General features: G+C 41.8%; 1 protein-coding gene across 3 annotated transcripts; it reads right to left on the bottom strand.

The window, feature by feature from the left end:
- Positions 1-16,791: 16,791 nt before the first annotated feature.
- On the bottom strand, positions 16,792-41,095 carry Med30 (mediator complex subunit 30). 3 transcript variants are annotated; one of them, XM_063257656.1, is made up of 4 exons: positions 40,812-41,095; positions 32,896-33,054; positions 30,581-30,685; positions 16,792-17,430 (listed from the first exon to the last, which is right to left on the bottom strand). In XM_063257656.1, exons 1-4 carry the CDS (start codon positions 40,986-40,988, stop codon positions 17,422-17,424), a joined length of 450 nt encoding a protein of 149 aa, XP_063113726.1. In that variant the 5' UTR covers positions 40,989-41,095; the 3' UTR covers positions 16,792-17,421. The 3 variants fall into 3 exon arrangements, with proteins under 3 accessions (XP_063113726.1, XP_003479877.1, XP_063113727.1); XM_003479829.5 differs by lacking the exon at positions 16,792-17,430 and adding an exon at positions 21,891-22,683 and having other exon boundaries at positions 40,812-41,093; XM_063257657.1 differs by lacking the exon at positions 16,792-17,430 and adding an exon at positions 22,650-30,498.
- Between the last annotated feature and the right edge of the window lie 30,994 nt (positions 41,096-72,089).

Genomic DNA, 72,089 nt, shown 5'->3' with positions numbered 1-72,089 from the left:
TCCAGAGACCAATGTCCTTCTTTGAAGAAAATTGGAGAATATCTTTAGATGTTATTTTGTTTTTAATCTATTAATTTAAATTTTTGCATAGTTTTAGATTTATGTGAGTTTGCAAAGGTAGTGTACATAACCTAAACCTAATTTTCCTTATTTTAAATTAGTATGATACACTTGTAAAATTTTATAGCCCAGTATCTCTACAACTTTAGTCACTGTATTTCCTTAATTTATTGATTTAGTTATTTTTTTCCTATCTCTGTCCCAAGATTGCATGTGTCACTGCAATATCATGTGTCACTGAGACATGGTATCTCCCTGGGTCTCTCTAGCCAGTGAGCTTCTCAGCCCTTTTTCAGTTTTGGTGTCCTTGACAGTGTTGAGGGCTGTTCATAGGTTTAATGAAATGTCTGTCGGTAGGAGCCTGTCTGATAGTTTTCTCTGGGACCTAATTTGACAATTAAACCTAATTAAACAAATGCATGCTGGCTTCTGGAGGAGAAGTTTTGGAATAACCTTTGCATTGCCAGCATCTAAGCATGGAATGGGGACCCCGATCTAACTCCTGGGTCAGTATTAAATGAGCCACATGGGAAACGTGTACCTATAGGGTGCCTATGTTCTTTTGAGTGAACAAATAGGAAGATGCATCTCATAAACTCTTCACTCTCTGTGCAGATATTTATAAGAAAGTTAAACATTTTCAGGATAATGTGGTAGGTAAAGCCATGGCTTCAGTTAATGATAAAATTGTCATTGTACATAGCATGTTTATGGCCAACAAAAACAGATGTCCGTATAACAATTTGGAACTACCCAGTGCATAAAGCAATTTGTAGATAATCTCCTAAGCAGATACAGTATCAAAATGCAGTCATTGTCAATTAGACAGACATCCAGGCTGTATGTCTAATTGACCAGTTAATTTCCAGGCTGTCTCAGGAGCTGCTAAACACGTTCAAAATGGAGCCCTTGGTACCACACCTCTGAACGACCTACTGTCAAACAAAAGAACAGAGCTCTCTGCCTGCACCAGGAACACCGGGTTCACTGTGGTGCTCTCTATGCAAAATCAGGTGCCTCATCAAGCTGTCGCTGACTTGGTCTGCATACTTAATGTGACGGTGTAATAATGCGTTATCTCTATTCAGGGGCCCGGTGATTGGAACTATTATAAAGAAAGGTTTCTTTTGCCAAAATGCAATATTAGCAACATGAGCATGAGGCTTACAACTCAGTCATGTCAGAGAAAAAAAATAATCTTTATTGGTGGAAGCTCTTTATGATGGATGTTGTATAAAATACACCTGCATTTTTGGTGGGTGACTTTAGTTTCTTTCTCATGGGATTCTGTCTCATGGTGCTGTCTACAACAAAACTGCACTCGTCTTCACTACTGGCCCATGCCCATCTTCTACATTTTTGGCAATTATAACTAAAAATAAAAATTTCAGTTTTATTTTACAAGAAGAGAGAATATTAACTAGAACAAATAGACGAGATTCATTATACGAGGAGGGTGGTACTTGCAAGCAGTGGTCAGGATTTTCCAAACATCCTACTGGTAGTCGTGGACTCTTGGGTGCTATCCTCAGTCACTGTAGGCCAGGTATGAAGTAATCCTGGCACACAGCCAGAGAACGGCTGGGAGCAGGGAAATCTGATGGTTGGGTACCATGAGGGCTTTATCCCTAACAAGAGCTCTAAATTTTCCCTTGGGACTTGGATTGTGCAGTCCCCCCTCGTCTGGAAGCCTGCCTTACATCTGAAGTTGGAAGCACTCTGTTGTTGATTGCAGCTGTGTCCTTTTTTGGCAGAGGAAGATGAGTACAGAAAGCAAATGTAGTCCCTTTTGCCGAGGATGCATTCCAGGTGAACAGCAATTAGGAAAAATGCCTGGAGGTGAGGTTACAAGCCAAGAAGACAAAACTGATAGTTCAGGCACAGCTAGTAAATGGAGCCTTCCTTCGCCACAGTTACTGAGAGCTAAAACAGCTTCCTTGTTTAATTTGGTACCTTTCGATTATTAGGACCTAGAGCAGACATGCGTTTGTGCATATGCGTGCATGCATGTGTGTGTGTATGTGTGTGTGCATGTGTGTAGCATATCAAGAGTCCTCAACAAGCATTGCTGGGGCCTCCTATGGACATTGGGGGGATGGTAACTGGAGCATGAGTTTGAATTCTTTTTCTGAAAAGATTTTATCTACAGAGTAAATTCAAATGCCACCTCAGCAAGCCCACCACAGTGAGTTTATGTTTTGAGTTAGAAACCAGTCATGAAAGAGATGCCATTTGCAGGGTTGGGAATGGTGGCATAAAAAGCCAAGAGGACTCGAGTTGCGTGCGAATGATTATGCAGTGACTTGTGCTGTCTGTCGCCTTTAAAGTGTCACAAAAACTGAGTTAGGGGATTTTTAAAGTACATACTTGTAAGAATCAAGAAAGCTAAGGAGGAGACACGAGGAGGCGAAGAATATCAACAGCACTGAAGAACGGGAACATTCTGGGAAGTCGGACAGTGGATTGAGGGGTGACAGATTCGTGTGAAGGGGGAGACTCAGTCTTGGTGCCACAGATGCAGTTAGACACCTCGTGTTTGGGGAAGCAGGAGAGAGGCGGGACTAAAGGCAGGCGGGTGGATGGAAAGTGCTATATTACGCATCTGCGTTCCAAGTCTTCATTTTCATTTCCTGCATTTATTTTAACTGTTTTCTTTATTTAGCTTACATATTAAAATACAGAAATTATACATATTCATGGGAGTACCTTGTGATATTTCACTACTGTTCACCTTGTATAAGGCTTAGATTAGTTAAACATATCTATTTCTCCAACACTTACTATTTGCAAATCTTTTATCTTTTACAAGTACATCATACTGAGCTGTTACTCGTAGTCAGCCTGTTGTACGATAATAGCCCACCAGACCTTCTTGTTCCTGTCTAGCTGTGACTCAGTGCTGTTCATTAACCTCCTTTTATCCTCCTTTGCCCCTACTCTTTCTTGCCTTTGGTAACCACCACTCTTTTCCTCTTGACTTCTGGGGAGCAGATTTTAGATTCTAGGTCCGAGTGACATCACGTGGTATTCTTCTTTCCACACCTGACTGATTCACTCAGTGTCAGGATCTCCAGCCCTGACTGTTCTATTGTAAATGACAGGATTTCCTTCCCTCCCCTCCATGAGTGAACAATGTTCCACTATGTATATGTACAAAGTTTTCTTTATCCATTCGTCAGTTGATGGGCATTTATGCATTTTCTTCCCTACCTCCCTTAAAACACACACACACACACACACACACACACACACACACACACACGTATTGCTTAAACAAGTTTAATCATGGCGGAGAAACAAGCAGACCCGCACCATAGAACTGAATCACAGTGGATAAAACAGAGGCTGAAAAGGCAGAGATAAGCAAAAACCTAAAGAATGGGGATCTCGAGCCTTTCCCTCCATACTCTTTGCACTTCCACAGACAAATATTTGACCTAAGAACCCGAGGATCCATCAGCACAGAAATTAAACACCTTGCGGGGAAAGGCTTGCGGATCTGGATTCACAGAAGCCTGCCATGCAAAGCTAACTTGTTCTATCCCTCTGCTGCCAGGTCTATGTACTCAGACAACTGGATTTCCAGGTTCTCATCCAAGTATCTCCTGACATTTGAAGAAAATATCTCACATGAACCACTGAGCCAAACTAGTACACTGAAAAAGGAACTGGGATGAGAGCAGAAAGAGAAATGCAAAGAGCTGAAGAGCTAAAGATTCTCTCTCTCTCTCTCTCTCTCTCTCTCTCTCTCTCTCTCTCTCTCTCTCTCTCTCTCTCCTTCTCAGGAAGATATACACCTTGCACTGGCAATAGGAAATATCAAAAATAAAAAGTATACTTTGAAATAAAAATGAAAAGTTGCTAAACTTAAAAAAATTATTTGAAAGTAACATTGAGGATTGAGGAAATGCTCTAGAAGACAGAACAAAAAGACAGTAAGATAGTAAGAAAGTTCCAGAAAAAAATTAGAAATCCAATATAAGCTTCCCTCTTCCCCTATTTGAAATGTTCTCAGAAAAAGAGGAAATAGAAGTCGAAGTGTTGAAGAACTATTATGAGAAAGCTGCCAAAGAGTGAATCAGTGAATTTCCAGACTGAAATGGTTCCTGGATTGGGCGTGGCAGTGCACACCTGTAATGCCAGCACTTGGCGGGCTGAGGCAGGAGGTTTGCCATGAGTTCAAGGCTAGCAAGACCCTGTCTACAAATAGGAAGAAAGAAAAGAAAAGAAATACCTCTTGGAATTCCCAACACACCATCATGAATAAAAGAAAAATCACCAAGATACATTTTGATTGTGGTAGTTAATTAATTGTCAGCTTGAGTGGGGACCCCAGCTTAGCTGAGCCTGCATCATTCTGGGCCTTGAACACCCGCTTTAAGAAGGATTGTTGCCAGAATACATGAGGAGAACAGGGAGAAAGATTTCACCTGGTTTTCCTTAGAAAAGCTTCTTGTGGCTGATCTTTGGAGGAGCTTCATGGTGACTGCTTTTCTTCAGGGAAGTTTTACAAGTTTGTCTTCAAAAAGAGCTGCAGTGGACTGGTAACTGGTGGTCAGCTTAAACACCAGCTGAGTGTGCTGAGTGTGAATGGCCCACCTGAGGACAGTTGCCAGCATAAAAGGAGACATGGAGAGGAAGAGTAGCATTGAGGGTTCTCCTAAGTGGTGTTATTTAGGGATGTTGGTTCTCCCGGAGGAGCTTGTCATGCTGGCTCCCCTGTCATGAACTCAGCTGTTATCCCTGGAGGAGCTCGGGACCTTGTTGTCCCTGAGAGTGGCTGTGGTTCACTTTGGGAGAGCTCTGGTCCTTACATTGAGCATTGCTTCCTAGTTCCAGAGGGAAAGATGTGTGCTGTTTAATCTCCAGGAGAAGCTTGTCACGCTGTTTTCCTGATATGAACTTGGCTGTTCTCATCATTGGATCATTGGAGGAGTTCTGGACCTTGTTGTCACTGAGGGTGGCTGTGGTGCTTATCTGGGGATCCCTGCTCCTTATTTTGAGCATCATTTCCTCGCTCCATTGCAGAACCCTCAGCCTGCTCGCATAGATCCTTCACCCTGCTAGCACAGATTTTCTACCACTGACTTTGGGCATCCCAATGCAGATTCATGAAATAGACTTGCATGAGTCATTGTTGTGGGCTCTAGGTTTTCAGCTAGACTCATGCAGGTTATTGCCATGGGATCCTGGCCCTCCGTTGGATTTTCTAGGTCTTTAGTGTTGTGGACAGATTTCCTGCACTTCTTTATATTTAACTCTGGGTGACTGTGATAAAATAATACTATAAAGTCTGTGTCCTGTATGTAATTGTTCTCCTTGCCTCCCCTGACTACAAGAACTTTGGCTGTTTTCTTTCTTCAGAGGAAGCTTCAATCCTCGCCTTCATCTTGTGTGTGGTCTCCTGGCTTCACTTGCAGATCCCTCTGCCTCCCAGGATGGATCCTCCAGCCTCTGGGCACAGATGCTTCAGCTGCCAGCTCTGACCCTTGAGCCTTTCCGGTGCAGACCTTTTGGTCTCCCATCTGGGAACTTTAGGCCTCCTGTCACCAACTTGCAGGAGACACTGCCTTGGACTTCCAGATCTCAGCTGGACCTGTCAGATCTCCAGTGTGCAGATGTTTTGCACTCTTCTCCATCTGACTCTAGTAAGCACTGACTAACACAGTGATAAAATTTTAAAAACAGAAAATACAGATCATTCGTAAAATAAGAATAAAGTTTAGTTTTAGCCACACTAGACAATAAAAGGAGATCATAAGTACTTGGAGAAAACATATTTTCAATTACAATTCCCAGCCCAACCTTGAGCAATACATTTTCAGATATTCAAGGACTCAAAAACTTTACTGTCATGAGTTTATTTCTTAGAAAAGTAGTGAAGGACATCGTTTTGCCAAATAAAATAGTAAAGGAAGAAGAGCAAAACATAAATCCAAGCATAGGACAAAAAGGACAATGAAGAGATAAAAGCAGCCCCTGAACAGTGAAAGGGTTGACCTGGTCGGCAACTGCCCAGATTTAGAACAGAAAGACAAAGGCTCTAGGCAAAGTTTGGAGCTGATAAATTATTGGGTGCGTTTGACCAAGCGTCAGAAAGTATAGGTGGAATTCAACAATGTAGGACGTGTGTTCAAAGCGTATGTTGCATGTTTAAATTTTTAAAAAACTTAGGACAATAAAAGACACATCACTAATTCCCTCAAATTCTCCCCCTTGCTTCCACACACTTATCCCATTGTGCCTCCCATGTTCTGAAGCAGCTCTGTAAATCCTCGTTCGTGAGCATCGTTAGTTGCTCTGTTGTGGCTGCTTCCACGTCCTGGTGTCAGTTCAGGCCATTGACCTCTGGTGGTCACTTTGACCTTGGGGAAGATCCATAATGCCAGATCTAGTAAGATGGAAGAGGACACACCATCATTTTTGTTTGACAAAAATTGTTGTAAACACTTTGAGAACAACATTCATTTAGTCATAAAATATAAACATCCAGGATACTTTAACCTAATGTATACACAGAAATAGTTTTTTGGGTTTTTTTTTGTTTTGTTTTGGAACCAGGGATTGAACTCAGGACCTTGGCTTGCCAAGCAGCCGCTTGTGTCACTGAGCTAAACCCCTGGCCCAAGATGGAAATAGTTTTGAAGCACAGGAACATGAATATGCACGTGGGCTAGTATACATGAGGAAGAAAACTGACATCATTTAACAAAATGTAGATGATCAATGTCTCAAGTTGACATGTGAAGAATAGGAGACCATGTACATTCTAAAATCATGGACCTATTACAGAACAATTAAGAGGCAAAAGTTGTTGATCCTGCAACCCTCAACTGCTGTTTTCCATTACAAACCTTTTACTGCTGTTTGACTTCTCAACAATGTTTATGGACTGCTTTGTTAAAAATCAAAGTTCATTAAAAAATAAAGAGCATTGATAAATTGCTTTTAAAAGGTATTGAGTAGGTCTATACAATTGATGAGTAGTTCTTGTCCAGAAAGTGAAAGTCTGGGTAAGTTTTAAAAAGTAGAATGTATTTTATTTACAAAAAAATCTAAAGCTGTTACTTGAATATTCCATTACCCTCATTGAGCCTTTTCAGGGAAAAGCTATTTTATAATAAACATTTTGGATTTGGAAATTCTTAAAGGTCTGTTTACAAACATCAAAGATTCATTGAATAAACACAAACGAACAGAGCAAGTAAATTTTGAAAAGGTTTATAGCATCAAGATAATTTCTTACTTTGCTGAGACTCTTCTCCAGGATTTACTGAGAGAGAGACTTCCTCTGGTCCATGGAAATCTATATGGGGACCAAGCTTGTGATGAACTCGGGGGACATCAAGGGATCTCTAAAGCTACAGAGCAGGAGCTATTGCAAACGCTGGGTGGGTTCTGAGAAACCGGGAAGGAGTTGGGCAGTGCGTGTGAGTCACCAGGAAGGATTTCCTTCCTCAGTGCTTGACACCTCTGCTGCTTTTGAGGCACCTACACACTGCTTTGTTAAGCAGGGTGCACATTTACAACCCTTAAACGGAAGGGTCAAATCCAGGAATTCTCCCAGCGTGCCTTGGAAACTGCTGAGATTAAAAAAAACTTTCCAACTGCCAAAACCCATTTTTTTTAAAGAAAAAATCAAGCCCCTTCAATTAAATTGAAGGTGAGTGAATGGACATCACTTTTGAGAAATTTTTGAACCCTCTGGTTGCAAAAATAACAACACTGTGAAGGTTTCTCACCACTGGGAAAACAGCAGCAACCTATTTAGTCTTGAGGGACTAAACATAAAGGGCCAGTCCTCCTGCAGCCTTGTTAGGCAATGCTCAGCAAGGCTGCTGTCTAAGGCATTGGAATGGGTGGTCACACCAGCCTGAAAATTTGCCCCAAAGATATAAAATGACAACCAGGGCTGGCCAGAATCAAGGCTGAGAGCAGCTCCTGTTTTGTGCATTTTCTTGTCTTTGCTGACTTCCACAGAACTATCTTCTCCATCTCCCCGCAAAAGACCACTCAAGGTGGCCTTGTCAGATGTGGTCAGGTGCAACCAGCTCCCTGAAGTGTTTGGAGAAAAGGACACCAAAGAAACCGCCTCCTTTGCTGAAACCCCAGAGCAGGACATTTCAGTCTCTAAGGGATCTCACCAGAGGGAGGAGATGACATAGACGTTTGTGACGTTCTCCAGTTCGCTGACTTCTGCAGGACTGGTGAGGAACAGCTGTTCTGCTGGCAGTGCTGAAGTGACAGGACAGCTCTGAGCAGCAGCTGGGTGGTCTCCAATTCCAGGGGACCTGGAAGAGGCCTCTCTGTCTGTCTCTCTCTCATTGTGACTTGGGCGACCCACACCTCCCAGATGCCCGGCCCACCAAAGGCTGCTGTGAAACTTCAACAGTAGTGCTCCAACAATTTAGATAGTGACTGCTTCTCCTTTGACAGCTGGGTATCAGTAACAGTGCCTGCTTCGTTTGGATTGTTAGGAAGGTTAAATCGCCGTTAAGTCAATGCCAGATGATGGGAAGAGTCCGCATGGCTATGACTGTTAGCTGCTGCTGTTAGCAGCAGTCATGGTAGGATCTGAAGGTGCAACCAGTGTAAGGAGTGAATTTAAGCTGGCCCCAGGAGGCAGCCGGGTGACTGGACTGCTCTGTGTTATTGGGAGTGAGGCTTTCTCCTGTAGGCAGGGGCCAGTGTGCACACAGCCCTGCCCACAGATCCAGAAGGTGACCCAACAGAACTAGTCTTAACTACGGAATCATGGACGTAGGAAAAGAAAGTCATTCACTCATTTAACCCATGTACTTCTGAGCCCCCAGTTCACGGCTGTCCTTTATGTTGGAGAAGAGGAGGGGCTTGGAGTTTACACTGGGGTTTCAAAGGCCATGCCATGAGTGGCAATGGTCTGGAGCTGCACAGAATGCACGCACGGTGACAACAGAACTTCTCTTTTTTTTCCTTCAGAAGTTCAGAATATACATTTTCATGGGGAATTTCCTGATTTTTATTTCATGAGGGCCAGTAGACTCAATCTAATTCAATCAGCTAATAACAGCTGAGCTAACTTAGTCACCAACTCCTCCAAAAGGCCCATCATAAGTGACTTGTCCCTGGTTTTCTATTTGTGTCCTCCTTTCATGGGTTATTATTAGGGAACATGTAATTTCTCAAATCCATTAGAATAATAATGATGTACTTAGGAGCCCTGAGCTATGGGCTCTGCAGATGCAGTGCTGGCTTTCACTGGAGATGATAGCCCGGAGAGGCTGGTGATCTGCAGCCTTCCCAAGGGGTCCCAGTCTCCATTGGAGAACCCAGTGGCTTTGGAAATCATGATAACTTATCACCAGTCGCTGCTCTCTGAGCAGGCAGCTTTTCTAGGTTGTGACTGGGAGATGCACAGCTGAGCTCAGAGGTGGTTTTTGATTCCTAAAGTTTTATTTCTCTGGGAGATGGGGTGTTGGGGTAGGTGAGTCTTGGTGGAGGGTAAAGGGTCATTCAGAGCTCTCTGGTAAAGCCTGAGAGCTGCTTTCTGAATGGTGTGCCCCAGACCTGAGTGATTTCCAAGGTTTTCTGAAGACCACCTGCATTGCTTGTCCTTGGAAGTATATCTTAAAAATGCAGAAGCCCAGTTCTGATTACAAATCTACCAAAGAAAAATACTGGACATGAAGCTGTAAAAGTGCATTTTAAATGGATACCTTACAGGATTCTTATAGTATTATCAAAACTGTAGAGCTATGGTATGTCACTGAGAGAATGCTAGGTTGTAGCTGATTATTTTCCATTCCTACCAGTGGGAGAATGAAAAGAAATACTCTTTATCTGTTGCAAGAAGAATCAGCACGTGTTGGAAGAGACAATCAGGTTGGGATGCTTGCATGGTAATAGTAAGCCAGAAAGCCGATGTCCTTGGTTTAGACCAGGGAAATTACTCTGGTTTGTATTGTTCAGTGATGTAGATACTCCCACCATGCCCAGTTTGTTGCTATCACTAGAATATCTCTGAATGGGAAGTTGGGAAGACAATCTGAATGGGCTCTTCAGAGCTTGGCCACTGGTGCCAGTTAATCACAGAGAAATCCCTCACAAACCTAGTCTCAGAGGGAGAAACAATGGTAATGCTATTTAAAGGAATATTTTTTTAAGAAGCCCAGCAGAAATTTATACCAAATCTTAGTGTAGTGATCCAGATAGTTAGGTTGGACTAGGTAGAAAAGCATTTGATCTAAATGAAGTGAGTTTACAGACCTCTGATGGGCCTTTCCAAGTTTAATGTCTGTGTGAAATCCCTGTGGATCTTGTTAAAATTCAGCTTCTGGTTCCGTGTGCCCTGGGGCATGGCTTGACATTTGCTGTTCCTAATAAGCTTCCTGTTAAGTCTGATGACGCTGGCACATGGACCATACTCTGAGAACCTCGGTCTAGCCTCAGTGCAAGTTGATTTACTTTGCCTCTTTCCCTTAGACTCTAATGAAAGCCACAAAACTTACTACTGCAAGGATTTAAAAGGTAGTAGCCTAACTAGTACCAGAAGAAGTGGAAACAGAATTCCCAACACTGGAAAAACTGGCCTGTCACTTGGCCTAGCAAGTCAACACAGTTCTGCAGGGATGGAGGGGCTGCAACAAAGGGAAGGCTTTTTGTGATTAGGGATCAACGTCAAAGGTAAGTTCCCTGCTTTGATGGGTGACTGATACTGGAGAGTATTACCAAAAACTGGCCCTGAGTCTGCTTTATTAGAGATGAGTATAGACGCAAAGGGTTAGGACCCTGACTCCTGGGAGAGAAGAAAGCCAACCTCATTAACAAAACTAAGTCTCCCCTCTCCTTATCCCAGCCACAGTGGACTGTTTTGAAGTATCTGTTAGTCTGGCTGCACACTGTTAGGTGTCTCATCTACTTTTTATCCACATCCTCCAGCCATGGGGCCAAATCTGTGCTCAAGTCAGAAGTGAAGGCATCGTGGTACCACACAGTGTGTCCCATTTACAGGAGCAGGAGGCAGGACGGGCAAGGTGTTTACCCTTGATGCTTCTTCACAAGGTAGCTGTTAGAGTAAGGATCAGACTTTTCTTCTTTCACAACTGTGTATCCAGGAGAAAGAGAGGGAGAGATAGCGAACAATTGAGAGAGAGAGAGAGAGAGATTGAGAGATACAGAGACGGAGACTGTGATTCCGTATACTAAATATCTATTTGCAATGTTTTCTTTCTTTACGCTCCTGTGACCTGATTACAGTGCCAATGGAAGTAACTTTTAAATGTGCCTTATGTATATATTCATATGTTAATATATTAACGTGTTGATATGTTGTAATAATTCCAATACTGCTTTATAATTACCAGGGATAAATTTTTGCATGGCAATTGATCAAATCTATTCCTATTACACAAGAAAATGGAATGATAACCCTTCTGGATCACTCAGGGAGAAACCAACAGACATGACACAAGAGCAGAGTGCAAGAAGTGTTGCACATGGCAATAGTTTCAGAGCTGAAGAGCCAAAAGCTTGGCGAGCTCCTTAACCCCCCAGCATGGCTTCTGAAGCCAGGCACAGGGTCCTTCCCATTACTGATCATTAACTGACCTCAGCAGGCCCCATCTAGCAGATTAGAAAAGCTGTGGGCATGTCTGTGGGTGACGGACAGATAGGAAGGTAAACTTTCATGGATTTTGGGGGGCATCAACCAAGCTTATAGCTTGGACAGAATAAAGTGGGCAGAAAGGAAGTCTTCCCTTTTTCTTCTTCTTTGGCGCTTCCTTCTGCACCATGCCTTTGGACACTCCTACCTGGCTCCTTCAGAATATATATGTTATATAACACTCCTTTCCCTTCCTCTCTTTTGTACTTCCTGGTTTCCATGATGTGAGCAGCTTTCCTCCGCCAGACCCTTGCGCAATGTCCCTCCTGCCCTGAAGCCCATTGACTGCACTCTGAAAAAGTAAGCCAAAATTAGCTTCTCCTTCTGCACGTGGGGTGTGTGTTGGGTATTTTGTTCTAGCAATGAAAAAGTGACTGAAACAGTAGCTGTGTAATTTATTTCTGCCAAATTAGATTAAAGGAGAAGTCTATTAGGGTTCCCAGGGTAACATTTTCTTTCCCGATGAAAAGGATGCTGCAGTGAAGGAAGCCTCTTCTTTTCCCTATTTTTCCAATGATTTCAGTGGTATAAGTTAATGATGTCTGGAGCCGTGCAGCCTTTGTACAACCATGAGACCAGAAGTGAGTAGACTCACAGCCAATGTGGGGAGGAGGGAGGTATGGAAGGAAGGATAAAGCCAGGTGCTTGGGGCCATCAGTCAGGTGCTGCTCCAAGTTAGGAACTAGATTTCAGGACTCTTGTTTCAGGGGAAAACATGCAAAGATTCTACTTTAAATCACTGTTACATGGTATTACCTACCATTCAAGGCACTGTAACTCTCACATCTTGTGTAAACTCTCAGGGTCTAAACTTTCTCATCTATAAAGGGAGACTAATACACCTGGGAGAGCTGCAGGCAGTCACCTGATTCTGTCCTCACTGTCACCTGGTGTGATGCTGTCTGCTCACTGTTGACATTCAGTGTATTTCAGTTAAATATGAAGAAAAACAGAGTATCACATGCTGCTGCTTGGTTCTTCCATATTGTCACAGCTGTTTTTTTTCTTATTTTGACACAGTCTTGCTGTACAGTTCTGGCTAACCTTGAAGTCAAGGAGATCCTCCTGCTTCAGCCCCTCAAGTGCTGGCAGTACAGGCATGCACCACAGTACCCAGCTTGTCACAGCTATTTGATGATCCTTGTCATACAGAGAATGAACAAACAGTACGAGGATTCTTGATGCTTCCCACTAAGGTGTCCATTTAAGATCCTGTCTGCATCTACCTAGGCTGGCCTGAACCTCTGTCTTCCGGTTTTCTGGTTGCATTTTCCAAGCCCGTGGGAGCTTTGGCAGGCCACAGGCTTCACTAGCCCTGGGAAGGATGCTCTCTGACCTCACGGGCAAACCCTGTGCAGCTCCCGTTCGTCCCTGATGGAGGAGAGGAGCCGGCTTGGGAAGCTGCCTCAACTTTCCTTCCCTCCCCTTTGTCCCCTCCGAGGCGGCTGCTCTCACAGACTCTCGGGGAGTTGTTGAAATTGGCTTTATTTTCCTGCAGCTTTGAAAGCAATCAACTTGTCTATGAAAATCATCTCCCATTGTCAGGACAACAATGGTCCTTGCAGCCTCCTCACTGTCTTCAAGTGGAATTCAGAAGGCCTTGGTTCTTCCAATTCCAGAGGGGAGGACGGGTGCTGAGGCTGTGCTGCTGCTTGAGTGCTTGGTAAAGGACCCCGCGTCCCCCCTTCGTGCTCCATGATGGGTGAGCAGTGGTCCTTCCTCCCAGGAAACCGTCAAGGAGACAGGCATGACGGCTGCAGTGTCCTCTTATTGGGGCTTGTACAGTGCACTTCACTTGAAGATGCGGAGTTTCGGCTGTTTGGTGAAAGTTATGCAGCCCGCTGCTTTCTCATAAGCTGGTGCTGAAGCCAACGAGGAGGTGCTGGGGGGCTGGGGGGAGCAGTGTGCCAGACAGGACAGGACAGACAGAACGAGGTCAGGGGCCTGTGGCCTCTCGGGGAAACTCAGAGCAATTGTGTGTCACCAGGAGCCAGCATCAACACTTTCTGCCCAGGACATTCTTCAAAATAGCCTGGAAAAGAGAAGCTGCTGGAAACAGAGCATTCCTGAGCAAAGACTTCAGGATGAGAGTCCTGGATTCAAGTTTATCTTCTGCCACTTCCTGGTTGTAAAGCTGAAAGGCAAGCTGTTTAATCTCGGTCTCTTCACCTGTCAGATGAGGACCTGAATGAAACCAGTGATGGATATAAACTGTGTGGCAACAGAAGTCAATGAACAAATGTTCTTAAATACTGTATTACTTCCTTACCGGTCACTTATTCACTCAATAACTTTGCATCAAGTGCCTGTTATGTGCTAGGAATCATCCTTATTCCAGGAAATGTTCTCTTCTTGGACACTTTCAAAATGCCCCGTCCAGCTTGTGGTTGTGTGGCTTGCAACCTCATCACTGCTCAGCTGTCCGCCACCTGCTGCTGCTGTGCTGCTACCCTGTCCCTGCAGGAAGCCCCATCCCTCAGGGAGGGATTCCAGCAGCACTCCAGGGTTGCAGGACAGCTGGGGGCCTTCTGCGCTGTCACCAGCCCAGGTCAGTGAGAGCCTTTCAGACTGCGGAGAGTCCTGGGCCCGAGTCCTGAAGGAGCCCTCCCAGCTTGCACACTGGACGCCCTGCTCAGCAGAGTGCTGGCCTGATCACCAGGCTCCTGGAGTCTCCGCAGGGTGAAGCGGCCTGCGTTTGCCTCCCGGTGGCTTCTGAGCAAATTTCTAATTGGAGACAGGGAAACAGATGGAAGCAAGAAAGTACAAGTGGCTTCCAAGGGTGGGAGCTACACAGGAGGACGCTGGCCACTCCGTTTTCAGACATTATCTTTCCTTCCTCTCCTGTGGCCTCGTCAGAGACCTTCCCAGCACCGCAGAGGGGGAAGAAGGGACAGACTGCTCGAAATCCCCTCTGGGACACCAGCAGTCCCTGTGCATTCTTCTGGGAAGCAACAGGTCTCAAGCAATGCTGGCCATCGGCTGTGCTAGACGGGAGGCTGCTGCGGCTGGTGGAGGGAACGTAGCGTTTACCAAGCACTGTTTGCTGTGAACCAGGCTTGTGTTAAATCTACAGACATCACATTTCCTTCCTTGGGTGGAGGCCAAGAGTTCACCTGATTGCCAGGAGGAGCTCAAGTGCTGAACAGTCCGAATCTTACAGAAGCACTGATTTTCGTGCCACACACATCTGTGTGTTTCCTGACCACGGATTAGACTCCGCAGTCAGAGTACTGGTGAAGCACAGGCATTCTGGAGCCTGACTGATGAAGATTTGAACTCATTTCAGCTACTCTTTCTCTGCATGTGGAGAGATTTGACCCCTCTGGGCTTCCATTTCCTATTTCAGTGGGCTGTGCAGATTGAATTAGGTACTGCACATAGAACCGAGCCTGGCATGCAAAATCTGATATTTTTGTTGATTTTCTATGACTTCTTCTCCAAGGAAAAGTTTATTTTTCATTTCCAGTCCTTACCTTCTTTTTCCTAGGATGTGTTTACGATTCTTGATCTGTTAAATCAAGAAAATAAAATATCATTTGACCATTTTCGTGATTTAATGAAACTGTATGTCAAACATGACCATGCCCACTATTTCTTCATGGTGAGATCTTAAGATATGAGTTTGAACTTCTCTTGGTGTTGTAGTAAAGCAGCTTATTCTAAAGATTTGGTTTACCTTTTCATTTCATGTTTGTCAAAGTGTTCATTAATACATCAATTATTTTGACTTCAAAAATGTTATTTCTTAGTGGGATACTGCGATGCAGGTCTATAATCTTAGTACTTCAGGAGGCTGAGGCAGGAGAATCACGAGTTTAAGGCCAAATTGAACAACTCAGCAACTTAGTGAGACCCTGTAGTTCAGTGTGAAAGGCGGGGTTCAATCCGCAGGTTGGGATGGGGTGGGAAACCCCTTATCTAACAAGTGACGCATACATTCAAGACCAAGAGAAGCCCGGGAGACAGGAAGGGGTCTGATGATGCCAGGTAACATTCTCCTTACTTGGATAAAAACAAAGATCTCAGCATCATGAGGTTGAGCCCATCCTGGGCAACACAGCAACTTAGTGAGACCCTGTCTCCACATACAACACGAGAACAGACTGGGAGGCAGCTCAGGGAAAAGACCCTGGATTCAATCCTGGCACTAGAGAAATAAAAATGCTTGCACTGTTTGATTTTTAAAAGTAATAATGACTTGAAGCATTATTCCAAGAGAAGAGATTATCTCTGAATCTGTGCGAATTTATAAACCGAAGTGAGTTTTGATTCAGGGAAGCTTAAGGACTATACATTGATTAGTCGTGATGGTCAAGGCATTGGTAGGCTTGCAGTATGGCGCTCTTGTGAATATTAAGCTTTTCTCCGCGCTGATTAAAAACAAAACCCATGTGAGAACTGTTTGTCCTTTTTACAGAAGAGAAACATCAAGGCACAGGCAAGTTGGAAACTCGCTCCAGGGTACAGGGGCTGGGCAGCAGAGCTGGGATTTGGGGAGTCTGTCTCCAGGGCCCAAACTCTTACCCAAACTTCAGGGTGTGGTGTGGGACAGGGCAAGGCTGCTGTGTATAGGATGGCCTGGTTCTCCACCATGCGGAAGGAGACCCCTCCTGCCCTCTCTTCTCCTTAACCCCCGACACAGTCTTAGGAACAAGAAAAGAAGCACCCAGTACTGCTACAAAACACTCCTTGAAAAACCCTTTAAAGGTTCAGGAAATAGTAAATCCTCCAATCAGAAGAAAGCCCCTCCAGCAAACAGCTCAGCCAACCTGGACACAGTGGCCCCCTCACTGGGACTGAGCATCCAAGCAGAAAAACTCTCTCCTACTTAATTCTGCCACTGCGGCTCTGCTTCAAGCTGTAGTTATCTATCACCTGGACTCTTGTTGGGATCTTGGCAAGCCCTCAGTCTCCATCCGTCATGCTTTTACTGTCTATTCAAAACAGAGACAGCATTTATTTCTTTCCCTACCAGCTGTAATTCTCAAACCACCCTTTACTCAGGCAATTACACCAGCTTTCTGTTTCATCAGAGAATTCAATTTAAAATTTTAGTGCCCGTGGTTAAAATACTTACTTCATACATTAGCTTGAAGTTTGTATGGTTTTAATTCACATTTATGTTTCTGTTCGCACTCTGCATTCTTTAATTGATTTATTTGTTAGCTGTGCCATCTGCAGAGTTTAGGTATTGAGTTTTCACAAATGACATTTTTCCCTCTCAGAAAGCTGTTTTGAAAACTATTTCCCTCACCTTACTGCAATTAAAGTGTGCAACGTGCTCATCTCCCAGAGTTGAACATTTTGATAACATTCCTTCTTCTTTCGATATTTTTTTATTAGTATATGTTTGTAGTACACAATGTTTACATTGCCTGTAGAGAATTAGAGCATGTACATAATACATCCTAATTCCCTTCCTTCATCCCCTTGTGTCTGTATCATAAGTTAGATTGTTCAGATTTGGGCACAGAGATGTTTTGTGCAGTATTCCACGGGTAGGAGACCTCTAACTTGAACTTTGTTTTCTGCTCCATGGTACCATAGAAGTTTCAGCAGTTCAGTGGTTTTTTTGGGGTTACCTGGTGAACATCCGGTTTGTGGATTGGGGAGCACCCTATCTGAGAGCCTGTCTCAACGGCTGTCCTATTAGCTTCCGTTCTGCAACTCTGAGTGAAGGGTCCTCCCATCTGGAACGCCAGGAGTCTGGAAGTGAGCAGTCAATGACCCTGGAGGAGTAAATTACGCAGGCAGGTTAGTGTTCTTCTAAACCCAGATGTGGCCACATTGTGTGTAGAACAAGAACCAGAGAAAGGCAGCCTTCCTTCGAGCTCCTGTGCGAGTTTCAGGTCCTCCTAGGATGGAAGCCCACGCCGCGATCCCCATGGCTCCCTTTTCCTGCAGGAGTTGCTGTTTGGAGGTGTCTCTTGTGTGTTTTCATGAGTGGTTTTGATTTGTGTAACACAGGTGAGAGTCTTTGCCTTTGATACCCAAAATTATTCTTCAAAAAATATACTTGCAGGTAGAAATAAGTTTTAGAGTTTTGCCCCTTAAATTTCTTTGCTTCAAATATTTTACTGTTACTGGGGAAAAAAATTCCCTGAGGTTTTTTTCCATGCCTATAAATCTATTTAGAGAAATGGTTCTCACCTTGGCTTCACTTTGGAATCATTTGGGGAGTTTTGAAGTCTGCTGAAGCCAGGATCCCACGCCAGAATTCTGATTTAATTTGTCTGGGATGTGGCTTTGGCATAGGGAATTTTAACATTTCCTCAGTTGATCCTAATGTGCACCAAAGATTGAGAACTGCTGGTAAGGAACAAAATTTTTAAATATCCAAAGGCCAGAACTCTAAATATGGCATAATATTTTATAACACTATTGCTATTTTTGAAGGTTTTTTTCACATCAAAGTACATGCAACAAGCCTCATTAAACTGCTTAGAACATATTTTTCCATGCTAGTGGTAGATCACCTGGAATATTTGTTAAATGCATAACTTTTTTGAGCTCTATTTTAAAGATTTTGGTTTAGTATACCTGCACCTAAAAAATGTACCTAAGGATTCTCGTGCCTGTTTTTATCAATGAGGTACTGCTTCAGAGAGCTATCTAAAGGAGTTAAAGTAAGTTGAGATTTTCCCAAACAGCAGGCTCTTTGGTGGTATCTTAAATGCACAGAGAAAATAAACTTACCCTTGCTTTGCTAATTTTCCAGTAGTTTTTGGCAACAATAAGAACTTTAAAAAATTTTGAATTTTTTTACATCAGCAGATTGTCAGTTCTATAAAAATGTATAAAAATATTGAATCTAGTAACTAATTCTTTGGTCTAAAAAGATGTGAAATAATTCAAAATTAATGTTTAAAACATACCTAGAATATTTACAATTTATACTCAAAATCAGTCCTCATAACCTAGTGTTTTAAAAATTAGACAAAAATTGAAGGTATCCAGCTATTTTAGGTAAATTGAACAACATTCAGGGTAACAACATTCTCAGGCCTTAGGATAAGCATACATTTCAGTTCAGAGCTAAAAAACTCTCTAACTTCAACTTTAGTGTGAATTTGGAGAAAGAAAATGAATCACTCAAGGTGGAACTATATCAAAATGTCGAGTTAACACATTTGGTCTTGTCATAGTGCCCAGAGATCTCAAGACTGAGTGATCAAGACTGTGGATTACAAAAGCATTTTAAAGATACTGTCCTTCCCAGAATCCTGAGCTTTCCTTTCATCTGTCCTTAGCTTTTATTTTTCCTTAGCTTTAACCCAGACTAACCAAGACCTGACATGATCAAATTGCAATTAATATAAACAGCTGTGAAGAAACAGCTGCAGAGGAAAATGTTAACAGAGAAGCCTACAAATTCAAAAGAAAAATATTAAAGTTAGGACGAGTCATTTCTCCATCACAGTAAAGGATGCATTGGGTTTTCTATAAATGTGTTTTGGCTTTGGAAGCTGAATAATTGATGTCATATCTGAGACCATCAGTAGACCATGACTGCTATTGTTTGCTTTTCTAGAAAACTTTTCCTTTTTCCCTAGTATTTACTGCACAGCACACTTTTCAAGACTCCCCTGCACAATTCCTGGCCACAGGGTGGCTTTGTGACCCAGGGTAGTCTGCCCACCTCACCCACTCACACAGTCGGACTCTCAGCCCTTGGTATTACCCCAGGCTTTCAGAGTCTGTCTTAGCATCTGTCTTAGTTACTTTTTACTCGTTGCTGAGACAAAATACCTGAAGTGCAAGTTGGGAAAGGAAAGCTTTATTTCTTACATTTTTGGAGGTTTTAGTCTACACTCAGTTGGCTCCAAGGCAGGCGGCCATGGCTGGGCCGCACTTCATGGTGGCTGCAAACAGCAAGCAGGAACCAGCAAAGAGCAAGACACACCTTCTTCCTGCCATTACATCACATCCTGGCTCCACCCCTATGTGGGTGGAGCCCTGACACCATCAACCCAAGCACTAGACAATGAACCAATCACAAATGCACAATGCAGACTCATGAGGCCTGGGGGACACAGACATAAACCATGACACTATTACAGTAAGAGACATACTCCCCTGAATCCCTCGAAGAACACTCCCCTTGGCTTTGAACACTGTCGCATGGTTTTTGCCACTTTGGGAAGCATCTGGAAGTCCTCTTTGGTGTCTTCTCACAACTGCCTCATCCTGAATTGATTCAAAAATGTTTACAGCAATTTTTGTTAAATAAAAACACAACTGAGTGCCCTCAGACCTTCCTGGCGGGATGTGGCACCATGCCACTTCAGGCTCCTCCTTGTCAAAATGACCACGGAAGGTAAAAGCTTCCAATCTGTTCAGGGCATCCAGGCAGCCACAATGGAAGACACCAGGGAAAGACTTTCTGAACTGCTTCAGAAAGGGGCGGGAACATGGGGCTAAGTTTGTTTAAAGACCAGAGGCTGCAGTTTCCACACTCTCCAAGTGTTTTGCTGGTGACATTCTGAATGACCTAAGCAGCTGTGTGATTACTAAGACACCAAAAGCTTAGGTCAAAATGCTTATTTTTTTCTAACATAGAAATTGTCAGTATTAAAGTAACTAGCCCTAAGCTCCCAATGGTAACCACGTTATATAGAACACATTTATGTAACGTGAAGTTGTAAAATCCCTGCTTGTCTTACTTGTAACGGTGACACCTCTGGTCCATGGACACCTTGCAGGCTAGCCTACTGGTTTGCATTCTTCTCCCTGTCACAGCTGTGTATGAACTTCACCCCCACTCTGGCGCTCCACAGAAGCCCGGCTCAGGGAAGTCACCTCTGCCTGAAGGCCACTGGGCGTGCTCAGGACTGTTCTAATGACCCTCAGGTTAGCAGTCTTAACAATGTCTACATGGTTTGGTTTGCCTTCTTGCACTCTGCCACCTCTTTTTGAGTAGCAATTTGTACTTTCATTAGAACACCTTACTTTTTAAAAATTAATTTTACCATTACATTTTAGACATGATGATCACATCATACGGAATCTGTGCCTATATGTGATGTACCTTGATTTCTTTTTTTCCGTTCCATTTTGTAAGAGGGGAAAAGGGGGGCCCTCTTACAAAAGCTTTGTTGTGTATCCCCGCTCCCTTTCCCACGTGAAAACTTCCTTCCTAGTTTACAATACCCATTGTCCATCCCTTATTTACCCTTTTGCCTTCTCACACCAGAGAAAGAATTCCTGTGTCCTTGACTGTTTCACTTAAGAGCACAGTCTCCAGGTCCATTCATTTACCATAAATGTCTCAAGCACACACTTCTTTATGGCATAGCACTCCTTATAAAGAACAAATCCCACATGTTATCCACTCATCTGGTGATGGGCATTTGGGTTGTTTCAAAGATTTAGCTATTACTAACTGTACTGTTGTAAACACGAGTGCACATATACCACTGTGGTATGATGCTTGTAATTCTTTTGGGAAGATAGCAAAAAGGGAAATAGCTAGATCAAATGGAACCTCTAGGTCTAGTTTGTGAGGAATCTCCACACTGATTAAAACAGTGGTTGCACCAGTCTACACGCCCACCAACAGTGAAGAGAGTTCCTTTTTCCCATAGCCCACCAGCCCTTTTTGATTTCTTGGTAATAGCCATTCTTTCTGGAGATGGGATCTCAGTGTTGTTCTAATTTGCATCTCTCAAACGACCAGTGATGTTGAACATTTTTTATCTTTATTTACCATTTCTACTTCTTTACCTGAAAAGTGCCTATTCATTTCAGATGCCTTGACAGGCATATTTGTACATGGTATAAAGTTCAAAAGTTACAGAAGGCCATACAGTGAAATGTCAGTGTCTTTTAAAGTTTGATATCACTCACTCGGTTCCCCACCCTAGAGGAAGCCAGTTACCAGTTTCTTGTGTGATCTTCGGGAGAAACTGTATTCACATACAAGAGAAGCCAAACAGTATTTTGACAGTTGCCTCAGGCTACAGAGAAGGCAGGACCCTGTGAGTGTCCAGAAAAGTGGAGCTCCCATCAGCAGACCTGCAAAGGACTCACTGCCCACTGGAAGCTCACCTGCCACAGAGAACAATCTGATTTACAACTCTTAAATGGGTCCTGTTTTCAAAACACCCTCACAATTATGTTGAGGACGTATCTGAAAAATGAAGGGATTGCTTCCTTGTTCTAAAGCAGGCCGCAGATAAGCACACAGATGTGATTTTATTTATTTATTTATTTACTTTTGGTACTGGGGATCGAACTCATGACCTTGCATTTGCCAAGCAGGTACTTACACCACTCAGCTAAACCCCCGGTCCACCGGTATGATTTTAATCTCTCCTGTCTTCAAATACTGTTTCTTTCCTTTTAGACACAAAGCATCTCACCACCAATGGCTGAAAAACTACATAATTACATAAAAGTAATTTTCATGGCAACATACAAGTTAACTATTTTCTTATTTTTAACTGGTTTGGTAATAAAACTAAATTTGTAATGTTGAACTGAAAAGGTAACTTACATCTTTAATTTTAATTTTACCACAAAAGGACTGTAGATTTTTTCATCTGTAAAAGATACATTTTCTTCTAAAAGGGTAACTGAAACAAGCAAAACCACTGATCAAATTTTAAAATTTATTTACAAAGCTTGATTTTGTTTTTAAAAAGCCATTACTCACTTTGTGAAGAAAATCAAATCGCAAACATTATCAAAATTTAATAAAATAATTTTTCATAGAATCAACAGCATTTACAAAAAAAGTTAAAACTTTAAAACTACAATGTAAAAATGGGAACTTTAGTTCTAGTGACTAAAATAAAAGCATATAAATAATGTTTTTCAAAAGGGAAAATACTTGAGGGAAAAAACAGTGATATAACATGCAAAGAACAGGAAATTTAAATATCAGTTTAGTTCCTCATTGCCAACATGGCATTTATATCCCAGATGAGATTTCGTAATTGATCCATAATTTGCTTCAGCTGTTGATTCTTCTGTTTGAGTTTCTGTGGAAATAAAAAGAATTTATCAAAAATGTTTCATAAATATGGAGCATGAAGTTAAAAGATTAAAATGTCCTAAGTGAGGACTCCAATGATCTAGATGAAAAGTGAACCACACATCCTGTAAAGCACCAGGTCTCCACGCTTTTCTAGCCTCAGACACTCCCTGACGGCCTCCTGAACTCTAAGTCAGCCCAGGAGCCTGAGGCACAAGGCCCCCGACTCTTCTACTTCCAGCACCGAGGGAAGAGCTAACACTTAACTGCTACAAAGCTGAAGAATCTGGATTTCCCAGGGGCAGAACTCAGAGGTCGGTCAGAGCACACACTGAGCCAGGTTCTGGGTGTTCAGAAGCTCAGCTGCCTCTGATTATGAACAGATGATGCTGGACAAATGCAGAAAAACGCAGGTAAGGAGCCAACCTCCCTGGGGTTCTCAGGGGGATGAAATTATCTGATTCATGTAGTGTTAGAACTGCTGGCACCTAAGGAAGTATCCAGCAAATGCTCATGGCAGACACAACATAAACTGTCAACCTGAAGGACGACGCACAATCCAACGCCCACCTCTGATGCAACTGGCCTTTCCAAACTGTGGGCGACGGCACCCTGCCCCCGCAGGAGGTACAGCCTGTGCTCACACTGAAACAGCGCAGGGCCGGATGCGAGAGCAACTTCACAGCCACGATCTGCTGCGCGCCTGCGTCGCGGGCACATGGTGTCTGTGCAGCTCCACTGCTGGGTTCCACTAGACTATGGGCTATAAAGTTTCTAAACACCCTTTCTTCAGGTCTTATGTGGCAAATATCTGTTTAAGTAAACTAAGATAAAAGTTGAGAGTTTCTAGTTAGACATTAGTGTTCAAAATCTTTTAGGAACATGAAATTTGGAGACACATATTTTATTAGGTTTTTTTAAGGATACTACATTAAACAACCTCCAGGTAAGCTAGCACACAGTCAATCAGAGATCTCATTTTCATTTTACTCAAAAGCAAACTACGATTCAGTTGTTCACATTTTAAGTACAGTTAGATACTGTTACATGAATATCCATTTTTACCAGCACAACTCAATACCTAAATCTTGTTAGCTGCCTATCTGTCCATCAATAGTTAGAAAAGCCAGGAAATAGATAACTAAAAGTAAAAGTGGAAAAGCAATTTACAGAGACTGATAATCTTTCACAATATTAACTGTTATTTTGAACTAGGGATTGAACCCAGCACCTCCATGCTAAGCTACGTCTCTAACTCAATTATTATTATCCTTAAGACAGGATCTTGCTAAGTCACTAAGTTAACTTGCTAAGTTGTCCAGGCTGGGCTTGAACTCATGATCTTTGTAAGCCAGATGCACAGAGTGCTGTGATTACTGTCACATGCTACCACACCTGGCTAAGGCTCACCTTAACACGGTCTCTGTGGAAACAGATTAACTATTTGTATTTTCAGTCATCCAGGCTCCCTGATGAGCTGCCAGGTGAGGCATCCCCTAAGGACTGTCAGGGCGACCATGCAGTAGACAGCAAAGCAGTTGTGCATGTTATGTAACACAATGACCTGACACTACTGGGACAGGTGAGGCATGGCCAAGCCTTTTTCACCCCAGAGACCAGAAATCAACACCTGTGCCACCGGGCAAGGGCGGCAGCAGCACGTACGAGCACTGGCAGGCTGGCAATCTCAGTTCGAGTTCTAACTTTGTCTCTAACTTGTCATTTGAACCTAGACAAAGCCTCCTGTTCTATTTTCTCTGCTATGAGATGGGACTGCGGCACTGAAGGTCCCTGCCAACTGTTTTTCCTACACTCACAGGTTAAGATGACAATCAGCGACCAAGATAAACAGTAAGTCTGGTTTAGTGAATTCATGGCTGCAAAACAAACGGCTCCAAGGTGGCCCTTCACCCTCAGCTGTGAAATCTTCAGCTACTACAACGCCTCTCTCATTTCCAACTTTTCAAGAGGAGCACTACAGAAAGAATGTGAACAGAAAATCTAATTTGAATTGGTGAATATGATCATTCTGCAAGTTTCAGACTTTCAAAGCAAGTAGGAGGAAGACAGCGCCTAGCTGGGTAGACTCTAACCAGGAAGGCAGATGGCGAGGGAAACAGCATATGCTGCAGAGCTCCCGGAGAGAAACATGCCTCTGACTGCAAAGGGCAGCCAAGCAGGAGAGGACGCGTGTGGGGCCCAGAAAAATGGGCGGACGCGAGGGAGGAAGGAGGACGCACCTGGCTTGGTGGTGAGTGGGTAACTGGGAGCCACTCAAAGTCCTGACGGTACAAGTGGTTACGGCACACAGAGCAGGTTAACCTTCTGGAGTGGACTCTACGGCACACCCCATGAAAAGAGGACGGAGGAGGTTTTCAGAAACAGCTGAAAACCACCGAAAGGCCAAGTCTAATGAATGAGGCTCAGCGACTGCATTTTTAGTAAAAATAAATGATATTCTTGGGTGGTTAAAGGCAGACTTTACAATCAGCATGGAAACAGGATTCTGATGGCCCCACAATGTTGCCATTACTGGGATAAATGGAAAGCCTACCAGTAAAACTGTTTGAGGGTACTCTGTGGGAATATAAACTTGATGTATTTGTGTTTTTCCTTCTTAAAGCCTCATTAATTCCAAAAAGATAAAGAGTATTTTTAGGGTAACAATGAAATCTAGCCAATAGACTTTTTAAAAAAAGTATCGTATAAGGTACATATGGACACTTTTTCTCAAAGACACCACAAAGTTTTAAATTACAAAATTAGCACAGGAGCAAAATATCTCGAGTCAAAACACATCACAAGACATCGACGGCAAAGCTGACAGTTATGCTTATTAGTGGCTAAATCGTAAATAAATTTTCATGACATGATATAGGATTTAATATATACACTCTTGCCCTGATTGATTTTAACAGAGGTTGACAGCTGCTATTTTCAAAATCCGTCAGCTGTGCCTAATTTGTTACATTAACAGGTGAACGTGTAAGCAGAGTAGATGCAGTACTTAGGAGATGTGTTTATGCTAAGTCATACTGTGTAATTTAATATTCATACAAAGGCCGTGACACCTGATCAAAAATGGTTTCTAAATGCATGGGCTTGATTATGCGTCAACCCTATAAATGTTACCCATACTTCTTTCAATTTCATTTCACTGTCAGTGGAATAGCTTTAATGTCCCTAAAGCATAGAGTCTGAAACAAGAATTCACCTTTTTAATTGGATATCAGGACTTAAGAATTCTAATATATGTGAAGAAAATACGGAAAGTATTTAAATAAACCAAAAAAGCTACTATACTAGGCCATTTTAATCATGGCTTACATCAAATGTTGACTATAAATTCTACACCTCAGTTTCATGGCACTGTGGTCAGCACATGTCACTAGGAACCAGATAGACTAATGTAATCAACGTGTCCCTATACTGGTTCCAAGACAGAGCCGCATGTGAAGGTGACCAATCGGGGATAAAGAGAATACATTATTTATTTTGTTCATTTAAAATAAAAAGAAATTGGCATTCTAAGAAGACTGGATAGTTCTAATTGAATGTGAAAAATATAATCTTATTACCTATTATATAGATCCATAAAGCACCTTGATATAAGCAAATGTCAATGCATGAAAAATATTATGCAGTGTTTTTGTTTCTGTAAAGATCCATCAATGCAGTCTGCTTTGTCCTTCCTTACTGAATACATGTTTAGGATTTTTACTTTCTACTTTTACGAAGATAACCCCGAGCCTTACTGTATCCCTTATAATTGGAATTTGTTTGCACTGGTTCATTTTTAAACAGCATTCTTGAAAACTTTCCCCCTGTGTGATGATCACTGGTAAGAGCTTTTCCTGTAGTCACGGTAAAATTGCTGTAACTAACAGATCATGATGGAGGGGGAAGTGATTGGAGACTGAATATGGAATCCTTCAAACATCCAGTGTGCTTGTGGGTTTTAGCTATTTTTTCATGAGTAAATTATACTACTTTTATTTATAAATGACTATATGCATATTTGTACCTCTTAATGTTTTATTTTGCCTTAACAAAAAAAAAAAAAAACCCCATCAGGCCACACCATGAGCACAGGAAGCCGAGACTGCCACGTTCCCCTTAGAGTCAGTCCCGTGTTCCCATTAAAGTCCCCTCTTCCTGTTAAGAGTCCCATGTTCCCATTAGAGCCCAGTGTTCCCCAGGAAGAAACCCGTGTGCTGGTCACACACCTGGAGGAACCAGACACACAGGGCTGCTTCACGGGAGGTCCCAGCACTCAGGACGATGCCCCGCACAGAGCAGGCGCCCCAAGACTTGAATATTAAGGGAAAGAAAGAAAGAATCCAATCTAAAGCCTTCTCTAAATCTAGAAGACAGCACACCGAAACCCGGTGGGGACTTCGGCCTGTGCCTGTCTCCGTATTCGCTGCTGCAGTTCGGACCAGAGGCCCGCAGAGGCCCGATGCTGAGAAATTGCCTGGCTCCCTGCGTGGGCACCGTCTGGAGGAGACTTGCAGGGGGTTCCCCCGGGGTTCAGGTCATGAAGGCAGGGCCTCCAGGGCCTCTGGAACGCCACACCCCGGGTCCCCTCCAACACATACTGCAAGGTGAGGGCAACACACTGCGCTGCCCTGGGTTCACTGCAACAGCGCCAAGGAGGCAGGGACCGAAGTCCCTGGACTGGGAGCCAAAACAAACCTTTTGGTATTTACTACAGTGACAGAAACTAACACACTGGTGAGATCCCATCACCTGTAAAACTCTCCTATCTACACACTGAAAAACCAGAAACAAAAATCGGCAACCCTTACTTGCATAATAAGAATGTCCACTAATTGATGATAATAGAAAAAAGACAAAAACTTCAGTCTGTGAATACAGATGTTTATAAACACTTGAAAATCAATCAATGAATCTTACCTTTTTAATAGCATTCTTGTGATTAAATAATTAAATTAGAACAGTTTATCATTCAAAATCAACAGTTCTCATGGGAACCCTCTCAAGCACATGTGCCATTAAGGAAAAAAAATATCATTGGATTATGAGTTCCTAGTTTTAAAAATATCACTTCAAATCCTGTATTCTAGAAGGAAGATACAGAATTTGAAGAAGCTGGAGTAAAATAATAAAGTGCAATACTAATGTTAACTATTCTGCTCACAGTCAAAATTTATGTTATACTCAATTCAGATAAAAAAAGAATAAAAAAAAATCCACTTTCTACTGAAAAATACCCATGTTGCTTGCTTTTAGGCGGTTGATTTTACTCTTTTTCCGTGTTTGAGCCTGAAATTTCAGTTTCTGCGGTCCTTCATGTCTGCTCACTGCCTACTTCTCCAGGGCTTTCTCAAAATAAATGGATGGGAATTTCCAGGAAGACAGACAGAGCTCTGAGGCCGAGGCAAGAACTTCCGGTGCCATTCAAGAGAAGCCACGTTTCCCTAACAGTTCTTTAAAAAAAATACCTTCCAGCAAAATCTGTGATCAAAATACACACGAGCCTTTTTTCCAAAGCCCTAATAAAAGTGGCAGAAGCACAAACAAGCTATAAACCCACAGCAGAGAAGTGATCAGAAGCAGAACCGCAGAGCAAAGGGCACATTTTCAGCTGAAGAGGACAGAGGTGAGCGACCCACAGGAGTAGACGGCAGCCCAAGGGCGCAGGCCAACAAAGCCTGAGCATGCAGCTGGCCCCCAGGGAGACCCGGACCGACAGAGGGAGCCTCCCACGGGCTCAGGGACTGTGACGACAACCCTGGAGGCCCAGCCCACAGGTGGCTGAGTCCCTGTGCCCCTGGCCCGCCTTCCTGGGGAACCGGAGTCCAGCTGCTCTGAAAGTGAAGGACAGCTGCAGACCGGCTGACGGGACGGCAGGGTCCCGGACTGACACGCACATCATCAACAGACCCAAAACACTTCTGAGTCTACAAATGGCTCACACTGAAGACCACCAACCCCATTTATTTTTTAAGATCTAAATTAAAATTCTCCATCTTTTGCTCATTCTTGACCAACTTGCAATCTTAGTCCTTTGTTATACTGGCTACTGATTTATTAACACATTTGCTGGAAATATTGACTGGAATCTTTATGTTATCTTTTCAAAAAAGTTACCAAATCTATCTACCTTTTTCCTTTCTGCTATGTTCTGAAATACATTTTTCTTTGAATTTTCCAATATTTTGTCTTGCAGGTCTTATTTTCCACTCTGAGATCCATTTTGACATATTGGTATAATATAAAAGTTGGTTTAATTTTCCACTAAATTTTCTATATTTTTAAAGCCTAATTTTCCATACGCTCCCTCTCCTGTCATATTAAATTCTCATATTGATGGGAAGGCTGTTTTATGAGCTGTAATTTTAATAATCGGTCTATACTTATACCCACAACACATGCTTAATTATTGCTTTTATAAATTCCTTGTATTACATTTTAAATTCTGAATTAAATTATTGTGCTTTATTACTCTTATTTATCAGAAGTTTCTCTAAAATCTTTGTACTTTCAAGGAAAAATAACCCATTTGGATTTTACTGGGGTTTGTTTTTTAATTGTTATTACACTAAAATCCTACTATTTTTGCACGCTTTTAAAAAAGTCCTATTTGGATTTGGACTGTTACTGTATTAAAATAACCAAGTGTACATTTTTATGTTTATTGCTCTCTCAAGAACTTTAGATGTTCTTTTAATTACTCAAAACTTATATATTTTAGTAAGGTTAGTCACAATATCACTAACATAATTCCTGTCTACTTAATATTTCTTGTTGCAACTGTGAACTTATTATGGTTTATAGCATTATACAAATGTTATCAATCTTGTGTTAAGCCCTTTTACAGAAGTCTTACAGAGTTTACTTTTTATCAAATGAGGTCCTCTGGGCATTTTAACAGGTCTGTAAACAGTATCCTAACTCCTGTTTCCGAACAGCATATTTATCTGTTTTCTTTTTTGAACTGGGTATGACTTCTAAAAAGTACGGCTACTTTTATTTTCAAATTTAAATACTAAAATACTACTGTATTTTATACCTGTTTTTAAATAGGAAAACCTGTATTTCATCTGTATAAAAATGTTAGCTATTTGAAATAAAAGTTAACAAAAACTCTTCTTGGTTGTTTTAAGTGTTCTCTGAATCAGTAACCAGTATTAAACTCTATCAGATGTCTTTCAGCCACCTGAGAACAAGATTTTCCCAAGGTAACTGGACATTCGGTACTATGTCTATAAATTCAATTGTCCTCATTCTAGCTCAGAAAACCCTCTTTAAGATGGGGTGCTACACTGTTAGTTCTGTTAAAGAGCATTAAGAGTGTCAGAAGAGGAACTTTGTATTTCCAAGTGAGAGTAAGTTGGTAGTTTTATTCATTATGCTATTTCTATTAGGGTTTGGTACACCCAGGCCATGTTTCCACCACAGAGTGAACTAACAGCTCTCTCTAATTTAGGGTCCTGAGAACTATCTGAACACTGTCTTTTGAAAATGTTCAGCAATAAATACATTCTAGTCAGGAACTTTTAGGGGAGGCTGGGGAGGATAACACTTTGCTAACTCCCTCAATTTCTTATTCAGGTGTTGAGACATTTAATTTCCTACTTGCAAAGTTTTATCATTTGCTCTTCCGAATATACTGCAAGCTAGGAAGGTAGACTCCGCGGAGCAGAGAGGCAGGCAGGTGACTGCGCGCCAGTGTGGCTCTTCCAAGGGCTTTACTCTGAGTTCTGGATCGCCCTTCCACTTTCCAGACGGAATTCTGCTTTTAGTTCTCAGCTGTATGCTCCATAGGCTGAGTTGGTCAAAAAGAACTTCATGTAATCTGTAAATCAAACGATGCTTCTGAGTCACACTAAACTCTGATTTCTGCCTGGAAATCCGAAACGGAAGACGCGGGGACTCACTTTATTTACTTCGGCGATTTCCCGTCTCTCGTCGCTAGCGAAGCGGGGCGGGCCGGCCCGGTCCTCGTTCTTGGAGCCGTCCTCCTCCACGTAGGGAATCAGTTGCTGGAGTGAAGAGCAAGAGATAAAAGTCAAAACCCGATCCAATGTTTTGACGGGGTGGGACAGAGCACGCATCGAACTAGGCTCAATTTCTATACTGCAGGGCAGCTTACAGATAAATTTTAGTTCAGGCACAGGTCAGAAACAGCAGACTTAGAAGCCTATCACTTCAGTGCTTTTATATAAACCATATATATCCTTACATATACCACATACATCCTTTACTGTTGGGGTCTGTTCCTAGGCCCCCAAACCCCTAAATGGGTGCACGGTGAAGGCTCAAAGGAATGAGACATACAGCATGGTCTTCAGGGCTGCAGAAGTGAGATCCTCAGCAGAGCTCATAACTCTGCTAGCAGCCGGCTGACAGATGCTAGGCAGCCGGTATTCAATCAGAACAAACAAGGAGTTGAGTGGACAATGGAGGAAACCTGAACAGGATCTTGGGAGGGGTTCAAGGACCCCTCAGAGCAACAGAGGATGCTAATTACAGAGAACTATCCAGAAAGTCTCTAGGTGGCCTCAGCCGTGGCCTATCTTGCCCTCTGAGGTGTCTCCTCCACCTCAGTTCAGTCATGCCCAGGCCACGCCACAGCCCTGCATGTGCATTCAACTTCAGTGGTCTCCAACACTGTTCAACACCGCTAAATAATACCCATCTCATCCAATCAGCAAAGCATTCGTTGCCAACACTGGGTAAGACCGCGCAACATTACAGCCAGTGTGATTCCCACCCCTGAGCCAGACAGGCTCTCTTTCAGCGTCACTAGAAGGACAGGACTGTCATGGACGTGGTTATATAAGTCTTGTTAACCTGCCACCTGAAACTGTGCTGCCTCTGTCGATTTCTAGGTGTTTTAACTTCTTTTAGTGTTAGAGCGTTATTTGTTAATGTACGACAAAAAATTTATATAAGAGTCATGGAACTTGTGGGAGAATAGAATTAATACGTGTGGTCTGTGCCAGAATTCGGATCACCGTCTCCAGCATCCTGTGTCACCAATGTGGGAAGTGGCTGGAGGTAACTGTCAATTCAGGAGTCTCCTGGCCTAACTTTTTCAAATCCCTGCAACACGTGGGAGCTTCGTTACACCGACAGTCACCCCTTCTTCCTCTCCCTCCTCGAGCAGCGGCCCTTCCACCTGGGGATGACCGGGTCCCCTAGTCAGCGCCCATCCCGCCTCCTGGCTCCTCTCTGCTGCCGCTTCCTTCACCGCCATCTACACTTGCATTCCCCAAACACACTCAAGTTTCTTCTTTTAGAGGTGAAAAATGCCCCAGATCCTTGGACCCATCTCCCCTTTCATCTACTACTACTTTTCTCTCTTATTTTTCTCTCTGCTTCATCAAAGACTGGTATCTAACTGCGGGTCCAGCTCATCGCTGCTTCTCATCTTCAACCCTCGGGGATCTGACTTCACCCCAGAGCCGTTGTAATGATGCCTGATCAGAATATACCAATGCATTCTGTTCAGCAAAATGTTTGGGCAGTTTTCAGTCTGTACTTTCTCTGACTCCTCTGCAGCACGTGTCAGTGTCAACACCATTTCCCATCTCTCTCTTTGCCTCTGACCATTTCTTATCAGGTCCTTTTGTGGTTTAACTTTCTCTGTTCACCTCCAATAAACCGATCACAGCACTACCTGTCCTGTGCAGGCAGTGCTAGACCTAAACTCTCTAGCTACGCTAGGCGACAGTGATCTAAACTGTAAACAGGAAGAAGCATTAAAAAAAATACCATCCACCCAGTTAATCAGATATATTCAAGATTAAATTCAGAGAATAAATATTTAAAAGTGTGATTCCCCTGGCTACAAATCCAATATAAATTAATGATGGTAGAAAATTTTTATCTATAAATGGTTTCCATTTTAAAAGTACTTTATGATGCTATTAGAACTCCTACTTAAAAAGAAGAAAGGAAAAACACTTATTTAATTAAAATGAGATACCAATAACTGTACTATAAACTGCCACAGACAAACCTCTCCTCCAATACCACCAACGAAAAAATCACTGAGACTGGAAGTCAAAGTGCCTAGAAATTAATGTGAAAATACAGTAAAAAAACATATACACTCACACATAATTTTAAAACTTAACTCCTGGAAATACTGCTACAATAGGTAAAAGAGAAGAGGGGAAACATTACAAACGTCTTGACACGGTCTTGCATCTGTTACCCATTCACCCTCCCTGGCGGGACAACTCACCTCGACAGGAATGGGGTCCATCCCTCCGCAGTTCTCGTTGCATTTGTCATACACCAGTCTCAGCTTCCTGAAGAGGATGGAGAGCTGGCGCAGGTGGTCCTGCAGCTTGGTCAGCCGGTCTTGGTACGTGCCGGTGTGGTACGTGACACCGTTTGGCAGCTTACCAGGCAAAACAACAAAAATGTTACATGAGTTCAGATTTGCTAAGTAAAGCCCACAGTTTTTAGGTAGTGCGTAAAAGCTACTATGGCACTTCACAATTAATCAAATTCAATCTTAAGAATGTATGCATAAACATAGACGATTTTATAAATATATAAAGAATTTAAGAGTCACACGTGCCACTTATTAGCAACTTGTATACTGTTTCACAGCTATAAAACAACCCTAAAAATTCTGTAATAAACCTCCTGATAGTTGAAAAACCTTTTTTCCTTTAATTTGCTAAGTATAACTTTTAAAAAGAATGTGTAACCTTAATGTTACTATATGAAAGGAACAAGTTGTTGAGCTGAAGCAGGAAGCTAAAATACAGTTTAAATAAAAGAAGCTTGGAAATTTTTTAGGACAAAAGGAATAGTATACTGTTGGAAAAATATTCCTCAAATACTTTAGCAATAATCAAGACCCTCAAAGCACACATTAAAGTATAAAGACATCACCCAAAGTTTTACTTGAAAAAAAGCCATTAACAGGAAATATAGGTGTACATCAGTCAGTGTTTCAGTATCATTAATAATGATCGTGGCCTAGATATTTGTATATTTTTATTCGGTAATTTTTTAAAAGCCTAAAATATACATTGACATGAGATAAATCACAGGTAAAGGGAAACTGACTATTATTTAGAACTTAAAATTAAACATGACCTGATGGGAACTGCTGCCACTTAGGAATAAAAATCTTCCTTTTCCTGCAACCATTCATAATATTTTATTCCCACATTTCATATATGCAACAGCCTAAAACTCAGTGAAGAGCAGAAAGTTTTGTTTTCTACTCGATGGGTGTTTATATTTATAGTTCCCCTATATATCTACCTTGGCGACTAGAATCAGGTGATTTAGAATCACGCCTCTATCCACTATCTAACAGCTAGAAGATCAGTCCATCCACTCAGTACATTTCAGTTTACTTTTAGAAAAGATGAAGCAAGAATAAAAAAATGCATAATACAATGTCAGGAGAACAGTAACAGGACCTAAAAACTTAAAGACTAGGAGAGTCTACAAAAAGCTGACAAAAATGTATTAGGCACACAGCTTGAGTAGCTCTTTCTCATTTCCAAATTCCCCATTTTAAATATAATGGTTTCTAAATTAAGGCTATCTACTGCATCTACCTGAGATAAAATGTTCCTCAGAAATTCACAGGGATCAATACTTTACGATGCCTCAAATAAACGTGATTGAACACCGAAGTCTCATCTAATAATCAAATATTTCCAGGGAAATGGCACCAAGGTTCACCCAATCACACAGAGTAAGACTTCTCAATTCTCCATTCATGAAGTTTTCCAAGCACCACCTAATGATTCAGTTTATTTATTTATTTTATAGAGAAAAAAGTAAAAATGAGTGAGTTTCAAAACAAGATAGGACAGTAACAATGATTAGAACCCTCCATATTGTTGTCTACATAGTGGCAATTCAGCATACACGATATAGGGATCGGATATTATCCAGACAGCTAACATCATACTAAATGGTCAAAAACTGAAAATCAAGAACTTTCAAAATCAAGAACAAGACAAGGATGTCCACTATCACCACTTCTATTCAATATTGTCCTGGAAACACTAGCCAGAGCAATTAGAAGTTAAATTATCATTATTTGCAGATGACACAATGCTCTACATAGGAGACACCAAAAACTCCACCAAAAGACTTGTAGAAATCTACCAAATTCAGTAGTGTAGCTGGATACAAAGTCAACAGTCAGAAATCAATAGCCTTCCTATATGAAAGAGCCAAACAGAGAGAAATTAGAGAAAGGACACCCTTACCATAGCATTCTTTCTAGAAGAAAGAAATACTTAGGAATCAATCTAACAAAGGAAGTAAAAGATCTACACACTGAAAATTACAGTACTCTGAAAAAGGAAATTGAAGAGGATATCAGAAAATGGAAAGACATTCCCAGCTTATGGATAGGAAAACCAAACACAGTGAAAATGGCCATACTCCCAAAACTGTTACATAGATTTAATGCAATCTAAATCAAAATATCAAATATATATAATTACCATACCTCACAGAAGAGGAAACACTCCTAGAATTCATTTGGAACCCAAAGAGACTTAGAATAGCAAAAGCAATCTTGGGCAACAAAGGTAAGTTAGGGGGCATCACAACCTCTGATCTGAATTATACTACAAGGCTACTGTGATAAAATCAGCGTGGTACTGGCAAAAAAACCAGACCTGAGAATCAGTGGAAAAGATCCTCAGAACAAAAGATGTGGTCCCAACTCCAAACACACTCTGTCACCTTATCTTTGACAAAGTAGCTAAACACGGCCACCAGAAGAAAGACAGTCTCTTCAGTAACTGGTGCTAGAAAAACTGGTTTTCCATGTGATGATTCAGAGTTCATATGGATACTGGCTTTGTTGTTTGGGTGATAATGAGAAAAGAATGCTTATATCTTGTATTAAGAAATACCTGAATTTTTACTATGCCATATGCAATGTTTCATACCTTGTCTTGTTTCCTACTTATTAAAGAGTGAAACTTGTATCACTGTATCTGGTATAGTGTACACACACAGATGTTACAGTGCAGTCTCAGTTATTTGATTCACCAATTTATACTTAAAAATTCAGTGAGACAAATACATCATGTAAAGGAACTCTTGACAAATCCTACGATAAAGGAAAACATAACCCCTTTGAAATGCCAAGAACTGCCCTCTTCAAATTCACCATCTTAATAAGTTTGGATGTTAGTTTTTAATACAGGCTTTTCAAAGAAAGGATTAATTAATTCACTCAAAAGTTACTGCATATCCTCAATGTGTCAGCCCTGTTCCAGAAGCTGGAGCGGCAGTGAGGTAAGAGATGAGGTTCCCACGCTGCACATGGTGACAGCACTCAAGATCCCTTGAGGTCTGGAACTCTCGCTGGATGGTAGAGTGCTTGCCTGCTTGCCGAGCAGGGTAGCACACCCAGCAATGTCACAAACAAAACAAACAAACCCAACAGTGATACACACTGTTCAATGACCAGCTCACCATAACCACCTCACTCCCGTCTATGGGTGAAAGCCATCAATACACCTTCACACCCCCAGTTGCAAAAAAGACACGCAACTGCATTCAACGCTCATGCTTTAAGGCAAGCATGAAACACAACACAAACTCCTCCAAGTGAGAAGATACATTTATCTCAGCTGTAGTCAGCACTAACACGGAAGCAGCAGCAGCTCCACCAAGTTCTGGAACCAAAAGGAAACCTCCCGAGACCGCTAGCTCCTGCTCTAGAAGCACCGATCAAAGGACTGGGAAGAAAGGGGAGGGGTCCAAATAAAGCTGAACCCTACAGGAAGCCGTGCAGTGATCACAGACTGTCACTGAAGTTGGAAGAATTCAGTAAGGAGACGAACACAGAATCAACAAAAAGCACCAGCTTTGCTTTAACCTACAGAAACTAATGGAAACCAAATGCCACTTATGACATCCAGGAACAGATAAAATACCTAGGGATAAACTTTAAGAATCTCAAGACAAAAAACGAAAACTTGATGCCGGGTATGGTGACTCATGTCTGTAACTGAGCACTCAGGAGGCTGAGGCAGGAGGATGGAGGGGAGAGTTCAAGGCCAGCCCTGGGCTATGTAGTGAGTTCAAGGCCAAACCAAGCTACACAGCGAGAACCTATCTCAAAAACCAAACCAAAAAGAGAAAAAGAGAAAGATTACTTACAATACTTCTTAGGGAAATAAAAATAAATAAAAGGGTATTCCATATTCTGACAACATATTAATGATGTCAAGTCTTTTTAGCATGAATGAGCTTAATAAAAACATTGTATTAGAACTAAAGCTCATTTTAAAATACGTTAGCCTGTACAAACACAGAATGAGCTGAATAGCCAGGGAACTTCAAAAAAACATGACACTTGGGCACTGGTATGTAAGGCAGGCAGCTCCACGGAGTACAGTACAAGTGTGTCCAGCCAGCAGCCCACAGGTCACCCGCGGCTGTGGGCAGTTACCACGGTAGCACACACTCCTCACAACACGCCACTTTTGGTGACAGTTTCCATGACCCAGTTGCCCAGTACCCTGCAGCCAGCCATCGGTCAGTTTCTGCTGCCGTCTTCTTTCGTCCTAATAAAAATTATTCAAAAAAGGAAGTTTTGTTGCTTATGTACATTATATATTTTATGTGCAGATGAAGACCATTCCTTGTGACTCACTGTGGCCCAGGCTGGGCAACAACGGGTGGTCAAGCGTGCAGGAGACCATCTGCAATGGCTGGTCATGGTCAGCAGCCTGATTGTCTTGGGGGAACCCCATAAGTAAAGCTCACTCCCGGTGTGTCTGGGTGACTCATGGGGAGTCGACTGTGGGGTATTTGATCCCTCACCCCCTTCCTAGCTCTCCTCCCACTCTCTGCATCCTGGACACCACCCTCTGTGCTGTGATGCTTCTGCCCCGGAGCCAGCGGAGGTTCAACCCTGAACCAAAACCAAGCCTTCTTCCTTCCCGGTCTTGCCTGGAGGGACCTGGTCACAGCAATGGGAAGCTGAGTGGCACAGCACCCCTGGACGGGTTCCTTTCTGTAAAGTAACATCTGATTCAGTGAAGAGGGGACATGACCTTCTGGAAGAGTAAGGCAGGGACGTCCCTCACCATGAAAGTCACAAAATTCTTCTGAGTTTTCAGTGGGGAAGACTTTATCTGACATAAAATCTAGGAGCTCCGAAAGACTGTCGCTGGAGAACTGGTGTAATAAAGCACAGTCCTGCCATGCAGTGGAACACTACACACTATAAAAAGGGAAACACTTTCTGTGTGAATATGCAGTAAGCTCCAAAAGATATCAAACAAAAAAAGCAAAGCACAAAATGATGTAATATGCTACTATGTGTGCAATGGGGAAAATTTTTAAAATGCACATCAAATATATGGATGGATACACCAAAACACTGCTAAGAATCCTTAACAACCATCACCTACAGGGAAAATCAAAGCTCACTCACGCTAGAAAGACTTGACATCATTAATATATTGTCTTACTAACCAAGAACATGGAATACTGTTTTATTTTTTTTTATTTCCCTAAGAAGTAAGTATTGTAAGCAGTCTTTCTCTTTTTCGGTTTGGTTTTTTGAGATACCTGCTGCACAGAAATGGGAAAGGGATGTTCACAGTAATGTCCTGTTTTTTCCTCAATTGTGAACACATTACATATTCTGCAAAGGGATTTAAAGGCTAATAAACTGAACCAAAGCAACGGTATTTTTCACAGGGAATCTTAAGCAGTGTGGTTTTCTGCAGGAATCTTAATATGGAGACTTAGAGAAACACATTCTTTAGCTCCCTGAAATTTTTTTCAAAACATGCTTATATATTTTTCCCAGAAATGAGCCCACACTTTCTATCAGACTTCTAAGCAGCTAAAGGACACCTAATATATAATTATTTCCTTAAATCATAAGCTTAGAAATTTTAGCAGTTTATACTGATGTTGTTTTACCTTTTTGGGTCAAATACTACAGAGGAAGATTTTAAATCTGAATACTTATTAAAATATACAGTAGTCCCTTCTTCTCAGAGAGGGCTATGTTCTAAAATCCCGAGGATGCCTGAAACCTGGACAGTACCAAACCTTGTTACTACATTTTTTTCTTGCACACACAGACTTATGAAACCATTTAATTTACAAACTAGGCATAATAAGAGATTAACAATAACTAATATAGTGATTATATTATCAATAATTAATATGATTATATTATCATAGTATACACTCATAAAAGGTAAATGTGGTCTATCAAAATATCCATTTGGACCACAGTTGACTAAACTGTACAAGAAGATTGTGCATAAGCTATCTGCCACCACATGAAGCGTTTTTAGGATCATCAAAGTGGCATAACCTCTTCCTCAAGCTTCTGGGAAGAGACGGACACACAGTGGCTGCCTTTTCAGCCAACTATGATGTGCCTCAAAGGGTCTCAGATGAGCCAGACCCCAGAACCACTAAGCAAAAGGCACACAAATAACTATCCCGTCCCTCACAAATTTACCTATGGAGGTCCACATGGAATCTAGTCACTGACACTACTGTTCTGTATATAGGTCATAAGCCTGCATTCCTTTCTTTTAATAATGTACATTGTTGCTCTAGTCTAATCTTTTCCAATATACATTTTTAAAGGAATGATGTTCACATGCTGCAGTATTAAGGGAAGGAACCATTCAAATGAGTTGGCTGAATGGTGCTGGAACAATCAGACACCCAACAGCAAAACCATAAATTAGATCTATCACTACCCACCCCTCAAATATACAACTTACGATGAGTTATGCGTTATAAACCTAAATGCAAAAACTAAACATACACAACTTCTGCAAGAAAATATAAGAAAACTTTGTCACTTTGGGTTCTGTAAACCTTTCTTAGGTATGACACCAAGAAAGAGAACAACCAAACAGATTTCCATCAAAATAAAAATGAACTGGGTATGATGGCAGAGCACTGTACTCCCAGCACTCTAGGAGGCTGAGGCAGGAGGACTGCAAGTTCCAGTCCAGCCCAGGCAATTTAGGGACTCAGTTGAGACCCTGCCTCACAAATAAATAAGATGGAAGTGTAGCTCAGTATGGGTTCAATCCTCACTAGGAGAAGGAAAAAAAGGAAGGAAGGAGGAAGGGTGAAAAAGAAGAAGTGAAGAAACAATTTAGAGTCTGTTCCTATATAAAGCTATACAAAGAGAATAAAAAAGCAAGCAAAGCAAAATAAATAAGCATACGATAATAAGTATTGATGAGGCCAAGCGGATACAAGAATCTTTAAAATATTGCTGATGGAAATGAAAACAGTTCAACCACTCTGGAGAAATTTCCTCAATTCCATACAATCCAGCCACTCTGGTCTGTAAGCTCACATTCACAGCAACATTAATAGCCCCAGAGGCGAATGTCCACGGTCCCTAAGGTCCATCGAAGACACGCAGGTTGTGGCACAGTCGCACAATGGAACACTGCTCAGCAAGGATAAGGAATGACCTAGGAAGGCGGCAAAGAAGAAACCATGACCTCCCTGCAAAGGCCTCTGTCCCGCATTCACGTAGAGCTCAGACACTGCAGATCGGCTTAGGACATGGGCCGCCAGGCTTCTCAGGGATGGGGAGACTGATCCTGGGGCAAGAGGAAACTTTCTTGGGTCACAGACATACAGGGTTCACTGCTGAGTGTGGGGCTGCTTTTACGAGTGTATTTATATCTGACAAAACCTGAGGTGGACGTGGTTTATCATACATCAGTTCTGCCAAGAGAAGTGGAGGGCTTTTTAAATATTCTTTTTTTTTTTTTTTCCTCTTTTTTGACACACTATGCAGTTCAGGCTGGCCTCGAACTTCCAATGATCCCCTGACTCCAGAGTGCTGGGATTACAGGCGTGCGCCACCACACCCGCCTTTTTTTCAAAAAGAAAAAAGCAAGATTTTTTAAAAAGAAATTATAGGCAGAGGATGCATTCTTTAGTTGCCTGGGTTTTGCTCCTCTTGGGAGAAATTTTGCTGGGGGGAAAAAATAAACTTTCGAAAAGTTGAAAGAGGGCAGAGGCTCTGAAAGTCAGTTTCCACCATAACCAGAGAAGGCGTGGGAGCTGGAGAAGGGGGCCAAGCGGCGCCCAGGGCACTTCGGGGAGGGCGCTCCGGGTAGGACGGCCGGCGCCCGCGCCGCGCACCTGCATGTTCCGGAGCAGCTGGAAGATCTCCATGGTGCGGTACACGATGTCCTGCACCGTCTCCTGCCCGATGCGGCACAGCGACGCCGTGTTCACCTCGCGGGCGGCCTGCTGCGCCTGCGGCCCGCCGAAGGGCCCGGGCGCCATACCCGACGCCGCCAGCGGAGGGGTGGACATGGCGCGGCCGTCCCAGGCCGGCTGGCGCTGCGGGCCGGCGCGGAACCCCGAGCGCGACACAGCTGAAACCGCCGCTTTCCAAACCGCCCGCGCCACTTCCGCCCAGCGTGACGTGACGTACGCGTCCGTAAACGTCACGAACCGCCCATTCACAGGACCCGAAAAGATGGCTCCGCGGAAAACGTACAAGATTGGGTCAGATTCACGGATGGGGCGGGACGGACAGGTAGACAGCCAATCACGTGCAGCGCTGTGCTCAGGAGGGGTGGTTCTAGGGGCGGGACGAGAAGGCGGTCCCAAAATTATCCTCTGTCTTACCCCACGCTCTGGTTCCGTACAGTTTTCTTTGCTGAACATTTTCAAATGAGAACCAGCTAGTGAGATTTGTACTGTTACTCTCCTTTTACAGCCACCGAGAGCAGCAGTCTCAGAGGAGCAAAGCGCTTAAGTTGCATGGTTGTACTGGCGACCTGAGATTTGAACCCAGAACAGGAGTCCCTGTTCCTGGCTGCTTCTCTGTGACTTCCTAACCAATTCCTGCCATTGCTTGCTGCCGTGCTCCAGTGCTTGCTCCGTCTAAGTAACTGCGCACACATGCACACACATGCACACACCTTCCTTTCTGATATTGCAGTAATTTCTACTAACAGTGAGGGGATGCGTTCCAAGACCACCTGTGGATGCTGGAAACTGCAGAAAGCATGCAACCTCGCATACTGTGCAGGGTCACCCTTTACAGCGCATGCTTGTGTTAAATTTAATGTATGGGTCCAGCATGGTAAGAGATTAATAGCAATAATTAATGATAGTAACAGTACTCTAATCGAAATTACTTAAATCTTCAGAATTGCTTATTTCTGGAATTTTTCATTTAGTATTTTTGGACCATCGTTGACTGAGTAAAGGGAAATTCCCAGCAAATGAAATTTCAAAAAAGGGGAGAGAGAACTGTACTATCCGATATTCTACATCATTTTGATTTGTCTACTTTGGGACTTCCTCTCTCACTGTACACACGCACTAAAATGCAAATTCAGTAAAAACAAAGACTATTTTTATTCATTTAAGTACGGTCAACATGTACTGGTGGGACTGACGAAGGGACTCAAAGAGTTCTCAAATGAGTGTTGCCTGATTGATGAATGACATTAAAAATGCAACACTGAGTTTTCTCATCACCTCTGATTCCCTCTATTTCCAAATGGGAAACCTCCATTTCCAAAAAGAGAAAATCAAGAAGGTGGAAATTCATAATATGCCCGAATTTACCGCTTCTAACGTTGTACGTTGAACGTTCTATTAGCCTAGACTTTCCAGGAAATGATTACTAAAAATGACATAGAAACCATTGTAAAGGTTTCAAAATATTTGCAGTTTTTAAGCAATTATCAGTAGACAAATATTTACTGACAACCTACTGTGTGCGGAGTACTAGAAATGCAGAGAGAATGGTTAACAAGCTAGGTAAAACTCTGCTCTCAGAGACAGATGGGCAAGATGCTAATTATTATGATGAGTATCTTGAAGCAAAAGTTCAAAGTCTTAATACCCTGATTTAGGAGCTTGGGAATAACATAAAGGGAATGAATTGAATTCTACAGGTAAATAGAAAAAGGTACTGGACATTGGAGCCTAGAGTCTTTCTTTTGAACCAGTTGGGGCCCAGGAAATAAGGAAATTTCTCAATATTTGAAGGGTCTTGAAGTGTAGTGTGAGGACACTGTAAAGAAATAAACATGCAAGCAGATTAAGCCTTGCAGAATCTTCTGAGTCTTGTCAAGCAGTTTGGGCCTAGTTCTGAGGTAAATCCAAGCCACTGGAAAGCTTAAAGGAGAGAGGCATAATTACCTGAAATATTCAATTTAGAAGCTGACTTCTGGGTGCTAAATGGCTGTGTACTCTTCCTCCCTTTTTTTGCAAAAGGAGCTGATAATGATGATGATCTGAATTAGGAAAATGGCGCAGTAAGTGACTTTGAATTCAGTAAGTAGAATCCAGGGAATTTGGTGTTGATGGATTGGACAGGAAGGAATCGAGGATGTTATATATCTCTGCCTTGAATAAATGGGTGAGTTTTATGCCATTTACCAACACACGGCCTGAAAGGAAAAACAAGACTCCTTGTGTTAGTTTCCTATTACTGCTGTTGCCCTGAAATCAGTGGCTGAAAACAACATAAATTTCTTTTTGATTTCTAAATTGATTTATTAGACTTTTGTAGCTCAGAAATCTGACAGGGGTCTCACTGAGCTAAACTCAAGGCATGGGCAGGGCTTCGTACTTTTTTGGAGGTTATTGAAAAGAATCTATTTTCTTACCTTTCCGTGTTCCTAGTGCCTGGCTCATGGCCTGTGTAGCAGCTGAGACCCAGCTTTCACCGTCTCAAAGGCCAACACTGGCCAGAATTTTTCTGTAATGCCTTTTCTCTGATTCTGAGTCCTCCGCCTCCTCCTTCTGTGGATCAGGAGTACATTGGGCCCATTCAGGAGGTCCAAAACATCTCTTTAAGGCCAGCAACTCTGCCCTGTCCATTCCATCTGCTTCCTTAATGTTCTGCAACATAACATACCTACAGGGTCTGGAGATTAGGACGTAAGCATCTTTGACCAGTGATTATTCTACAGACCATGAATCTACATTCCAGACTGTCCTTAAAATCAGACCCCTGCACCTTCCATGAGGCAGGTGAAGGACAGATGTCTGATACTTAACATGTCCCAAATCACAGCTTTGACTCCCTAACCTGCTGAACTTTCTCCGTCTCACTAAGTGGCCTGAGTGTGTTTAGCTGCTTATCCTGGTATCTCCCTTTCCTACCCCAATTCCAAGCCCTTAGAAAATGCAGTGCTGTCTAAATTTCAAACACACCCTGTGGATGACTGCTCCTCCCTCCTCCACCTCTTCTGCAGCAGTCCAAACGGTCTTGTATTTGGCTGGACTGGTGGAAAACAATTTAAAACTCCTCTCCTAACTGGAATCTCTTCTCATCCTTGTACCTCATTAAATCTACTCTTAAAACAACACTCACAGGAAAGCTTTCAAAAGTAAATTGAACTGTGACTCTACTCTGATGTCTTAGTTTGATTTCCTATTTATAAGAAAGAAAATGAAATTTCACTTTATTTCTTATAACTCAAGAGTTCAGGAAGTGTTGAAGACCAAGCGACTACATCTATTGAGGGCCTTCTTGTTCTTGTAGAATCATCTAGAATGTGGCATAGGATGTTGCATGGAAAAACAGAGTATGTACCAGATAGAGTTCAGTTTTAGAACAAGAAACTCCTCTAAAATCCATCAGTACATTAATTTATTAATCAAGGAATGGAACTATCCATTCAGGAGTGTAGAATCCTCAAAACCCAGTCATTTCTTAAAGGTCTCATCTGGTCCCATTGTTTTATGTCTCACAGTGGACATTAAATTTCAACATGAACATTGTGGAGACAAGCAAACCATGGCATCTGTGCAAGTGTCTTCCCATCACGTTCAGAGCAGAGGACAGACCTGTGTATCTCCGGTGTGCTGGTGCTGGCCTCTCTCAGCATCTCAGCTCGGCTGCTCTTCCCTGACTGGCCACACTGGCCTTCTCCCTGTTCCTTGCCTTTTGACCTAGGATGTCTCTCGGCTCTGCTTAAAGTGGTCCACCCTGGATACTACAGTTTAGCCTGTTTTCTGTTATTTGTAGAACAAGTTATCAGAATTCAGTGGCTTAAAGAAACAGAAAGGTATTCGCTTTTGCAGATCAGATGCCCACAATAGTTCTTAACTAGGCTGTGTTGATCTCTACGGGCTCTACAAGGAAATCAAATTTCTGTTCATTTGTGTCCTTGGCAGAATTTGGTACCCTGTTACTGTACGGCTGATGCGCTCATTTTCTCACTTGTAACTGCAAGCCTCTGTGAGCATCCACAAGATGCCACATTCTTGGCTTGTGGCTCCTTCCCCCACTTCCAAACAGAACCATAGTGGTTGAGTGTGTTTCCTGTTTTAAATTTTTCCTGCCATTTCTTCCATTGTCATTGTTACAGATCTCTGAGCTTTGACATTTAAGGGCCCATGTGGTAATCCCCGGCTCAGCCACAATGTCCTGGACAATTTTTCCATCTCAAGGTCTCTAACCTCTATCATACTGCAAAATCTTCTTTTCCATGAAACACAACGCAGACACAGCTTGTGGGATTAGCTGTTGACATCTAGATGCCTGTGTGGATGTCAAACTGGCTAAGGGATGGGTGGAGCACATTTCAGGTGTCAGGATGGATCATGAAGGCATGGCCTTGGGTTCTACATCTTGTCTCTGGTCTCTACCTCTCTCACAGTATTTCGATGCTCTTTTTCCTGGCCACCATGAACTAAGCAGTTTTGTCCCACTCCACCCTTCTGCCATGATTTTCCGGCCTTGGAGACCTCTTACCAGAGACTGAGTCCCCTGAAATCATGAGCCAAATTAAAACTCTCCTTTAGGTGAGGGTCAGGTATAGCATTCTCAGTGATGAGTTCTGTTCCATCTCTCCACCCACTGACCCTGCTTTATTTTCCTTCATTGTTTTGATTGGTACCCTTTGGCTTACTGTTTCTCTTCCCAAATGGACAATACCTTTCATGAGATCAGGATCTCTCTTTACATTAGCCAGTATATTGATCACCGACAACAGACCTTATCACATGGTAAATGCTCAATAAACAATAAAAGTTCTTTAGTTGATAGTGTCTTAAGTTTAAAATGCTTGCAAGATAAATAAGAAGGGCCATCCAGTAAGGAAGGAATTGAGTTATAGGCATAGACTTTTTTGGCAAAGAGAAGGGGAAGATGGAATATAAGCTCAATAACTGTAAAGTCAGACCTTGTGGACTGAGATCTAAAACTGGTACCATCCAACGAGTCGTGCGAACCTCCATGAAAAACATAGGACTAACAAAGACACAAAACTTTGGGGATGCTGATAGGATTAAGTGAGATGCTGTGCAGAAACTGTTCTTAACTCCTAGCAAAAAAGTATTCAGTAAATTTACCCTACATTTCTTCCCGCCATGTGTAACAGCAAGAATAATGCATGAGTCAGGTGAGAATGAAGAAGTGCTCGTAGAACAGAGGCAAAAAGAATACTACAGAACAGAAATAGAAAGAATCAGCAACAACAACAAAAATTGAGAAGACCCAGAGAGAAGGCCCAGGTGAGCATGCCCCGGAAGTCCCAGGGAGGCTACCAGGAGGAACTCACGGTGCCCAGTGTCACACGTGCTGAGAAATTAAGCAACATAATCACATAAAGCAGGTACCACCTTCATTTACAGAAGATAGAAAAGGCTTACCTCTACTCCCACAGCTAAGGGAAAAATAAAACAGATGATTCCTACCCAATCTCTGCTCTTCCTTCTTTCCTAGAAAGAGAACATCTGGTTTCTGTCAGCACACCCAGCACAAAGACGGTGAGTCTCAGCTTAACCCACACAAAGCCATTTCACTGTGCTCGGGCCCATAGGTTACAGTGTGAGTGACATGCTGATAGGTGTCCCTAAACAAAGGAGCCCTGGCTCCTTCTTCCTACTGGCTGGGCTGCAGAAACCATGGCGGCACTCAAGAGCTTTTTCGGGAATATTCTGTCACCTGCAACCAAATCTAAATTTTTTGAGTGGGTACCAGAAGTCGAACTTGGGACCTTGTGCTTGCCAGGGAGGCGCTGTGTCGCTGAGCTGTGTCCCTGGCCATTGAATCTAGAATATTAACTGCTGAAGTAGCAAATTTGGGCTGATTCATCCTTAAGCTCCACATGGTTGTTTCTGATACCAGAGGAGTTTCTCCTGACACAGTGATTCACTGTCACGGCCTCTGCTTTAAATCAGCCAAGAACAGACTAATCTCTCTTGACCTGGTCACTATTTGCAGCAGTGCCTGTGACATTCATGTGATTGCAGGAACCTGTGGAAAGTGCTGGCCTCTGCATATCCCAGCATCCCTAAGGTGTGTGAATAATTCTGGAGCGATTTTGTGCAGTCAGGACACTGCTGTGGTTGAATCAAAAGGCTACAGGTCTTGGCTGGTAGTCTGAACCTAAGAATCAATATATTGGAGAGCGTACTGAGTGGGAGGCAGTAGGCTTTCAGGGTAGGAAAAAAAGAGAGAAAAAGAATCAAGACCAAATGGGCCAGTGTGGAAGGAAGCCTCCCAATGAATCAGCGCAGTGGATTCCTGAGAATAGCTGAGTGTCTCGAACCGGTTTATACCCACGCACCTCACATTTATATCTGGTGTCTCTTGCGCTTACCCCCTGTAGACCAGAAAAAAGCTCCAACACGATGGTGCATTGTTTGGAAACATCATGGTTAGGACCCAGAAATGGAAAGGGGTGCAACTGGACCATCAGTGATGTGACGTGACCTTGGCCCTCCAGTAGTGGCTCTGAAAAGCATTGGATCACATACAATTTATTCATGACTAATAGCCTATGTTTTTCAATTCAGCCACTCATAGTTAGGAATATTCCCCCAGGACAGAGAATTATTGAATTTAAACAAACACTTATTGGGCACCTATAATTGGTCAAACCGAGGAGCATTTAGGTTGATTTAGACTATTGCTGAGACCTAATTAGCATTCCAATTTAACAAACTGTGCTAACTGGTCCCTGGAGGTTCATTAGTGAAGGCTTCCTTTGCTTCACAAATGCTCACTTAGAATCCCATACTCAAGAAATGCATGAATTAACTCACAACCTCTCGTTCAAGAATGGTTCCACTTCCAAATTCAGAGAAGTTGTAAGTTTCAGTCAACTGTTTTGGGGGACTCAAGTGCCTGATATTTCCTTTCTGTGAGTGTGACAGTTACTACCAGGCAAAATTCAGTATTCAGAAACACTTAGCTGGGATCAAAAGACATTTGGTAATATCATTAATGAGGTCATGAAGTTTTAATGAAACAAACATGGTTTGAAATGAAAGGAGTCAGCTATATATGAATTTGCCTATTGCTTGTGGTTGATTGTTTAATAACCACCGATCCCAGCATGATGGAGGTTTCTTTTATGACAACAGACATAAATATTCCACTTTTCCTTTTTAAACTTTATAATCATCCATCGGCTGTGGTGGTGCATGCCTATAACCCTAGTGCTCTGGGAGGCTGATGTAGGAGGATTGCAAGTTCAAACCTAGCCTGAACAACTTAGTGACTTAGCAAAAAACTGTCTCAAAATAAGAAATAAAAAGGGCTGGGGATTTATCTCAGTGCAAAGGTCTTGGGTTCAACCCAAAAAGTTTTATAGTCATTAAACTATTAAAAAGTTTCTAAAGACTTTGCGATTGCTGGTATTTTAAGGTATGTGGCATATAGTAAAACAGATTCTGGTCTAGGTCTCTGCTATAACTTCTCTAAGATTTCTTTTTTGCATAATTTTTCACAGAGCACTTCATGGAGTTGTGTTCTACATTATTACCAGTAGCATACAGAGTAGTCTTCAGATTTCATAGATGCTATGACTAAAACACACCCTCCTGAAATTCCCCTTTCACCATGTGGGTTTCTGCTGTGTCCTTGGTAGGAGTCTGTGCACCTTCGCCTCGGGGCTCGGCTGTTCTTTGCTTGTGCTGTGCTGGGGCAGTCCCCTTTCTCTGTGTTAACAGGTGAGTCCATCGCAGTGCTTACTCTCTTGGCTTCCTCCTTAGGGGAGTCTCACGCCGCTGTTTTTTGCCTTAGGTCTCCTCGTCACAGCTGATTCGATTAGAAGCAGTTACGTTACTCAAAGGCGACCACCGTGGATGCTGGCCAGCAAGGTGAGACAGGATCTGGTGCAAACTCCCAAACAGAGAGGATGGAATAAACTGGCCAATCAGATGGTCTCTCTCAACACTTGGAGTCTGAGAAGCAAAGAGCGGGTGGGACAAAGAGAAAACAACTAGACAGGGAAATGATTGCAAAGATACGCAGAGGCCTAGAGAAAGGACGGCTGTGTCAGAAGTGACAGGAGGCAGGTTGCTCCTGAGGAGTGTATTCTTGAAGATGCCACTTATTTAATTTGACTCCAGAGCCTGTGGCACTTCCATCTCTTGGTGACAACATTGCACTTAAAAGCTGAAGTCTTTTCCTCCTCTCTCTCTTCTTTCTTTCTTTCTTTCTTTCTTTCTGTCTTTTGTCCTTACATGTCTTCCACCCATGCTCTGTGTATGGTCACGTTGTGCCTGAAGCTGTGTGGAGGTATCATGTTCTTTCCCTTCCCCTGGTTATCATGGTTCTTCTTTCTGTGCAGATGGCTCTACCCTACCTCGCCACCTCCAAGTCTGTTCTTTACCTGGCAGACAGGCTCCCCTTTCCTTAAGTCCCAGTTTAAAGGTCACTTCCTTTAGTACTGTTGTTACGGTTTGCACACTGTGTCAACTTGAGAAGTTTAACTAAGAGACTCAGCAGGGAGCCAGGGTCCTTACTTTGTAAACATCCTCAGCCTGTGCAAGAGGAGGGCAGGGAGATTTTGGGAGTGCTATACCCACCCTGGAGCCAGGGTGGCCTGTGTGCAATATAAAGGAGGAGAAGAGGCTTGCTTTCCCTCGCTTTTGCTCTGGCTGCTTTTAGTAGCTGCTGCCTTGAAGTGTTGCCCTGGTGCCGTGCCACCCTGCCTTGGGGCCAGCTGGTGATGAACTGAATCCTCCACAAACTGGGAGCTAAATAAACGTTTCTTTTCCTCATTTTGGTGTCAGGTATTTTGTCTCAGCAGTGAGAGAAAAGTAACCAGGACAACTGTTAACTGAAATATTACCCAGGCTTATTTTCAGGGCTCTGTATCCCGCTCTTTCACAGCATTACTTACGTTTCACAGTCTTTTAATTTACATATTTGATGACACCTGCTTCTGTTTAGGCTGGGAGGAGGAGGAGGGTAAAGCTTTCGTGATCTGTTGCTGTTCACCACTGTGTTCTGAGCACTCATCTCAGTGCTTCGCGCATGGCAGAATCTTAATACTCATTGGGTAAATGAATGAATGAATGAATGAATGAATTATAATAAATTCTTCCAACATTTCTGCTCAAGAAAATGCAGGCTCAGGAATTTTCAGTCATTTGCCTCTCTCAATATTGACTTCTTCCCTGACCTTTAGTTGCATTTATGGTTTAACCACTACAAAGGACGATTGGACCCTTATTGACCTGTTGTTTCTCCTTAACTATTCTTTCTATGCTGAGCCGATTATACATGGATGCAGGCAGGGACAGTAACTCTGTTTTGCAAAGTGCCAAGTGCAGTGTCAGATCTGTCATAAAAATGTGAGGAAGACATTGTAACCTAAAGGTGAAGTTACTTCAGTGAGCCGAATATTTAAGATCTAGGGTACCTTGAGGTCCTACAATCTTGCTTTTACACACACATTAAAAAATATGTCATGAGGAAGATTCTGTGATTTTTATTCTCACTGTCTGAATGATCAACAATGGAAGGGCCTCAGACGCAAAAGCCCTGATGTAAGATCTGGGGATAGATTAAGGTAATAATGTGGTTTTCACTTAAAGCTTATAGACAACTGGGTCACCTTTCATGTTTTGAATAGTAATCATCAGATTTGTTGTTTACCTTTACATGAAAGAAGTCATAAATGGTGAACAAGCCTTGATTACACATTCAAAATTCAGACTTTGAATTTTATTAGCTTAAATTTCCAAATTCAAAATTGTTGACTTTCTACTTTTTCTGGCCTATCCTACTTTATTTTTTTATTTTCTTCTTTTATTTCCACTTTGTGCAATCGTGGTATCATAACCCATGAGGTTTATCTAAAGTGTGATTATTGCTAACTGAAAACTTACCTGTATTTTATCCCATATACACAGTATAAAAATCTTTTGGAAGTTGTAATAGTTGATACATTATGTCAACTTGAGAAGTTTAGAAGTTTAATGAAGCAATTCATCTAGGACCAAGGTCGTCACTTTGTAAACATCCTCATCCTGTGCAAGAGGAGGTCAAAGAGCTGGTGTGAGTGGAGCATCCTCCCACCCAGGGGTGGTAGCCTGCTTACCTTATAAGGGAGGAAAAGAGACATGGTCTTCCTGCTTTTGCTGTCTTCTGCCACCTTGAAGTATTACATTAGTGCCGTGCTACCCTACCTTGGAGCCAACTGATTATGACTGAAACCTCCACAAACTATGAGCTAACTAAACCTTTCCTTCCTTCATTTTCGGTGTCAGGTATTTTCTCTCATCAACTAGAATAAGATAACTAAAACAGAAGTAGATATCATATATTTTTGTTTAAATACAACTAGCATTTATTATTTTAATATTTTGCTTATCAAAGTAAAATTTATATTCAACAAAACTGCAAATATTGGTGAACAATTTTTACACTGCAAACTAGCACAATTAAGATACCACATATTTCTCTCACCTCCAAATGTTCCCACATGCCCTTTGTACTTTATCCATGATTACTTTCATTTTTTATTTTTATGTTTTCAATGCATATTAAATACATTCCTTATGGGGAACTGGTACATATACGTATCACATCTAGAGCCTATTTATTTCCTTCTCTTTCCCTCCCTCTCTTTCTTTACATTTCTTTCTTTTTTTTTTTCTTTTATTGGTACCAGGGATTGAACCAACGACTGCCTGCTTGCAAGGCAGGCGCTTATGCCACTGAGCTAAATCCCCAGCCCCTATTTACATTTCTTATCCCAATCAACCACTGATCTATTTCTGTTTTATGAATACATTTACATTTTCTAGGCTTCTATAAAAATGGAAATATACAAGAAGACGTGAAGGTGGACTTCCAGATATGCTTCAGAAAGTGGAAAGAATATGGGACAGAGGTGTTTAACATAAGGGGGAGGATTTGGAGGAAATTAATGACAACATGTCTTTTACTGTACTTTTAAAAAAAATTTAAACACAATATTTTTGACCAACCTTTGTATATCTAATCCTTATCTGCTTGTCTGCACAGTGGTCCCTTGGTATTTGGTCTCAGTCGGTACTGTGAGTTACAATGAATACCAAAAAGGGCCACCAAAAGTGCTGTTTTCACTAGAAGTGGTAGTGAGTCAGGGGTCAACCTGCACCCTCAAGTTCTGCATTGCTCTTTGAGTTAAACAAATGACAGATACTGGAACAAAATTCATCTGTCAGAATTCATTGAGTGCCAAACTTGACAAGTTTCAAAGCAGTTGAATACCAACGAATGACCATAATGCTTACCATTATTAAGTATCTATGTGGGATGTGCCAGGTATTGTATTTGGTACTTCGTCTACATTATCTTTGAAGGGACCAAGAAAGCTCATTAACCGACAAGGTGGTTGTGGTGCGAGTTTCGGAACTATGTGCAGCTCCACCCCCACAGGACCCAGTGTTTCCGGGCCATTGGAGATAAACAGGCTGTTTTCTCAGTCATGGGACAAACGCCTGTTCCTAAGAAGTGCCACCCCTTCTCGGGAGACAACCCCCTCGCCCCACAAAGAAACCCAATCCCTTAAGGACAGCTCACAATCAGCCCAGCTCTAATCGCTATGATTGGCTTCTGTAACAACGCTTGCTTGCTTTGCGGTTTTAGGCCTTAAAAGACACAGCCCTGCTCGAGTATGGGGTTCTCCATTCCCACCTGTTTGGAGGACCCCGTGCGCACAGAAAATAAAAGCCCTTTGTTCTTACATGAGAGCTGAGTCCTTGGGGTCTTCTTCGCAACACCGGTCTTACATCTTTATGTCTATGAGCGATAAAGTTTTTTTTTCAATTGCAGTTCATATCTTAGGGGATGTCTTAGAAAAGCTACACTGTGCAGTGCCACCTAATTTATAAGTGGTGGGTGTGGGCAAAAGTCTTTCTGTCACCAAGCCCTGCCCGTTTCCCCTCCGTCGCTCTACCTCCAGGCTCCAGAGCTACACTGGTATCTCTCCGTATTATCCAGATGTGGCATTCTTTGTTATCGACTTGGGAAGCTGTTGTTTCCTTCTGAAGCAGTGATCATCTGAGTAGTAGATTTCCAGATCAACCAAACATTGGGAACTTGAGAGTTTTCCTAGCATGCCAAAAGGGATCCCCTTGTAATGTTCCTATGTATTTCTCCTCTTTTATAAGATTGTACACTCCAAGTATTTGCTTGTACAAGCTTTCAGTAAAAGCTTGTACAATGCATTGAGCCTTGAGAAAGTATTCAGTGACATCAAGTGAATCAATGAAAAAAACCCTGACCATTCAAAATTGTGTGAAACTCAAGAGATCTATTAACACCTTCAAAGGGACCTTATGTGTACACTGTAACAACTAGAAACTCATTAGCAGCTTGTTCTGTGTCTCCTATGATCAATGATTTGCTTTCAGGTAAAAGTTTCTTTTCTTGCTCTGTTTCACAAAAGAAGAGATAAGGTCTATGGATCAGAGAAGTTTTATATGTTCTTAAGACCACCTTTCTTTTAGGGTTAGTGGGTTTTTTGATTCATATGTTTTCCCAACCACAACAGAAACATTTTAAATATTGATATAACATTATTTTGATTGTGTTTGTTAATGTTATAATCCCATAAGTGATTTTTTTATTTCTCATTTGGTTTTCATTTCCTAAATATGTACCAGATACAGTTCTAGGTCTTGAGCTAAAGCATTGAAAATAACAAAGAAACACTGTTACCTGCAAGAGTGGAAGGGACAGATAACAAATGATTAAATAAACAAAATAACAATCAAGTATATACTGAAACAATGATGATAAGGAGTGTGGAGAAAGACCATGCCATCTCTGATGATTTCATAATAGACAATGTGGACAGAAGCGCTATAATAGGAATATCTGAGTAAAACCCACGCTGCTTGCTTATTATCTGTCTCATGTGGCTTGAAGGACCAATTAGTTTAGGGACCCTGCCTGGCATATTCAGGGAGTAGATATAGGTCAGCAGGGGCTGGCATGCTGCAGGGAAGGGAACAAGAAGCAGGGAGCAAACCATGGACAGCATTTATTCTGGGAACTGGGACGATTTGAGCACAGGAGAAAAAGCTCTGACGTTGCCTTTAGCAGAATTGCTCTGCACAGGGCACGTTGCAGGAAAATCACAGTAAAAAGCAATCATGGGAGAGGCCTTGATGTCTTGGGTCAAGGTGGTCACAGGGGAGGAGATGCCAAGCAGTCAAATCTGTGGACATCTTGAAGCGAGACCCCAGAGTACTTGTTGAATGGAATAGGAGAATGAACTCATCTAGCCAAGGGTGAATCCAACGTTGTAGCCTAAGCAACAGGAAGCATGTAGTTGTCCGTACTTGACAGAGCAAAAGCTGCTGGAAGAGAACATTGGAGGTGAAATAATACGAGTGTACTTTTTACATGGGATGCATGAAATTACCCTCAGACACTCGAGCAGAGTTCAAACTGGCAGCTGGATACAAGAATTCAGGGTTTAAGGCTGAGCACGAAAGGTACAACTGTGGGAGCTATCAGAATGCAGGCGATGTAGATGCCACTAACCTGTAGCATACTATAAAATCAGGAGAACTGGGTGACGAGGAATAGCAAGAAGTCTAAGGACAGTGGACTGAAACAGTGCAGCTAGCTGTCGTGGAGGTGAATGAAGGCAGTACAGTGTTACAGAACCTGACTTCAGCAAGTGACACCGTAAGTGAGGAACCATGACGTCATAGGCTGTCAACAGGTCAAATAGCACAAAAGACAGTAAGGCGGAGACCTCTGGAAGCGACGCTCAGGTGAGTGCCATTGTACTGCAGTGTAGGGACCCAAAGACGGGCTGCAAGTTATTTCAGAGATAACTGAGTGAAAGAACTAGATAGCAGAGAATGCTTTTCAGGGGTGTTTCTCTAAGAGAGAGGCTGGGAAAGCTCCAGGGATCAGCCAGAGGCTGATGAAGGTCACCCTACTTTCCCTTTAACAAGATGGGACAAATCAGAAGGTGTCTGTGTGCTGCTCAGATGGAGCCAGGGCAAATGATGACGCAGGAGAGGGAAAAATGACCAAAGCAGAGGTGTGGAAGGGCTAGGGTGTGGAGCCCAGAGTGCATGGTCGTAGGTAGGATGAGGGACAGCTTGTCTACCGAAATGCGAGGCAGGACTGAATTTACTGACAGACACACAGGCTCTGGAAAGCTTCCAATTGGCAAAACTTGTGGTTAGTAAAAGGAAAATTAAGCAATTTTAAACCGTTTTTGGTGTGTAACAGAAAGACACATGAAATATTATTGACTTTCCTGGGAACAAAATCAAAGCTGCAGAGGACCAGCTCTTTGATGTTTCAAGGTGAGGACAAGGAAGCCAAGAATTTTATAGCTGGTTGTTGGGAGAACAGATGCTCCAACACATGGTTTCCATCTCTTAGTCCTGTGCTTAGCTCACCGCATTTTATAGTTGGTTGTGAAAAAAAAATTAGCATCTCAATTAGGAGACTTTGCATTTTAACTGGAATACCTTTCTGGGAGGAGAATTATATCAACCGAGAGCATCTTTACCAAATAAGCATTAGTAATAGGAAATCATGGGATATAGTCTTTGATGTCATTCATACTATTTCATGCAAACTTCATAAGAATCCTGTGAATTACGTCTTCTCAAAACCAACTTTGCACATGTGAAAATTGATGTCTCAAACCAGTTAAATAGCTTTTCCAAAGTTATGCAAACATGGGTGGCGGAATAAGATGAATCCCAGCTTTCCTGACTGAAATCTGTGTGTCTTATTATTCTCTTAATGCAATCTCCAGTTATACTTCTGAGTGATCCAGATTGTTAAAGTAATTTTAGTATCAAGGAATGCATAAGTCACATTCAACTAAGATTAATATTTTAGGGGGTGAATTTCGGTTTTCTGAAAAGTGTCCACCCAGAGCTCTTAGCTCCAGTAATAAATGAGAGGCCCAAATCCCAAAGAGAACTGTGGGAAGGCCCCGAAGAAAGCAAAACTTCTAGGATGGTTTCCATTTAATGTTCATATAGTTCAGTTTAAAAGTCACTGATCCATTAAGGTATGAAGATGTTTTCGTTTTTCTTAGGCTTTGAGATCCTTGGCGGGAAGAAATGCTGATGTTTGAGAGTGGTGGTGTAAGAGCAGATCCTAACTCCTGCAGCTTAATGAGGCAAAGCTTCCAAATAGTCTAGAATCAAAATTTTTTGTTAGGTTTGTGTCTGACACCTATGATCCAGCTAAGGGGAGTGGAAGCTAATTTATTCAGGAAACTGGATGTAGCATGCTGATTGGATATCACTCTTCTTCTAATTTAACTTGAGGACACACGTTATTCTCTCGGTTTAAGTGTTAGACCTCTTTTAAATGCATCTTGGTTATCCCTTCTAAGATTGAGCCTCTTCTGATTGTTTAAAGGCATACAGCTCTTCACTGTTCATTTGTTTGTGCTTCTAGCAGTTTTGCACTTAGGGAAAAGACTTTTAAAAACTAATAACAGTAATTTAGTAGATGATAGTGATTTTATTCTCCCAATAACCTTCTGCAAATACTACTTTTATTCTCAGATGAATAAGCTGAGATATGGAGAAATTCAGTAATTTATCCATCGCCCTGTGGCTAGTAAATAGGACCCTTTCATGGTTGAAGAATTTAGAGAAAGGTTTGAAATTGAGTTAGCCTTGTGAAAGAGACCCTAGAGAGAAATGCATCAACGTGAGAAGTAAGAAGGGGAGAATAAAGTTGGGGACCTGCTTCTAGCTAGAAACCTTTATCAGTTTCTATGGTGTTCTCATCAGACTGGAGATTCACCAAGTTATCACCAAGTTAGAGTTTCAGTTTTACTCATATGTCCTCATCTACAATTTGAAAATCACTGTTCTGATTGAGTGGATACTTCAAACTCCTCCCGGTACTGTAGTCAATGATTTAATAAAAACAAAGACTAAAAAGGAATAGCTAAAATCCATGTGGTTGGATTATAGTAATGTTACAGTTTCCTTCCTGTACCCGTATGTCTTTGGATATCTAGTTAATTCACAGGGACCCAAACAGAGACATCATGTTCTTGTCCTTTTTTGTTTAACTGAAAATGTGAGGCTGGGTCCCTGGCATTGAATGCTCCAGGCCAGTCAAAGTGTGTCCTGCTGAGTCTTGCCCTTGGTTTGTGGTCACATGTCCTACTCTGGGCTCCTTTATCCTATCCCCTCCTCTCCTAAATGTTTGCTTATAACTCCTTGAGTTACTTGCAAAGGGTCCCCTTCTTACTTGGATATTGAGTAACATCAAATTGGATTCCCCATAGTGGTCCATTTCAACCAGAAATCGCTTCATTCTGGTCTGTTCTCCTGTCTCTCCAGGGCCATTCCAGAATAAGTAGGTCCAATTCCAGTACCTGTTTATCTGCCTTCCTCAACTTTCTTGTTCAGAATAAAGAACCACATTTCATTTTTTAAACCTGATCATTTCTCTCCTTACTATTTACATCAGCAGATATTTTATGATTGTTTTCTAGGTGTTAGGCTATGTGCTCTCTTCAGGTCTACAATGGTGAGTAAAATAGATGTGATTAATTCTAGAACTGAAGATACTTCATTCATGTGCTGGCATTTCTTCATGAAAATCTCTGACTTTCTACAGAGTTTAAATCAGGCTGCATGTATGAAATAAAAATGTACACTGGTGCATTAATAGCAGATCACAAGAAATCAAAAGTGACTCACAAGCACATTTCTATAAAAAGCCAACTAAGTGAGAAATTATAAAGGTAGTTAAAAATGTATCTCTAAGCCTACTCTGTCAGGTCTTCTCATGAGGAAAGGTACACATTTTTAGATAGAGTGTGAAATCGAAGTTCCTGCTTAAATTCACCCTCTACCTCCAGTCAGAGGTTACCCCACTCTACAGAGCTGAAGATGTTCTCTTCATTTTGGGGTGTCGCCTGCTGTATAGTTAAAAACATAACCATGTTTGATTCTTTCTTTTACGCTCTGGGAAAAGAAGTTCTGTGTATGCTGAGGACAATTAAAAATGGCTAGTTTCTCTTTCTCCTGTTAGCATCTTAAGAAACATTGTAGGCGTAGAACCATGGTGCCTATAATGATGGATACATTGTGTCGACTTTGGAGGTATAGAAGCTTAACTAAGCAACTCAGCTGCCCTGAAACCTGCTGTGTAGGGACCTCCCGCTTATCTCTAGGGTGTTGCTCACTGTGTTAACTTGAGCAGTTTAGAATTTAAGTGACTCAGCAGGGGCCAGGGTTCTCACCTTGGAGACAGCCTCATGTGCAAGAGGAGGGTATGGCGATGGTGTGAGGGCCACGCCCACGAAGGGCGGGGCGGGGGGGAGCAGGTAGCCTGCGAACAGTGTAAGGGGTGAAAGCAGGCTAGTTCTTGCCTCCTTTTTGCTCTTGTTGGCTTTGCTGTCTTCTGCTACCTTGGTTGTCCCTGTGCCACGCAGCCCTGTCTTGGAGCCAGCTGATTATGGACTGAAATATCCACAAACTGTGAACCTTTCCTTCCTTAATTTGGGACATTGGGTATTTTGTCTCAGCAATGAGAAAAAAAAATAACTAAGACAATGTCCTATGTTGACTGCCTGGACACAGGATCAAGACAGACTGTGAATGGCTTTTGTTCAAACTCTATGGTTGCAATTGATTGATTACATTGAAACTCATGATATATGCGTAATTTTTTGTAGAATGTGTGATGTTTAAAATCCTGAAAAGTTACAAAAAGACACTTTAGTCTTGCTTCTGGGAAGTGTAAATTAAACCAAATACCCTATTTGTGTTTGAGGACAGAAGAAACAAAGCTGCCACTAAAACTAACCAGCTGCCATATATATAAAAATATATATTTATATAAATGTCTTAAATATTATGTTAAGACTTGCACGGTGTGAGCATGGACGAGCACACTAAAAGTTCAGTGCCACTGGGTAAATAACTATTTAATTTTTAAAAGACCCCCATTTGTGGCACTGTACAATTACAGCTTTAATAAGTACCTACAAACTTTAATTAACTCATCTATGAACTCCAAACTGGCCTAAGCTACATAAGCATTAGGAGCTAAATAGTAATAGCTGGTTTAATTCTAGTAGTCATGTTCTTGCTTAAGAGAGTCCTTGAGTATTGTCTTGTTCTACATGTTATTAACAGTTTTGGTGAAGAAACTGAGTCACATAAAATGTAGAATTGTTCCCAATTATGAGCTATGTTCTTAATTGAATCAAGAGAAAATGAAAGGCAAACTCTGGGAAATGAAACAGTATGTGTGATTTAATTATGGTTAAATGTAGCTCTTCATGTGTTTTTGATCATATTCTGTTTCATGTTCATCTGGATTTCTGTCTACATTTTGGAAGTCCAGAACCGATTCTGAAGATTGCATATTTAGAAGAGTAAATCTAAGCTCATTCATTGTTCAGAAGATCCACTTCTTTAGAATATAATCTAGCTCAGGATTTCAATATAATGCTCTGTGATACTCCATTTAGGATGTGTGCCAAGAATGCAGCAAACATTTAATCAATATTTGTAAAACAAACTCAGTCCTACTTATCTCCATTCAAGGCCAGTTGCTCAATATTTTCTCTCCTTTTTCCTGTCCGTGAACTAAAGCCTATCCGTGTTGTGTCCGCAGCGTTCTAAAGAACCTCAAAACTCCACATATCTGGAAGGAAATTCACTCTCATCCATCCCCTCATGTGTGATTCATGCCATCAACATCTGCCTATTTATGCATGCCAGGAACCTTGGGCATCTCCCATCACTCTCTGTCCTTCAACCTGTCTGTATCTGTGACAGGTACCCATGGCCGCTGAATCCGTTTCATGGACCATGTTTTTGTCTGTGCTGTCACAGCATATTCCTGAATGGCCTGCTTGGCATCTTTTTCCTCTCCTGTGTTCATCTGCACCCTGTTATTTTTCTAAATTATGATTTCCATTGCTCTCCCCCTGGTCCTTCTTCACAATGTAAGATCTGGGCTAAATCCTTCCACCTAAAGAATGAGAAGCTCAGCCGTCTACAGTAGTTTCCATGTTTCGTCTTCTGCTGTGTTTCCCAACAGCCTTCAAGTCCACCGAACTTGTTGAAATCCCAAGAACTTGCTGTAATTTCACAGTATTTTCTTTTTCGTGGCCTGTGATATTTCTATGCTGTTTTCAAGCTTTAGTTCACCTTTGAAAATTTTTCTTCACTGCTCCAGATATGGGTGAATGTTTTATCCAAAGTGCCTCGTAAAATATTACTCAACATCCTCTATTGTTTAGGTGCCTGAATCTTCTACTGGAGAGTGAATAGGGCCGTAAGATAAGGCTCCGGGATTCTCACCTCCAGATAGGGATGCCTCACCTGTTCTCTCATTTCCAATGTTCTGTTTCCTATGGCCGAAGCAATGGGATGTCATTTGTAAGCTTTGCTTAGGAAAAGGCTTTGGTTTCTGCTGTGGTTTGTATCCGGATGTCTCCCCCAAGGCTCACACACTCCCAGCTAGGGCTTTGGAAAGGTGCTTGGATCATGAGATTGCCATATTCCTGCGTGGATTAGTCCACGGATGAGTTTGTAGTTAACTGTGCTCTTGGCAGGTGAGGCCTGGTCAGCAGAGGCAGGGCCCTGGGGCTGACCTCGAAGGGTCCCTCTCCCTGCCCAGCGCCTACCTTTGCTCTCTCTTCTTCCTGCCCACCACAAGATGAGCATTTTTAAAGGGCTGAAATCTGTGAAGCCTGAACCTCTCTTCCCCTAAGTTGTGGGTGTTGTGGGGTTACTGTGTCCCTGATGAAGAAAGTGGTTTCTTCCTTACCTGCTTTGTGGGAAGTCAGGTGCCATGTTCTGAGCACCCAGTTGAGAAGCCAATATCAAAGGAACCAACCCCTGGCAGACAGGGAGCGGGCGAGATTATTAGTAGCCTAAGAGGAACTCAATTCTGTCTCTGGCCACTTTACAGTTTGAAAGACAAATCTTTCCCAGCAGCAGAAAGCCACATTCTCTGGATGTCAGCGTACCTATAGCACGACACCATGCTTCAGAAAAAGTTTATGTGAGGTCTCCTACATACGCTGCTTAGGCCTTAAGCTAGGGTGAGAACTCAGGAGTAAAACACGGCAAGAGTTCTTTGTTCTTTTTCTGCCCTCTTTTCTCCTCCAAAGCTATTTCCTCCCTGCTCACAAACATGTTCAAGTCTTCCCTAGTTTACACAAATCAAAACAAAAAGCCTAGAAGCTCTTCCCTTGATCCTGGTATTTTCTCAAACTATAATCCTCTTTTTAACACACGAGGGTCCTTAGTACAAAAAGACTGTCACTATGGCTTGGATGGAGTAAAAAAAGGGAGAATGTAAAACAGGGCCTGAGAAGAAGGCATTAAAAACACCTGCAGGGCACTGTAGGCCACAGTGGAAAACGTGGTTTTATACCAAGTATAGCATCATTAGTGGGAAGCAAACAGCAGTTATATCCATTAGGCAGTACAGGCCCTGTGTCTAGACAGCTCTGCCAACAAGCCAATGGCTTTTTCAAAATGTGGAAAAAAATTCACTGGCTTCTACCTAAGGAAAAGAAAATCCTGGAAAATTGAAATCAATAAAAGTATAATTAAATGCTTACAGAATGTACTATTATGCTGTGTATTTCAATACATGCCTGCTTGGATATTAACAAAATAAATATAAGCTAAAAGAACACAATCATTTATCTTTAAGAGAATTCAAATTTGTAAAAATTGTGAAGAAACTTTTCAAAATTATGAAGGCATTGTAATGAACACCTGATGGAGATTATTTTTATGTTTGAAATGAAATATGATGGGAAATTCAAAACTTCATAATGTAGGAGAAGGAAGATATCTCAAAACTGTCCTAAATCTGCTTGCTAAAAAGGTCAAAGTATCTCAGGGGAGAGGAAAGAGTCTACAGGTGAGTGATCTCCACGTTTGTAACAATCACTCTGCTCTTCTCTGGCATAGTAAAGGGTGTATATGCATGGTACTGGATATTAAATATTCAATATTTCATGCATGTTTTAGTACCATTTTTTATATTCCTGCATAACAAGTACAGAATTAAGACTTCAGCTATAATACATACTGTATGTTACTGGTATATAGCGCTATCCCTTGAGTATAGATTAAGTTTATTTTAAGTGTCATAACAAAATGTGTCTGGCAGTTCTTAAGACTAGATCCAATAAATATTTACTTGATATTTCCCTTGACAAGTGTCTGAAAATTTATTTCCTAGCAGACTGGAAGGCTGGATTACTTTTTCCCTTTGTTAATTTTTATATCATATTTACTGCATATGCACAGCACATACATATGCACAAATACACAGAAACATACATACAAACACAAATTGTAAAGATCAGGCATCTCACATCTCTGAAGAAAACTGAAGTAATTTTTTTTTTTTTTGCTTTTTCTTTATGTTTCCAGTATAACCTGGAGCCCTGCCAGTCACATCAGAATTGGATACCGTCTGTGAAATTAATTTGAAATTCACTAAGTTTAATTTGCTTGCCTCTAAATCTGCTATGGCATCCCTCCAAATTTATTTTTCCAAGTTTAGACTTTAATTTTATCGTGAGATCCTTCTCCTGAGAATATTTTTGGTAGCTTTCACTAGAAAACTGTCCATTTTAACCATTAACAACCCATACTTTCCACTATCCCAGCCTTTGACTTGGTGGTTTATGTCTCAGACTGAGCCCGTGTAGTTAAGAAAGAACAATGACTTTTAGTCCAGCAAGATATAAGGAAAGAGCTCCCAAATCATTAATCATTAGTTGCCATTTTTAATTTAAGTTTTCAAATTAGAATGTTTAAACTTGAAAGAATTCAGAAATTTTCATCCTGATTTCAAAGTTGTACAGAACAGGACAGTGACATATTGAGGGAACACTCAGGTAAGTGTAGAAAAAACCTTAGCTTCTTACCTGGAAGAACACTTGAGATAATTTTCAGAAAGTCCTTGCATTAAATTATTAGTTCTCTATGCATTAGTGCAGCCAAAGAGTTGTAGATATAGTGATCCAACAAAACCTCAGTGCGCATTTTGGATTGTGGAGTGACATTTTTTGTACAGCCATTTATCTGGTCTACTTGTGAGTGGTTTTTTTTTTTTTTTTAATGTTTTTCTTTCTCACAGTCTGCTACTAGTTAGTGAAGGCAGAGAAAGCATCGGTTCGTTTGATTCTTAAATGTCTTTTTGATCTTTTTTTAACCTCATCCAAGTAGACTTGAAAATTTTATCACTAATTTCTAGCACAGAGTTTCTGAGGAGCTGTGGTGATGAGAGATGATGTATAAAAATTATTTTATTTCTTATTTAAAACTCAAAAGAAATTTGTAGCCATACCCTTTCAAATGATAATAATAATAGCTCAGTTTACCTTTCCCTAAATTATTTATGTGCTTACTTGCTTATTTTGGAACTGGGAATAACATCCAAGGATGCTCTACCACTGAGCTATATCCTTAGCCTTTTTTACTCTTCTAAGTTTTGAGACAGTGTCTTACTAAGTTACTAAGTTGCTCAGGCTGTGCTCAAAAATGCGGTCCTCCAACCTCAGCCTCCCCCAGTGCTGGGATTGCAGGTGTACACCGTGACCCCTGGCATTTCCGTTAGTAATTTTTAAAAAACTGATAAAACAAGGACAAAAACTTTCTGTTAAATAACTGAGTTAGTTAAAAAACAGTGTTTACTTTTATTAAAGATAAACTTGGTCCTGAGCTTTTCACTGTGTTGTTATTACTAAGGATCAAGCAAAGTGCTTGCCTGGGAAGTGGGCGGTCACAAGTTCAATTCTCAGTACCAAAAAAAAAAAAAAAAAAAAAAAAATCGAAGCACTAAATATTATTATTTCCTTAAGAAATTCTTTACTTTGTTTAGAGATTCTAGTAGTCCTTTAAAATAATCAGTACTTTTGTTTGAATGTGATTTGCAGAAATACCTTTTCAATTTTGCTGCAATTCTAAATTGTTTATCATAGATAAAGTCCAAAAAAATTGTAAACCTTGGGTTACCAACTATTTAAGTAATTTTCACGGACATGCCACATTGAGATGTGTGTGTGTGTGTGTGTGTGAGAGAGAGAGAGACAGAGACAGAGAGACAAAAAGAGAGGCAGAGACAGAGAAATGACTCATGACATTGTAATTCTTCATAGTAGACATACCAGACTTGGATCTTATTGTCTGCCTTAAAGAGTCACCAGACTGTATCAGCAGCAAAAGAAAAACTCCTTTTTAAAAAAACCTATCTTCAATTATTTAACAGAAAGTTATCATCCTTGCCTCTGAGCTTTAAAACATAAATAACAAAGTAAAAGGCATGAAAAATAAATAAGAAAATCACCTAAAATATGAAAACTTTAAGCATAATTCAGTTTGAATTCACACAATTCAAATTTTGTAGTGTTTCGATCAGCAAAATGGTAGGGGGCAGCTAACCTATTGGAGTAACTCTTTCTTTAGGCTAGAAATTTCTGCCTGCTCAGTTGGTGGTATCTGATGGGAAGTTAGGAAGACAAACCCACGCCATCAGCCTCCTGTCCTCCTTTTCAAAGTGCTCATCAATCACAAAACCTTTTTTTCTCCCTATCTGGCTTGTGTCTGGGTGTCCTCTCAAGGCCTCAGGCAGTCACAGGCAGGGCTTTTCAGAAGTGGCTGGATCCAGGAGATATGAATGTGGGTTAAAAATGTGAATCTGGGATTAAGAGTGTGTGGTTCTAAACTCCTTCACTGACTGGGATTAGCATGGTGCTGAATGGACGGACGGAAAGCCAACACTACCCAAACAGCTCCTGGCCTGGATGGCGTCACGAGGAGAGGCAGGCTTGCTGCTTCCCTGCGTTCTGCCCACTACATGGGCTGCTTCTCCTCGGCGACGCCCCCTTCTGTTGGAACCAGTCAGTTATGTAGTGATATCTCCTCGACAGAGCTGAAATAAACCTTTCCTCCTTTAACTGTAGGCTCTGGGTATTTTGTCTTAGCAATGGAAAAACTGGCTTAACTGTGTGAACTGTGCTAACGCCATACCCAGCTGAAAGTCCTCTCTCAACTGGCCTAACAGAGCTGTTTGGGCTTTGGTCATCTCGGCATGCAATAGCATTGAAAGGTTGTTTGTTTGTTTGTTTCTTGGTTTTCATTTTTCAACCGCAGAACCAGCCACTTATTTGAGAATCCCAGGATTCCACAGAACCCGCACTAAGAAACACTGCTTTAAAAGGGAGTAGTTTAATATCCCTCCCACCTCATCCAAGAACAGATTATTTGTTTGTTTGTTTAATTATTTATTTTAAGTTTGTGAAAGTATATAGAACGCTCTTCCTGAATCTTGTTGTGGTCTGGGAAGTTTGTATTTTTTTTTCCAAATCCATTTTATTTCAAGGAGAAAAGGTAAAAAGAAGAAAAAGGAGGAGAAGAAAACTACAACAAAATTTCAAAACACACCAGTCAGGGCAACAACAGTACAAACATGGCACACTGTCATCCCCAAATCATTCACCCAGAGCACAAGACATCTGCATTCAATTGTCCAAACAGTTCCAGCACAAACCTTTCTCTTCAGTGAACTCAGAGAAGTCAGTATTACTATCTTAACTATTTTTATTTGCATATACACACAATATACATGTGTCTTTGAAAACAGATTATTGAGTGAGATTCTCTTGATGGGTGGATTGAAGAGCTTTTTGTGCCTCTCCTGAATGCACACACAGTATAGCAACCGTTGAGCCATTTAGGCCTTGGTCTGTCTGCCCTGAGGCATCTGCATGAGAGAAAGCAGGTGTAACACAGGAAGATGCACTGTTCAGGTCTCCTTGGAGTCAGCCTTAAAGGGGGTGGATAATAACTAAGAGTCGCCGTTTGCTTACTTTTGGGTCAGTGTCTGCTCTTCTCAGGGCAGTTTCTAGCCAGTGACTAAGCCAAGTAAGTGGTGGCAGAGGCTTGATGTTTTCACTGAATGCAGGACTCCTCTTGTGAGCAGGTTTTGTCCAGAAATGTCCTTTGAGCTGTTACAAACTTAGGAGATCTCTGTCACAGTGTACTGTCCAAGGAGCTCCTTCTACTCCCAAGTCCATTCCAGTCTTCTCAGCCCGAGGTATCTAAAATGCCACCATTGGTACCAGGAGGGGTAAGGTGAGATTTTGGAATTGGACGTTTTTCTGGATGTTTAATAATGAAGATCCACTGCCTCTTAGCCCCTAGGACAAGGCTGTTGTTTAATTGTAAAAATGTCCACTAAAAGTTGAGCTGGGATGTTGAGCAGAGAGATGCCCTGCAGAAGGAATATATTCCAGAGCACTGGTAAAAATCAAAGAATAGAAATGTGAAGGCAATGAGACTGGATGGTTATTACTAAATTGTACTGAATCTCTGCTAACTTGTGGAAAAGCCCTGACCTTATTCAGTGGAGAGCTGAAGAGGCCAATTATCAAGCATAAGTCTTGATAGAGTGGCTAAACTCCAAAGACAGTTGAATGTCAAATGAAGAAGTTCTCCTACGTCAACGTCGAGACTCTGGTTGGGAAGAATTAGAATCCTGACATATGGGGTGGAGAAGCCTACAGAAGCTGCTCACTCTTCCCCCTCATAGCTGTATCTCCAAAGTCAAAAGATAAGGAACCCACTTCAGAAGCTGCTCCAGACGTATAACTGCTGTCCTCTGAAGGCCTATGCTGCTGGGTTAAATAGTAGCATCAGTCAGCTAAGCATGGATGAAATCTGATTAGGCAGGCATACACTCCAGTGAAGCTAAAGACCTAGCCATAATGGGACTCACGGTGAGGGAGTGCTGGTGGTGGTGGTGGGGCGAACCCATCATACTGCAGGCTGAGGGTGGATCTAGGACTCGTTATTGGAGAGATTTTGGGGTTAGCTTGAGGACATTCATTGTTAGGGTATTGAGTTTATAACCTGGGAAAGACAACAGAGAAAGGTGTACTTAAAGCTTGAACAAAGCAATGGCCCATGCCGAACCATGTAGGAATGCTTACCTTGCCTATTGGGATAGACTGGAGAAAACAATTAAAAGATTGAGCAAAATGGACATGCTGAAATGGGTATATTACATGGGGGTGGGAGAACCATTGCAGGATTACATTCCATTGGAGAGACCCTGATATTGCACTGTACCTAGACACCAGGAGTACGCTCTAGACAGGGCCATCAGCACCACTGTGGATCAAAGTGCTGCCTACTTCTACATACTGGGGCTGCAAATAGAGGAAACTATCACCAGGCTTGAATCAGTAATAGCAATGAGGATCAATGGAGGCCTAGGAAAAAGTTTTAGCCCCAGAAGCCAGGAAATCATTCTTTTCATAAGAATGATATCAGAGTAGCAGCCAAGGGGCCCTGACCTGCAGAAAACAATGGAGATGTTAATAGAGCATGGTGTCCCTTTGGGGGAAGAGAAATCGACTGCCAACACAATCGATAGGAAATAAAAAATTGATGAGCAGGAGACTGAGGACTGTTGATCAGATACAGCCACATCCTCTTGCCAGTTTCTGGGCCTGAATTCATTTTCACACCGGCACCCACTGACTTAAGAGAGGATGTTAAGGAACCTTGTCACCGAGCATAAAGATTCACGCCGTGCTCCCACAGAGCCAGAAGCCCATGCAAGTGACTATCAATTGGAACAAGACAAGGTGCCGGTATTAACAGGCTAGAGGGCCAGAGGGTCTGCATTAATACTGACACTAGTGATCTAAAGTATTTACGTTTAAAGTGGGAGATGAGAGAGGCAGGCAATAAGGGGATCCTAGTCAATTTCTGGGTATAGGGGTCCATTGTGTCAGCAGACATGCACGGTGATCGTTTCTGAGTTGTTAAATGTTTGATTGAGATGGATATTCTTGGCTTTCAGAGTAATTCTTATATTGCATCCTGGCCTAATGGGATAATAGCCATCATATTCCGTACTGGGAAGCTCAACTTGAGGCTTCTGAAACTGTCCCCTCCATACCTTAAGGACCACTCTCCAAAAATAGTATTGCTCCCAGAAGGCAGATACTGGAGCTCTCATAGAAGTATAAAGGGATTCAGTGGTGGTTTTTAGCATATTGGGACTTAATTTCTCTTACTCCATGCAGAAACCAAATACATCTTGGAAAGTAATTGCAAATAAACACAAGTTAGCACAGTTGTAGCATTAGTTGTAATTATTGCCCCATGAGGTTTTGTTGCCACAGAAAATTAACAGAGATTCAGATACACGCTATGGACTTACTGATTTGGTGATTGTACTTGTGTTTTCTTTTCAAACAGCAAAAAAGGACTGGAAACAGTTGCTTTCACAGGGAGCAAACAACCATATGTTATCTGTCATTATACTTGAAAATAGAACTTTCAGTTTCTGTTATGTTGTAGTCAAAAGAGCTCTGTACGGTCTGGACATCCTGTAGAAAACCACTCTGCTCTGTGATGTGATGGAGTCTCCAGAAGGCAGGCAACAAGTCCTTTGAAGATTTAGGGAATCGCCATTCACTAAAGGGGATAAGGGTGGACTGGGAAATGGAAATTTCCAAGAAGTGGTTGTAATTGCATCCGCCTTCTGCCACAAAGAAACACAATGCCTGGCTTTCCAGGTTGAGATCTGGAGTCTTCACATTCAACCCCAGGAGTATTTCCCTGGGCTTGTCATGGGTTACAGAGAGGCTGTTTGCAGCTAGAGTAGGATAGACTCTGGCAAGTCTGAGATGCAGAGTCCTGGGCACTGCACGCTCCAGCAGCCTTGGTCCTTCCCTGTGATGGAAGAGGGAGACAGACAAGACTTGGGGGCCAGTGAATGGTACAAGTCAAGGCTGGGGGTCTTCAGGACTGCCTGGTAGGTGACAGAGAGCCCTCAGTTTCTGTTTTTGTTTTAAAGAATAATCTGGCAATAGAAGCTTTTATAGGAACTTTAATAAGGTCTTATGAGCAGCGTGGATGGAAGGATCCAGAGGGTAACTCAGCTTTCAATGTTTTCTCATTTCTCTCACTTCTTACCTTTAGCATCCTCATCCAGAACATTCACCAAGTAAAGGAGGGCTTGGGAGAAAGGGGGAATCAGAGGGAGGCGTGGTGGCTGTGACACATCCCATTTGGATTTAAAGCTGACCTCAGACACTTCCACCTCTACCTCCTCCCTGCCTGTTAGTCTGCTAAGAGCAGCTATACCATCCCCTCCTCCAGAGCTGGGAAAGACATTTCTGCCAGCGCCTTCATTACTGCAAAGATTCACTATAGTCAAGTTGCAAGTCTTGGGGGAATTCATTACAATGCGCTTTTACCTGTATACTGTAAGTACTACATCGTCTGTAAAGGACTCTTGAGTTCCTTGGAGAATAACATTATTTATTCTTTGCAGGTCTTTTTAGAACCTTTTAGAAGTATTTGAATTCCAACAAACTGAAAATGTTTTCTAACAGGAAAAATAATGGAACTGTTTCTAGGTAGATCTTAAAAATTCAGGTAGACGATGATAAAAATTCAGGTAGACTTTTAGCTGCAATGGTCAAAAAGCAAAAATAGGTTTTCTTTTCAGATAAACATTTGATTTTATGATAAGGATAATTGAGTTACTTCTTTAGTAATAAAAATACTTGTGGAATTAGTATTTATATAACTCAGAAAGCAGTAACACAGCTGACCAAAAAACTTTAATAGAGGAAAAACAAAGAGAGAAAATGGCATTTTGCTCTGTAAGATGTAAACACAGACCTACAGGCAGCCTTGTACGATCATGCTGCTTGTATTTTGCTTAAGTGTACATAATTAAAGTCAAGTGTTTCAGTGTGTTCTCAGAGCAGACTCAGCTTGGCTCTTGCACGAGAGCTCCCTCCACTGGAGTCTGCTTTAACATACTTTCTTCTTCAGAAGTTCCCTTCTTGGACCCTTCCTAGTGCTGGGAGATTAATCCACCACAAAACTGAACAATGTCCTTCAGGAAAGATGCAACTTAGTCCATTTATCAATCCAAGGAGTCTGCTCTAGAGAGAAAAAGAAAAAGTTGTACAGCTTTCCCTGTCATTCCTGACTCACACAGGTGGCACAGAATATGTTCTTGGAAACGTAAAGCATAAACCAACTGTAATCACGCACCTCCAAGGTCTTGGCCCACTTTTTCATCAAAAACACGTTTTGATGAATTATTGCTTTCGAGGGAAGGTTGGAAATCTACACCTCAAAAATTCTACTCCAGGGTCACTCTGCTTTCTTTAAGTTTGCAGATTTGGGCTTTATTTGTAAGAAATGAAAACTTAGGGTGTTTGGTAGTTTTAGGGCACTTGAGTTAATCAGATATTCTGGCTGGTCCTGAGTGACCCTTTTGGTCACATTTAGATTGTATATTTTCCATGAATTGAGCTAAAGTAGGACCAGATAGTTAACACAAACGGTCATGTTCAACTATTCTTCTGAGGTTTAGAGTTCATCGTGATGAATATTCATTAATAGCCTCATGACCTGTATTAACCTATTAAGTATTTTGAAAAATGCTACCTAAAAATGGATCTATTAACTATGTACTTACCTCAAACTGTTTTTTCAGATATTAAATGAGACAGAAATGTAAAGGAACTTTTCAAACTGTGAAAGCCATTGTGAAGAAAGCTACAGTATGTCCATGAGATTGTGAACTGGATGCTTGCACAGTGACTGTTGGAGACCCATGAGAAATCTGTGAGTGTCACTGAGGGAGTGCACCTCAGCGGATGCACAGATACTTACTGATACAGAGAGGTGGCAAAACAGATAACCTTTGACCTCTGCAGGGGGCAGACATGGCAGACAACACAATAAAGACTTTTAAATATTTTCCATATAACTGGTTTTATTTTCTAAAATCTTTCCCAACAAAAAAACTTCCAGTGATACCTCATCTGGAAAATTTATTGGAAAGTTCTTTTTTGACTGAGCAAAGCTTTCTACCATACCCTAAGTATTTTTGCCTCAGTTCTACCACAAAGCCAACAGAATCCAACAGGTGCATGCAGCCTCGCCAAGTTAATATTGTGTCCTCACAGCGTTGTGAGAACACTCGTGTTTCTCTGCACCTAGTTTCATCTTTGTTCAGCCTGTACTGTGTTCCCACTTTCCCCATGGAACAAATGCATTCGCATAAGTAGTGGCTCAATAAACTTCGAATAAAGGAACGCATCCAGGCTTCCTGGTAAAATATTGAGCTTCAATATTGTGATTTTCAAACACCAAAAAACTCAGGGGCACTTTGGATGTGGGCTACCAAATTATACTTCAGATCTTCTTCCATGGAATGGTTACCAGCTGGAAATCATTACATAATAGGTCCAATAAATATTTGCTGATGGTTGCAATATCTAATTATTTCATAGTTCATTTTGTGTCCTATGACCAATGAAAACAAGAGGCCCACAATGCTTAGAAGTTCGGTTTTCAACGTATTGCAACACTTCCCTGCCAATTATCCTTCTTCCTTTGTTTGACCTGGTAGAATTATGCGCTTCTCTTTCAGTATTCAAATAACTCTGTGTTTCTCACAACACATTGCATTTTCTTACTGCTTTTTCAAGGAGATTGTGTACTCCTTGAAGGTGCTTTTTATGCCTTAATACCTAGCACAAAGTCCTGTGTCACATATAGGCTTAATATACTGTTGTTGTATAATAAGAGAGTGAGAAAAAAAGGTTTTCATTTTCTCTCTCTCTTGTTAAGATCCTCGAGCTGTAACAAGATTGTATCCTCAGGAAAGAAATGATTCATAAGTATAGACACAGCGTCTTGATTTAGCAATTCACCCATAAAGTCTACTAAAATTTCTGAAATTCCCAGGGGATGAAAGCAGATGATAATTTTTGCTGTTGTTGTTGTTGTGGTTGAGGGAGTGGGTGTTGGAAGTGAGCAGCTGGGACTGTATTCTCCCTGCACTTTGTCCATATGTAAGGAGAAATGAAAATTTGGAAAAGACATCTGTATTGTAAATCAAAGGACGTCGCTGAAATCGGTGTTGAGTTGACATTCTGCCTGCACATAGTCTTGGGAGATTGGTTCTTGTAAATCTCTTTCCCATCTGGTTTTTATGTCTGTTCTGGGACTTGTGTGCGCAAAGTTGTCTAGGATCTGCTCAGAATGTTGAAATAAAGTGTGTGGTTTTTAATAAAAGGTTAGATGGGTGGGGAAGATATTGTCGTGGTCACATCTGAACTTCTTGTATATATTGCGGTTCAGAGAAACTTTTGGAAACTT

The sequence above is a fragment of the Cavia porcellus genome, unplaced genomic scaffold (assembly GCF_034190915.1).
Source record: "Cavia porcellus strain 051 isolate PalLab524CR breed Dunkin Hartley unplaced genomic scaffold, mCavPor4.1 scaffold_10, whole genome shotgun sequence".
Lineage (NCBI taxonomy): Eukaryota > Metazoa > Chordata > Mammalia > Rodentia > Caviidae > Cavia > Cavia porcellus.
This window is presented reverse-complemented; position numbering and strand designations above follow the sequence as displayed.

What these genes read in the sequence shown, in the direction of transcription:
- Med30 (XM_003479829.5), bottom strand. Translation starts at nt 40,988, where the DNA reads ATGTCCACCCCTCCGCTGGCGGCGTCGGGTATGGCGCCCGGGCCCTTC. An exon ending in AGCTGCTCCGGAACATGCAG is followed by an intron (nt 33,055 to 40,811) that starts GTGCGCGGCGCG and finishes TTGCCTGGTAAG; the next exon opens with CTGCCAAACGGTGTCACGTA. An exon ending in TGGACCCCATTCCTGTCGAG is followed by an intron (nt 30,686 to 32,895) that starts GTGAGTTGTCCC and finishes TCTTCACTCCAG; the next exon opens with CAACTGATTCCCTACGTGGA.